Source organism: Saccostrea cucullata, unplaced genomic scaffold (assembly GCF_032062105.1).
Source record: "Saccostrea cucullata isolate Sc308-1 unplaced genomic scaffold, CSIRO_AGI_Scuc_v1 ctg726, whole genome shotgun sequence".
NCBI lineage: Eukaryota > Metazoa > Mollusca > Bivalvia > Ostreida > Ostreidae > Saccostrea > Saccostrea cuccullata.
Window position 1 is genome coordinate 10,507 of NW_026925651.1, and position 72,089 is coordinate 82,595.

General features: G+C 33.9%; 2 protein-coding genes across 3 annotated transcripts; one reads left to right on the top strand and one right to left on the bottom strand.

Annotated features, from left to right (window-relative positions):
• Positions 1 to 7,959: 7,959 nt before the first annotated feature.
• LOC134269507 (brevican core protein-like) lies at positions 7,960 to 14,115 on the top strand. Its single transcript, XM_062751713.1, has 3 exons — positions 7,960 to 7,977; positions 13,361 to 13,454; positions 13,630 to 14,115. Exons 1-3 carry the CDS (start codon positions 7,960 to 7,962, stop codon positions 13,851 to 13,853), a joined length of 336 nt encoding a protein of 111 aa, XP_062607697.1. The 3' UTR covers positions 13,854 to 14,115.
• An 11,952-nt stretch (positions 14,116 to 26,067) lies between these two features.
• Positions 26,068 to 54,530, bottom strand: LOC134269501 (mediator of RNA polymerase II transcription subunit 1-like). 2 transcript variants are annotated; one of them, XM_062751704.1, is made up of 17 exons: positions 54,254 to 54,530; positions 51,894 to 52,015; positions 50,358 to 50,436; positions 46,308 to 46,495; positions 45,267 to 45,295; positions 44,842 to 44,913; positions 44,245 to 44,319; positions 42,429 to 42,496; positions 40,611 to 40,697; positions 38,285 to 38,396; positions 37,902 to 38,026; positions 37,169 to 37,263; positions 36,612 to 36,804; positions 36,041 to 36,136; positions 35,670 to 35,772; positions 31,990 to 32,983; positions 26,068 to 31,112 (listed from the first exon to the last, which is right to left on the bottom strand). In XM_062751704.1, the coding sequence occupies exons 1-17, from the start codon at positions 54,309 to 54,311 to the stop codon at positions 27,786 to 27,788; spliced, it is 5,823 nt and encodes a 1,940-aa protein (XP_062607688.1). In that variant the 5' UTR covers positions 54,312 to 54,530; the 3' UTR covers positions 26,068 to 27,785. The 2 variants fall into 2 exon arrangements, with proteins under 2 accessions (XP_062607688.1, XP_062607689.1); XM_062751705.1 differs by having other exon boundaries at positions 26,069 to 31,112; positions 51,894 to 52,012.
• Between the last annotated feature and the right edge of the window lie 17,559 nt (positions 54,531 to 72,089).

Sequence of the window (72,089 nt, forward strand, 5' to 3'; positions counted from 1 at the left end):
GTATTCCTCTAGTTAATGTAAGTCATATTTTACTTTCCAATCTTAATTTTCATTTGATTGTACAATCGTAAGACCGATGGCTTGCAAAAATATCATTAACAATTATTAAATGAAATATGGAAGATTAATATATGTTTTAACATCAATTATTCATATCCTCAAACAGAACTAGTTAGAGCTCTACAATATTTTACATGGATATTTTTTTTTATCGCAATCAAAGCAATGAAATTACACAACCCATGTACGCAACTCTTCATCCTTAAAAAAATAAACACCGAGAAAACGTTATTTTCAATTCCATGTCTTTGGGAAGAAGTAATACAATATGCTTAAGTACGGTGTTTTCTATAGACGGGTGCTGCTGATGACATCTATAGAGAATTGATACGAGGAATTATATAGAAATATCAGAAGAAAGATGAAATTTAGCTCTTAACCAGCATGTCCCTATCCTCTCCCTTGTAATCTGCCATCTAGGAGGCATAAAGTGTATTACAAAATCATACAGTTTTAATGTTAAATATGCCGTAATCGAACGATTTATTAATCGGATACATTACATTTTCTCCATTGGCAGCGTTGGAGGAGGTTTTGGAGTTGCTTTTCTGTTTCGCCTGATCTGATTGGTTAATTGTAATACTGTTTAAATATCTAACCAATCAGATAAGGCGAAACAGAAAACGTCAAAACCTCCTCCAAAGCTGCCAATGGAGAAAATTTTATGTATCCGATTAATAAATCGTCCGATTACGGCATATCAAACGCTAATGGCGGGGTTTAGGTTGAATAGTTTAGTAGAAGAACATCTCCCTGACATAGTGCTTGCAAAAGTATAATAGGTAACACTGTTATTACCTTGAAAACCTGTATCGAAGCAGGAGTCCCCCCGTTTGTTTACAACTTTTGTTTCTTACCTTGTGTATTTTTATTATACCAAATAGGGTCATTCTTTAAACGTGAGAAAAAGTACAATCTGCTGGCATATAACGACATATAGATGTGTTTGACGGGGAAATTTTATATTTTTGAGTTATTTTACACTCTTACATTTTTTTCATTAAAAAAAAGGGGGGGGGTATTATCCAGACTTCAGGTGCGTGTGGTGTGACCAGCCGACAGAGGATTCTTGATCCTCTAAGGCACCTGACCCCATATCTGATGTTTCAGAGGTCTGCGTTTGCTTTGTTCCTGCTTTGTACTTTTTGTTGGACTTTAGAGCTTGTTCGTTATCTCCATATATTACATTGCTCCTGATATAATTTCATATTGCACTATCTGTGAGCTGTGTGATATCAATTAATTACCACAGTAGTGCGCTGATTAGAATACTTCTTTGTACTTTTTTGTAACAGTATGATGTTTGTTTGAAAAATATTATATTACATGCGTTTGTAATTAATTCAGTCTTATTTCATTATTCATGGGAATTTAAGAACGTGTAATCTGTATGTTAAAAGAATTCCCTAAGCCTAAAAAATTGCATAACCACACATCCTTAAATGATATAACATGTTCTTATGATTACAAATTACTGCATTGGAGTTTCAAAAATCGTGTTATAAAGAATAATGGTAAATATTTGTGCCGAACCAAAGCCAAAGAGCCAGATAACTTGTCAGACTTAAAAGAAATTAACACTCCGTGTTTTTACCATTTATTTCTTTCAAATTGAAGATCCTCCATGGCACCTGATCCCAAATCTGGTGTTTTGGAGGTCCGTGTTTACTCTGCTTCTATTTTGTATTGTTTAATGGACTTTTGATCTTGAATACAGTTCGTTATATCCATAATTTTTGTTTCATACAACAGATTGTGACTTAAAAATATATGTTTATCGTGTTGTGTAAGATCTTATCCTATTCACATTTATGTACATGTATGTATCAAACAAATTGTTATTATTGGATATGTTTTATCAGAAATTTAAGATTTACTCAAATATGAAAAAAAATAAAATAAAATAAACATGTTCTGAAGTTTCGGCTTACTTACGGCGAACATTATTTCATTTTTTTTTAAAAAAGTGTCCATTCTGACATACTTCTTGAAATTAAATACCTTGACACTTGATATTCAGTCTAAGGTGGGAAATAAATCTTCCGAAGGCGTGGCATATAATTCATTAAATATTAACCCATTGATACCCACAATCTGAACATACTTGCAGCTAGATCTCAGCATGGGAGGATCAAGCTTTGTCAGGGTTGTTAGTCTCCTCTGTCTTTTCATTGCCTTAGGTGAGTACAAAAAAATATTTTTTTCAATAATAAGGTGAGTACAAAATTTTTTTTCAATAATAAGGTGAGTACAAAAAAAAATTTTCAATAATAAGGCGAGTACAAAAAATATTTTTCAATAATAAGGTGAGTACAAATATTTTTCAATAATAAGGTGAGTACAAAAATATTTTTCGAGTAAAAATATTTTGTAATCACATGTATTGCAGTAAAAAAAACCACTCAGGATATTTTTTTCTAAAAGGTGTAAGAGTGGTATACTGTATTTTATAGTGCTTCATTTTTATTAAATTTTTTTTTCAAAGGGCCATCTTTTTAATAATATTGAATTGCCTTCTCCCGACTCAGGGTAAAATCATTGGGTCGGTAGGTAGGTGAAAAATTTTTCAGACAATTTCAACATATTTTTGACGGAATAAGAGGAATAGATAGAAAAAATATTGAATCTTTGAATGTAAAAAATGTTTTTGAGTCAGACAGTTTTAGTCAGTCGGTCAGGAGAGGGCAGTCTAACAATTTTTATTTGATGGCTTTAGTAACGGAACCATAGGACATGCTCTGATTTTGAAATTCAACAACGAAATCGGCTTGTTTTTGAGAACAAAGTAATTAAAACGACAATAGAATTTGCAAAATGTCGATCTTAAATAAGAAAGTAGAAAGCAATGTAATGAATTTGTCCATTAATCTACATTCAAAAAAACTAAAAGACTGATATAAAGTATATTTAAAGGTAATCAAAACAGGTTAGTGATGTAAAAGTTGTGAATTTCATACTTGTTTTCCTCCCTGGAAGTCGCCTGCATGGCGCAGTGGTTAGAGGTCTGCTCTAAGAGTCGCGAAGGAAGTAAGGAGTTGATCCTTACGTCGCAGGTTCGAATCCCGCTGTGGGACGTGGAGACCTGTCCTTCGGATGAGACAGTATAAACCGAGGTCCCGTGTCACACTATGTGCTGGCACGAAAAAGACACCTCCCTGCTCAATGGCCCTAAGTGCCGAGTAAAGGGCAGAATTTGCATCTCTCAACTGCAACCGGCAAGTGGTGGCATTTCCATATCAGTGAAAAATTTTTGAGAGGGACGTTAAACAATATACAATCAATCAATCCTCTCAGAAATCTGAAATGTAGGACAAGCATCCTCAAAATAAATGCAATTTACTAATTAATACACTTTATGGTATTTACTCACCTACTTATTCCGAGAGTTAGTCCGAAATGTCTTACGTTTTCCTGGCTTTTTTGTACGATTTTAATATTTTACGTGCCAGGAAAACGTCAGAACAGGTGCCATTGCGAAAGCGATATTCTCGGGTTGATTTTAGATACTTGTGAACCGAATTAAATGTCAAACTCATAAGTTATCAATTGTGTTAAACTTTTTGTACTTACCAGTATCGTTTTAATGGTTCATCTATAAAATAACAATCTTATGATAACATGTTATCTTACTGTTGCGATTTATTTATATTTCGTGCATTGTGAAATGTTGCAAATACTATATCAAGATGAGGAATGAGTATCTTTTTATCGATATTTGTGAGAACTATAAGCGTTAATTGTGCTATTGATTTGAATTGTAAGTTTGGCATTTTATTCGATTCACAATTGCGAGACGGCAATATTTTCAGTTTTCGTAATGGTGCCGGTTCTGACGTTTTCCTGGAACGTTAAATATCAAAATCGTGAAAAAAGCCTAGACGGTATTAGATATTCCGGAATATACATTTTTAATCTCTTTCAGGATCACTTGCAGGGGCATGTCGAAAACAAGAACGTTGTATAAGTAAATGTCGATCGGGATACGTCAAGGACGCAAATGGATGCAGAACATGTCAATGTAAGTAGCTGCAAGATAAATGAAAATACTCTTAGTTAAATTGATTGCAAGATTTAATTGGAAAATAGAAAACATTTCATTTTTGTCAAATCTTTTACTATGCTATATATAAAATGTTATACTCCTTAGATAAATTTTCTTATACAGCATCTATATTTAAATATACTATAAACCAATTTTTATTCGCGTGCGAAAAATATCCGCAAGTTACGCAACCTACTCTAACTGGCGATTATTAATCGTCGCGAACCCATGCATTCATTTTCATTCAGTATTTTTAGAAAGCGTTTCCTCAGTCGCGAAAATTAATCATTGCGGATTGATATCAAATTGACGAATCGCGAATAACAGTTGATTTACAGTACATGCAAATACCTTGAAATTCAAACCTACGTATTGAACTTAATGTTTATTTCCTATTGATCTCTTGTGATATATTATTTTGCGATCATGTTGGTGCTCATAATAATGCTTTCATTAATTTGTTTTATTTGTGTGCGAATGTATGTGAATGTATAAGAAAGTACTTTCTAATTTGGCTGGTTTTTTTTTCTTTCTTAATTTTAAAGGGTACCTGTAAAATGCAAAACGAAATAGAAATGAAACGAATCTACCGAAACGAAGGAAACCTTCCATGTTTCGTTTTTGTAGGTTTCCTTTCGTTTCGGTAGATTTTCTTTCGTTTCCTTTCGTTTTATTTCGTTCCTTTTCCACTCGGTTTCGCATTTTACAGGCACCCTTTTATCAAAAAGGAATAAAGTTTAATTACATTACGTTAGTACATATACAAAAATGTTTTCTATAGGCTGTCCAACTTTGCGATGTCCATTTTGCTGGCGAGGGTATATTTTAAGCAAGGAAGATAACCAATGCTGGACGTGTCATTGTAAATGGGGACTCTAAAGATCGCCCTGCAAGCTCAAGCACCGGATAATCAATGTCAATTTTCTTTTTTCATTGAAAAAATATTTTAATTAACTTTAAAAATCGTATTTTTCTTAAATAATATTGGAAATTAAAGTTTTTAACACCATTTGTGGGTTGTATTATGTTTGAATTTATTTTGAAACAACATTGGAAAAATAAATTTTAAGCATCTACAAAATTATTATTTTTTTTTACAAACTATATCAAGGATTAAAGATCAAATCGCTCAAATAAAATTTTAATATTCCTTCAAAGAAAAAGGAAAAATTATCAATATAAATATGAAATACATAGTTAAACTTGTCTAATCCAATACCATTTGATTTTAAAGAAAATGGTCGGATTATGCAACATTCCCCAAATAGACAATATTTAAATTAATGGAATTTATTGTAATGGGACTGAAAGTTTACATCGTATTAGACAAGAAAGAAAATAGATGGGAAAGAAGTCAAAGATCAAAGACGATGGAAATATAATTGTATTTAGTTTCCAAAGGAAATTACTAAATAATTGATTCAGGGATTGACGCGGTATTGTATAAGTAATATTCTTTATCACAAAAGGGTCCATTCTTACATTCTACCATATTTCAAATTAAAGACTACACTTTGTTTTCCCTACAAATAGACATCGAATATTTCACAATTGAAAGACGATAGCATTGTTTGATTAAAGTTTCAGTTAGAGAGAATTGATATGTTTGAATTTTCTAATTATCACAGATCTAACTGTGTCGGCAAAATTTTTACTGTGTCGCACGCATAAAATTTGAATCGTTACTGTGTCGGAGAAATTTTTACTGTGTTGGGAGCAACACAGTAAAACAGCTCATGGAGGTCCCTGTATAAGGAAACCCGATCCTTTAACTGTCGTCGTAAGTTCATAAATATTATTAATCTCTAACCTGTAGAATATTACGCTAGGCGATGGGCCAGACATGAAAAGGAAGACATTGATACTTTGTCAGAATGGATTATACAGCTGCATGCAACAGATGTATGTTAAAATCGCTTATGAAAGGATTGAGGAGAAAAATAAAAACCATCTATCCATCTGTATTCAAACTCCAGAAGTGAAAAAAATAATTAGATAGATGTTATGATCAGTACGTGCTGGTCCCTGTTGACAAAGCAAAAACAACATTTTCTTTATTTGTAAGGCTCATTATTTTAAATGTTTATATGTTTAAAAATTCTGATTGTAAACACAAGTGTCCTGAAGTTGACATTAAAAAAGATGTTTTATTTTCTGATTAACAATTCTTTGTGTTTTTGGAGATCAGGTCTTCCAACAATCTGTTGGTATTCCCATGAGTACCAATTGTCCCGTTATTAGCAGACCTGTTTTTGTATTCTTATGAAGCAGAATTTCTCTAAAATCTTAAACATGAAAAGAAGAAAACACTTGTTACGGCCTTCAACTAGACATTTAGATATACATGTATCTACGACGTATTGTCATTTAACAATGGTTATTTCCACTCTTATGTCGATACAATATCCCGGTTAGCTTGAGATAAAAGATACCATAGAGTCGGACACATCTATATCATACTTGGATATATTACTTGAAAAGACGTTAAACCAAGCTTTAAACGTGATAAACATGATGACTTTAACTTTTCAACTGTCATTTACCCTTACTTATGCAGCAATATACCTTCATCACCTGCATACAGGATTTATATCTCTCAATTGATTCGATAAGCAAGAGCATGCTCTACGTATGTTCAATTTCTTAAACGAGGAAAAGTTGTCAAACAAGTTTATGAAACAAGAATATCAGCAGTCTCGTTTAAAGTCATCATTTCGTAAGTTCTATGGTCGATACAATGTCCTTGTTAGCAAATATTATTTATCATTAAGTCAAATCCTGACTGACTTTTTTCATACTGATTGTTAGTCCATTATTTATACACTCAGTTGTCCACGGCACCTGATCCTACCTCTGATGTTTTGGAGGTCCGTGTTTGCTCTGTTCCTATTTTGTATTGTTTAGTGGACTTTTTAGCTCAAATAGTGTTGGTTATTCCCAAATATTTCGCAAGTTCTATTGTTGATACAATGACCTTGTCTGCGAGTACAATAAATCATTTATCACTGAGGCAAATGCTGACTGGCGAAAGCAAGTTTTTTGACTTGGCTAGATAGCCTGGCGGTCTAGCGCGCTGTTCCTGCACTGCTAGGAGACAGATTCCGAAGGTCGATCAGCAACCCCGGGTCTCGGAAGTGGGTATCCATGTAAAAGTGAATTTCTTTGTGCTTTCTATATATATATATATATATATATATATATATAAGGAAAATGTTGTAGAAGTCCATGGTATAGGTTAAGTTATAAAAAAAATACCTGATTATCATTGTTACACTCTGAAGAGTCGAAAGCGCTTAGTGTAAAAAATTAAACGTAAACTTGTTTGTTTATCTTGGATTTAATTTATATATATATATATATATATATATATATATATATATATATATATATATATATATATATATATATATATATATATATAAACTCTGCGGTATATTTTATTCCGATCTCACTGGGATTAACCAAGTTCACACTTTACTTTTCCTACAAATATATACCAACTATTGCTTCGTATTTTTTTAATAACAAAAGACCTCTACAGGGATTAGATCTATATCAAACATCTAAAACGGAATCCTCCCTAAAACTATAGGCCTGCTGCACATGTCATAACTGGTGAATTTTACCATTACAAAATAGTGTTGTGAGTCCAATCTTTATAACACCATTTACAGTTGCTATCTCAATGAAAATGTCATTTAACTGGCAAATTTGCTTTCCTTTAGCTTGTCATTGGTCATTTACCAAATTATTTTGTTTCAAAATACTTTGTTTGTGCTACTGAAGTTGATATTTTCAACAAAAAAAATACCTGAGTTTCAGATTGGCAATATATTTAGGTCAGATCTTAGAACAATATGTCGGAATTCCCATGGGTAAAAAATACGCCCTGACATAAGATTTATTGATCGATCGATTGATTGTTGTTGTTGTACGTCCTGTTCGAGAATTTTTCACTCAATTAGAGACGTTAATTACCAATGCTGACGAAGGGCTTCAAATTTAGACCTTAACTCGACACTAAAGACCATTGATCATTGTGCCACGCCTGATACGTGACCTCGGTTTTTACGGCCTCATCTGACAACTCTCACCGAGCGCTTGGCAAAGAAACAGTTGGTACCTTTTTTATCGACTTATGTCAGTTGCGGCCATGATTCGAACACATGACCTCCGAACACTTCAGCGAACGTTCTACCGACAGAGCTACCTGTGACGGTTTTGCTTGCAGGAAAACATGACGTCATGCACGGTAAAACTAGTGTAACTTTAACTGAACAACAAAATAAGAAAAAGTACAACAATCAAATAATCTTCCCCTGCAAACAGTATATAGAAACGGAAGGCATTTATTGATAAATTAAAAAAAATATCATTTGTAGGTAGACTGGAAACAATAAAAGTGTATTACCAACACATGGAAAGTACGAATTTATTGTTTTTCTGCACTTTTGACTGCATTCAAAATCAAATGCCTGCTGAGAGCTATTTACACTAGGTACAATATCTGGTACGGAAATATGGGCAATCTATACGTGTTGTATAACAACAGACTCTGTTTTGTAAGTGAGCCATTCAGTTTTTAATAGTATAAAATAATATTTACAAGTGATTTGTTTTCAAAAATACATAGGAATAAAAGACACCATATTATCAGGGTCTCCAGTGGTATATTTATTTCGACAAAGTCTTCTTATACTAAAACATACTACCATCACATGTTTATTTTCCCATTTCAATGTCAGTACCTACAGTAAGTTTTTTCATGGCTTTTTGGACAACCCAAAAATTGAAACCAATTAATAATTAATTTTTTTTCATTATGTAAATCATGTAAAACGACAAGTACATGAAATAGCCACACAATATTGTTGCTTCTTTAACGTATTTTTCATATTGATAAATATTTACATTATAATCGGAGTCTGTTTAGATAACTATTAAACTATTAAACTATTAAATATTCCCGAAGCAATGCAAAAATAATGTTGATTTTGGTTAATTTTATCAACTATTTTCATAGCATTTAAACCCATAAGAATCATTATTGAGTATCGTGCAAACCAAATAAGTTTCGACAAAAACTATCAGATGAAAATGAAATCTAGGTTGTTCCTTTTTGTAATAGTAAATCTTTTTATGGAAGTTGTGCTCGGTTTTAACCAATTTGCTGGTTTTGTTCGAGTGTCTCAAAATGAAAACATGTGTCCTGAGGCTTCGGATATCTTGAAAGTGGTAGACGGAAGTCTAAGTTTATTGTCTTGTTGCTCCCTTTGTCTGAGTATGCCAATCTGCTCTGAAGTCTTTTTTGATGACAGGAAGAAGAAATGTGTCCTGACCACAGTTTTGGCTCTTAATAATTTGATACAGTCTTTGGGATTTATACATCTTTCCACAACATTTTCAAGTATGTAAACTGTCTTAATCTTAAAATATTTTTTTGATTTCTTTTACTGTTATACACTTATTGCGTACATGTTTCTGGGATTCCATTCCTTCGTCTGGATGATTCCAGTTTCATAACTTGTCTGATGAAATCGGATACGTATATGTGTGTTATTAAATTAAACATTCCTGCAAATTATTTCACTAGTTCAAAGTGTCAAAGATGCATGTACGATGAATTGAAATAAAAGTTCAAATTTGTTTTCTGGAACATCAACAGGTTAAAGTAAATAATTTTCGATTAAGAGAAGTTACTAATTTCTTTTAACATGACGTTAAAATCTGTAACGCCATGATGACGTTTTCATTTCAAAAGTTTCAATTTTCAAGGAAAACGCACAATTTTTCGACACCTCTGACGAAAAAACTCTTCGACATAATTTAAAAAAATAAAATGATTTAGAAAGGACACATCGTAGGCATGTTTAAAAAAAAAAACTTGAATCAAATTTAGAGCTAGGCCCGCCTTGTTAAAGATAAGTACCCACTTCTGACACGTTCTGATTGATAGAAGATTTTTGGATGAAAAGAATCAATTATGCTTTTTAAAACACCACTCGAATATGTTCTTTCATACTTTTGCTGAAGTTTTGTTAATGTTTTCTCAAATTTTCTGTATAATATCACGACTTATATATTGCAATAACATTTTACAAAGTGAAAGTGCAAGGATGTGTCAATCAAAACTGTCCAAAAATTTGAAGTTTCAATAAATTTAAGATGAAAAAAAAAGATTTTTTAATGTATTTTCATATGAAATCCTATTACAATATACATGTATAAGTCGTCATATTTATATATAGAAAATATTGACTTCAAATCTGTATCTATGCACCTTTAAAGCATTTTACTGTATTGTTTACTATACCGATAATACAGAAAGTTTTCTTTTTTAGGAAAAATTAGCACACTCGTGTATACATGAAATAAATAAATTCGTTATCAATAAATATACTAGTAGTGAAATAAATGTTAATTTAAGAAAAAAAAATATAACGGTATTTTATTTTTCATTTTAAGGTGAAGATGATTGGATTGGATATGAAAATTCTTACTACCTTTCCGAATTCACGGACAAAACATGGATCGAAGCACAGGTAATACGTACATAGGTCACGTGACTTTATTTCATTTAGCTGAGATTAAAAAATGCAAAGATAATTATCTGTGATCAATCTAAATACAATCCACAATAAAAGTACTAAATTGTAAAGAGGGCAAAAACACGTTTACTTGGGAATTCCAGAGGTGGGATCAGGTGCATATGAGTAGTAAGCATCCCCATTTTACAACGAACATCCGCCGTTAGTCCTATGTAATCTATAATCGTGATTTGAACGGTCTGCTATATATTAAAAACACATACAGCTCAACGCACTTTTTAAGCTCACATGGTTTTTCGCACAAATTAAGGTCACATTTTATGATGTAATATTGTGTAATACATTTTAAAAGTATTTGTTTATATTATTTGAGTTTTACCAGGGTTATTTCATTTACTAAAACATAATTCACACATATCAATTGGTACAGAACTTGTACATGTATTTTCATTGCTGAAAAATAACAGCTATTCTCATTTGAATTAATTCTTGTGGTTTATCCGTTCTTTTGAAAGCAATAGCTCTTTGCAGAAATGTAGACATGGGCACAGTTTAGCTACTGCAACTTGTATTATCTGTACACTTTGACTCTTTAGCTCGGGATGATAATAGTATTTTTTATCTCTTTGACTGCTTTATATGTTAATAAGGTTGGATTTTTCAGAGTCAACTTCTAAAATCTGGACTCATGAGAGATTCATCCCACTGCAAAATTCTAACCTTTCAAACCGTAAATGCAGAGGAATTTTTCTTTTCATAGAAGGAATTTATTATTAAAAAAAAAAACAATACTGATCATTATCCTTCCCTTGAGTGTGGTTTCCTTTTGCAATGTTATCCCTTTTCAGCGCTACATTTCGACAAAACCAAGAGGAGTATGGTAAATGAACAAAAAAAAATTTTAAACTACTCACCTTTAAGAAGAAAATTTAAAATGTTCAACTACTTGGTATCAAGGAAAGCTCGTTTTATACATTTGTTAAAAACCTATGGTGGAATCGTGTAGTCGAAACATCGTACCAATTACATATAAATTCCCCTTAAAAACATCCACTTTGGAAACTAAGATAATGATTTTAAAAGACATCTATGCTTAAACATTACATATGCAATAGGGTTATATTATTGTACTGCAGTTCGAAAATGCTAATTTTTATTACAACAATGTGACCTTAATTTGTGCGAAAAACCATGTCAGCTTAAAAAGTGCGTTGAGTTGTACGAGGGTTGTCCCGTAAAATCGTGGACAAAGCGTTTTTCTCGAAATGTAATGGGCGCACTAAGCTGAAATTTTCAGTAAATGTTTATTCATCATATTTAAGTACATCATTATGTTTTTGATAATAAACAGGCAAAAATAAAGATTCTATTACGCTTGAATGTGCACAAGGTACGGTCCTACGGCGCACGGTAAAAATAACAAGGTTATATTAGAGAATACACAAGAATTAATTCGTAATAAAAGTTTTCAATACATAAGATTGTGATAAAAATTATCATAATTCGATTCCTTAATCAATTTTGTCGTATTTACAAAAATTTCAAGGCATTTGATTAATTTTTGACAGATTCCCGAGCATTCGCAGTGTGAAAGTGGTAAACACAATGCACGAAAAATGGTGGTTATTGATGACGTTACGGCGCACCGGAGAGCAGTTCAGTTAGATTAGGATGTTGTAATAACACCTTAAGAGACTTTAAATGAATACAGAAGAAAATATGACAAAAATCATCAGATCTTTAGTATATAAATGAAATTGAAGATTTCTTAGCGAAGTCTTTTTGATTGAGTCCCTAGGTAGTACAAAATATACGGATATAACTGCTATTGTAATAGCAAAAGACGTTGTCACTGTCGACCGTTGATATGAGATTGTCTGTTAACTTAGTTCACTAATGGTGAGAATACTGTCCGTAACTTCATAATAAATCTTTATAAGATCGCATGTATGTGCTAGATTGGTACCTTAACTGGTTATATACACTCACATATGTGAATCAATGGAATTTCTTAATATAAGTGGGATTTATCCAACTTTATTAACAAAGATATATATGACACTTCAAATGATATCACGTGGCCGTTATATTAACATAAAATCTAATAATTTGTTTATTTATGCATATATCTATTTGAAAATTGCGCTGTATATTTATAATATATGTACTAAATAGTAGAGAAAATTTCAGAACGCAGTGATGATTATTTTTCAAACTAGACAACTTGTCCACGATTTTACGGGACAACCCTCGTATACTTCCTGTCAACTTTATAAATCTTACAAACAATATTTGGAAAGTAGATTTTCTAATATATGTTTTTTTATAATTCTGAACACAGTAATTTTAAGGGGGAATGTACATAGTTTCCATTGAATGTAATTAGAGAGTTGGGGTGATTAGTTAAGGAAAATTGGAAGGGCGAAAATAAAGAAGGCAAAAATGTCTGAATGGATAATAGGGGAAAAATTAAGATAAAAAGGGGGAATCACAAAGGGGAAAATGATATAAGAAGGGGGGAAGTACTCAACAAGACAAGGATGGGTGACGTGGGGGTGTAAGATGATGGGAAAAAATAACAAAAACACACACCCTATATTTAGTTGTATTGCAACTTAATACACTGTACAACAAAACAAATGTATTTCAAAGATCAAGTATTCCTTGATATGTCTTTTCAGAACCACATGATATTTTTTTCTATTTATAGATTGCCTGCAGGGGAAATGGTTCGAAACTTGTAGAGATTGAAACAACCGACGAATATGATTTTGTTAAAGAACTGGCACAGGATATGAATACGAGTAAGTTGTTAAAATGTACATGATGTTTAATATTAACAATCTTTACACAGAAATCAAATTTATAATGTTAAGAATTCAAGATATGAATTGTAGATATATAGAGTTTCCAGGGATTACACAGATAAATAAAGATCAGTAATTTTTGGCTTTGTTTTTTTTTTCTTCAAATTTTTAGCTGCTGTTCACATCGGTGGCACAGATGCCCTTAGTGATGGAACCATGATCTGGTGGTCAAGCCTTCAGCCGGTCAATCTGACAGCGTGGGCGCCCGGCTTCTCCAACAACTTTTACACCACCGGAGATGACTGTCTACTTCTAGAACAGTTTAACGATTACAAAGTCAACACGGGCGACTGTAATTCAAGGCTTAGTTATATCCGTGAAAGGGACCTTAATTAGTTGAGGCACCCTTGAGTAAAAATAAAGAGCAGTTAATTCTAAGTATGTTAACGACGTTCGATCCTGATATTTAAAGTCTTAAACTTTTTTTGCCAAGTATATTTTTAGTTTCTACATACATAGCTTAATTAAAATTCAAATCAAAAAATGGGGGTCAATATGCTTCTTTTGGCGCTACAGTACATTAAATGTGACCTTTTTGCACTGAAATTTGTGTATTAATCAAAAATTACATCTTCGCCGTTTTCCCTCCAATATTTTTATCCAATTAAAGGATGAAACAAATTGAACTCTAAGTCTATTTGAAAAAAGACACTTTAAAATTGTGACTAATAAAAAGTTTCAAATTGCGTCGCAGATTCAATTATTTGACCTTTCTGCACTAATAAAATGTGATTTTTCTGGCAATGAAAATTTAATAAGCCAGAAAATTATTTTAAAGTCTTAAACTTTTTCTGAATTTAAGCAAATAGGTCAAAGATATCTTAAATATTTAGAAAAGAATATCAAAAGTGGGGGTATATGATGTAAATTTTCAGATATTACTAAAAAAGTGTCAATTTTACGTTAAAATTGGCCCAATTTTTTCCTAGATTTTCAGAATATATTTACTATATTTGTCACACTTCGTGGAAAGAATTCATAAGAAATAATTTAATAGATATTTCAGAACCAGCATAACACGTTTTACGGCAAAAAAAAACAGCTTTGTGTGCAACCAGCATGGAAAAATAGGAATCTAAAATTAACAATACTGTTATAGTTCAAAAGGGAAAAAACTGATCATTTTCTTCTAAAAACCCTTCCGCCACAAAATATAGTTCCTAGCTTAATTCTACTTGAATGAAATTTTATCGCGGTTTTTTCATTGAATATAGTTCAATTTGCATCATAGAATTCAGATGTAATGTTAGAACCTAAAAATGATGCAGAATTTTATAAATAAAGAATAGGACCAAAATCCGCTCAAAAGCTCAGGATCGAACGTCCTTAAGCAGGGCTATAATAGAAGAAAATAGAAGAGATATTTTGATTTGGAAATCATTGTATCATTATTGATTTATACCTTTTTTTGTCAGAATTGTTATACTATAAAAAATAAGCATGTGATTAATCATAATTAGTTAATGTCTTTTTAGATCAAAAGTACATTTTCTGAGTAGGATAATGATTAACTCCTAGGATCTCATCCTAGGACGTAACTCAAATGTTCATCAAACACTAGGATTTCATCCAACCAGGACTTTTATCATCATTAACTAGGATTTTATTCAAAAGTTCATCACAAGCTAGGAATTCCATTATATGATCATAACATACATAGGCTTTCATCAAATATTTATCACACACTAGGGCTTAATTCATAATATCATCACACTTTATGGGACTAAAATCAAATGATCGCCACAGACTAGGACTTAAACCATACGATCATCACACACTAGGATATCAATCATAAGATCATCACACACTAGGGATTCAATCATATAATCATCACGCAGTACGACGTTAATCATTATGATCATCACGCACCAGGGATTCAGTCATATAATCATCACACAATAGGACTTAAACCATACGATCATCACGCACTAGGGATTCAATAATTTAATCATCACGCAGTAGGACAGTAATCATAGGATCATCACGCACTAGAGAATCAATCATATGATCATCGCACACTAGAGATTCAGTCATATAATCATCACGCAGTAGGACATCAATCATACGATCATCACACACTAGGGATTCAATCACATAATCTTCACGCAGTAAGACATTAATCATAGGATCATCACGCACTAGGATATCAATCATATGATCATCACACACTAGGGATTCAATCATATCATCATCACGCAGTAGGACATTAATCATAGGATCATTGCACACTAGGGATTCAATAATTTAATCATGACGCAGTGAGACTTCAATCATATGATCATCACACACTAGGGCTTCAATAATATACATATACATTAATGATATGATCATCACACATTAAGGCTTAATTATGTAATAGACATTCATTTTTATCAGAGCAAACACAGACTTCTAAAGCATCAGAGGTGGGATCAGGTGCTATGGATGAGTGAGCATCCCTGCCGACCGGTCACACTAGCCGCGTGTGCTCCTTGTTATGATCGGAAAATTGGTACTGTAAACTAACTATTATTCGCGTCATCTTTTATTCGCGATTTGTCAGTTTGAAATCAATCAAGGAAACGTTTTCTAGAAAATAAAGCAAAATAAATGGTTCTCAGTGATTAATATTTGCGACTCAGAATAGGTTGCGAAACTAGCATATATTTCTCGCAAGCGAATTAAAGTTGGTTTACAGTATTTATTTCGAATGACGGGGAAAAACCGTCGACAAATCTGTGTGTAAATAATGGCTTAAAAATTATTACGAAAAAACGTCAATTAGCAGTTGACTTAATGATAAATTGCATCCTCTTACAGTCATTGTATCGACCATGGAACTTACGAAATGATGACTTTAAACGAGACTGCAGATATTCTCGTTTCATCAACTAGAATCAACTGAAAGATATAAATTACGAATTCAGGTGATATTGTTGCATACCACAGGCAGGTGAGACTGAAAAGTGAAAGTCGTCACATTAATATCATAAAACTTTGTTGTTACGTAACCATTAATGTCTTTTTTCTCGTATAAAATCTAATTATGAAACAAATGTGTCAGACTCTGACTTGCATCTTTTATTCCAAGATCACTGGATATATCGTATGAACATATGAACGGAAATATTATTAGACAATACGTCGTCGCTATATCTAAATGTCGAGTTGAAGGCCACAGCAAGTGTTTTCTTCTTCTAATGTTTAAGATTATGCATAAATTCTGTTTCATATGAATACCAGAATAGGTCCCCATTGGAATTCCAACAGATATTTTGGAAGACTTGGTCTCCCAAAACCACATAGATCAATCTGAAACTCATGTATCTTTCTTAATATTTTAGCTGCAGAGTACTTGTGTGTATAATCAGAACGTTTTTAGCAAAATAAATAAATCTAATTAAGAGTTCCATTTTTATTTTTATTTTTTAACTTGTCATTGATGTCAAAAACTTTAGAATTGAATTCTTTATAGGGAATGGTCGTGTATAGAGCTGAAAAGTCGAAAGTTTTTTATATGTGTGTTATTGATTTAGGTATAATTCTCAGTTATGATTTCAATTTTTAAAAATTTTCATTGGAATTTTTAAGTATCCACAATTTGATTTACAACACTCCTCGAGTGAATTGTTTCATAGTATTCTTGAAGCTTCTCATTCGCCGCTGCTAATAATTTAGTGAGTAGTGAATAAAGAGGTTTTATAAAACATTTCTGGAACCTGCTACGTATCTTTGATTGTTAGGTTTTGTATCTCTATATGACTTCTTTAACATATGTGAAAATAAGAAAAAATTAAATATAGGGCGCATATAAAGATAGCTTAAATATCCTAGGATTTTTTTTTAAAAAAACAGAGAAAATTCGGATTAACCAAAATCCATTTTTATTAAACTATTTGTGTTAATTTGGTATTATCATCTTATAAACCCTATGTGGTAATATCTTTCTATGCAAAAAAGAAAAATATTTAGTCTTTTGAATTAGAAGATCCTATCACACGATTGGATGCAGTTTTTATTATTCTTAATGTCCAGGGAAAACGTATAATGACCTTGACCTGACCTTTACTCTAATCTGAAACGGTCAAAACTAATCTTACTGATACCATCACTTAGTAATATTGTCTTCTTGATTCTGTGAAAATTTCATTAATTTTTGTTTGAGAAGAATCCTACCTTAAGCAAATAATGATAAAACAGTAACAGGAAAGAAATCCAATACAATTTCTAAACAATCCAAATATAAAAGATGAATATATTAATAGAATCTAACCAATAATACACAGCAAGTATCAAATATTAGGGGGGGGGGACTTTTATCTGCCAAAGGAAAACATTTTTTTTTCTTTTCAGACAAAAGTTCAACTGATATCCACACAATATTCAATATTTGCTTATGAGTATTATTGTGCCCATAACTTCTAAACTCGAATCCCGTAATTTTGAAGCAGCCTTGAAATGAGCTCACCCATTTTTCTTATTTTACTTTTTATTCAAACACTTATCATTTAATTTTTTAAGCTGTGAAATTTTATCACTCTTGAAGAAAATTTTGGACTCTAACAGTGCTGGTCCAAAAAGTGTAAATTAACAATCTCCTGCAGTCCTCTTGTTGTTAGTCAATTTTCAGTTTATAAGATCTGTAATTTTATCAACAATAACCAATAATTTTCCCACATTTTCTCTATTTTCCAAATCAGTTATTAAAATAAAACAATAAACAAAAATTCTAAAAGAATCTTGTTCACATCAGCAAATAATTTAAGTCTAAGTATTTTTTGAGGAAATGGCAATTAAACACTTCTCTCTGTAGAAGAGTTCGAGAAAATTTTATTTCTGTGCCATGAGATTTACCTTTAGTTCATGATGAGGTTGAAATGCTAATTTGCTTAACAAGCTGTATTTCAAAGTAATTAAATTCTTTCACGTTTTGGTACTCTACAGAAATATGAATGTCATTGTGTCATCATATGATCATCACTCATTAGGGCATTAATCATATGATCATCACTCATTAGGACATTAATCATATGGTCATCACACACTAGGACATTAATCATATAATCATCAGACAATAGGACATTAATCATATGGTCATCACACACTAGGACATTAATCATATGATCATCACACACTTGGGCATTAATCATAGGATCATCACACATTAGGGCATTAATCGTATGATCATCACACAATTAATAGGACATTAATCATATGGTCATCACTCAATAGGACATTAATCGTGTGATCATCAATCATTAGGAAATTAATCATATAATCATTACACATTAAGTCATTAATCATATGATCATCACCCAATATGGCATTAATCGTGTGATCATCAATTATTAGGAAATTAATCATATGATCGTCACACATTACGACATTAATCATATGATTATCACTCATTAGGACATAAATCATATGATCATCACACACTAGAACATTAATCATATGATCAGCACACACAAGGACATAAATCATATGATTATCACACACAAGGACATAAATCATATGATCATCACACACTAGAACATTAATCATATGATCAGCACACACAAGGACATTAATCATATGATAATCACACACAAGGACATTAATCATATAATCATCATTCAATAGGGCATTAATCATATGATCATCACACACTAGGACATTAATCATATGATCATCACGCAGTAGGACATTAATCATATGATCATCACACACTAGAACATTAATCATATGATCATCACGCACTAAGACATTAATCATTTGGTCATCACACACTAGGACATTAATCATATGATCATCACGCACTAAGACATTAATCATATGATCATCACGCACTAAGACATTAATCATTTGGTCATCACACACTAGGACATTAATCATATGATCATCACGCACTTGGACATTAATCATATGATCATCACGCACTAAGACATTAATCATATGATCATCACTTATTAGGACATTAATCATATGGTCATCACACACTAGGACATTAATCATATGATCATCAAACACTTGGACATTAATCATAGGATCATCACACATTAGGACATTAATCATATGATCATCACACAATCAATAGGACATTAATCATATGGTCATCACTCAATAGGACATTAATCGTGTGATCATCAATCATTAGGAAATTAATCATATAATCATTACACATTAAGTCATTAATCATATGATCATCACCCAATATGGCATTAATCGTGTGATCATCAATTATTAGGAAATTAATCATATGATCGTCACACATTAGGACATTAATCATATGATCATCACACACTAGAACATTAATCATATGATCAGCACACACAAGGACATTAATCATATGATCATCACACACAAGGACGTTAATCATCTGATCATCACGCACTAGAGATTCAGTCATATAATCATCACACAATAGGGCATTAATCATATGATCATCACACACTAGAGATTTAATCATATAATCATCACTCATTAGGACATTAATCATATGATCATCACACACTTGGACATTAATCATATGATCATCACACACTTGGACATTAATCATATGATCATCACACACTTGGACATTAATCATATGATCATCACACACTTGGACATTAATCATATGATCATCACACACAAGGGCATTAATCATATGATAATCACACACAAAGGCTTTAATCATGTAATTAACACTCATTTTTAATCATGAAATATAATAGAGCAAACATAGACTTCTATAGCATCAGAGGTGGGATCGGGTCCTATATAAATAAAGTGGACATCCACTACCAACCGAGCGCACGGTTTGCTATGATCGGGAAATTAGTATATTCATTTCAAATGACGGAAAACATCCGTGGACTTAATGATAAATTGTGTCGGCTTACAGTCAATGTATTGACCATAGATTTTAAGAAATGATGACTTTAAGCGAGACTGCTGATATTCTTGTTTCATCAACTCGAATCAACTGAGAGATATAAATTACGGTTTTGCGGGTGATATTGTTGCATAAAAAAGGGCAGGTGACGACTGAAAATTTAAGTCATCACATTTATCATAAAGTTTTGTTGTTAAGTAACAAATAGTTTTTTTTTTTAAATATTATTATGAAACAGATGCGTCAAGCACTGACTTGGATCTTTTATTTCAAGCTCACTGGATACCCCGGTATATCGTGTGGAAACATGAATGGAAAATAACCAATGTTATTAGATACGAGGGACGTTCAATAAATAATGTCATTAGCTCGATGAAATATATTATAGAAGTCATTTGACATTAAGCTTGATTTTCTCTCATCATTGAATCTTTAATGATTTGATAACAGTTTATGTGACCACTTTTCATCGCATTATTTCATTGTGGGAAGCTGGAAAACAAGGGCTATTCGAGACACTGCATTAAAAATGAATGGTCAAGAATCAGTAAACTAGAGTAAAATTAAACGTTTCATTAAAGCAGCTGTAAAACTTGCTAATAACCCAAAAATATATTAACTGAAATATGAATTTACAGCAACCAATGTCTGTTTAATATACACGTGAAAAAGTAGATTTCAATAAACAAAAATTATATAATGGGCATCAAAAATGGGTACCGTCCTTGGCAACAATGACTTTTAACAACCAATGTATATTTGCGAAAATTCAACAAATTATCACTGATTATGTTTTATTGACTTTAACACACATAGTAAAATTGATAAAAAATCATTTTGGGGGTAGTTCACACTGTTTTAAAGAAACATTTGATAGTAAAAAAGTTTTATACTCAAAGGTCCCCCTATATTTTGAAAAATGAGTGAAAACGACAACGTGTAGGAACATCTAAACAATTATTTTTAAAAATCAAAAATTGTACTTATCCACGTTTGTCTGAAGTTCAAACAGATAATGAAACTTGAATCCATTTAGCTTTAAACCCTCAAAACAAATTTGCAATAAGACGCATCTGACAAAACTGCAAAGGCCTAAGAAGAGAAAAGAATTGTAAGAACACAAAAACAGTTTTATATGCTATTTTCTTAAATATTAGCGGCGTTGTTGTTCAAATTCATATTGGGGGAGGAAGTTCAATTTCTGGAGGAGTCTAGAAAACAATTTTTTGCAAAAAAATTGAAAGGTTTTTGAGAGGAAGGAAACAGAATGAGGAATTCACTTTGAATTAAATTTCTTCATGACAGCGTCCAAACCCACAGGCCATGAAGAGTCAGGGAGTTTTGGGGATAAACAGAAAGTTAATTTTTTGTCACACCAACAAAATTTGCTAGATCTTTCAACCTTTGACTTGTTTCATTTCCAAAACTTAGAAAAACATCTATCAGAAAGAAAAAACAAGTACAGCAAATCATAGGATCTGCCATATTCCAATATACGAAGGGTTATACTCAAAAACGTGTTCTAAAAACAATTAGAAATTGAATGAAAGTGTTACGGATATGTGTTTTAATTAAAAGAGAATGTTTTAGTAAAATCATTAAGACTAAATCGTAGAAAAGCGTTGTTTTGTTTCTTTCCGATAAGAGTGCCATTCAAAACGTTTCACCCGTTCAAAGGACAAATAAAATGCTGACGACTTTGTTGCACAATGACATGCTGGTGAGATAATTATGAGCCCCAATGACATTATTTATTGAACGCCCATCGTAATACGTCGTCGCTATATCTAAAAGTCGAGTTGAAGGCCACATCAAGTGTTTTCTTCTTCTAATGTATAAGATTATGAATAAATTACGATTATGTGAATACCAAAATAGGTCTCCTTTCGAATTCAAACAGATTTTTGGAAGACCTGGTCTTCTACAACCACATACAGATATTGCATCTTTTTAATATCAACTTGAGCTGCAGAGTACTTCACGTGTGTTCAATCAGAATGTTTTAGCAAAATAATTTTGCAAACACCAGTTAATGAAAATGTGGATATAGTTTACGACTTTTTATTTTCATTTTTAAGTTGTCATGGATGTCAAAGACCCTGGAATTGAATTTCTTGTAGGGAATGCATGGTTGTATATAGAGTTTAAAAGTCGAAAGATTTTTATGTTATTGATTTTGGTAAAATTCTTGTTTTCAAATTTTCGAAATATTCATTGGAATTATCCACATTTGATTTACAACACTTTTCAGAGAAATTTGTTGCATGGTACTCCTGAAGTTTCTCTTTCGCCGCTGCTATTATATAGTGATGGTGAAGAAAGAGGTTCGTGGAACATATTCTGAAATCTGCTACGTATCTCTGTTAGGTTTTTAAGAAATTACGGAATCCAATACAGATATGGATTTCATATTCATTTTGTTTGTTAGGAATATATATGAAAAAAATATATTCAAAACTGATATCCGACTTTGAAGAATTTCTTCCTTAGAAAGAGAGCTATGGGCACTGAATGTCGTTGTTCTTGTAGAATTAATCCCAGTTCCACTAAAAATACCATTCAAATAACGAGCCTTACAAACGAAGAGACAATGTTGTTATCTGTCAGTTGGAACCAGTACATACTGATCATGTACTTTATCCATTTTTTCACCTCTTATTTTTTATTTAACACAGAAGGATTGCCTCTCAATCGCTTTACGCGAGATTTCAACATACAAAATACACCTAATATATCTCATCCATTCCGACAGTGTCGAATTTTTGTCTTCTTTTCATGCCTGGTCTATTGCTTGGCGTAATCTTACACAGAATTCTAGTATTCGTAATATATTACAATTATGACGCCAGCTGAACGACCGTGTCTCCCTAAATTTTGACTCTTTTAAATAAGTGATTTAGTCCCCCCCCCCCTATTAACTTTAATTTATTTCAGGTCATCATTAATAACGTGTCCAGAAGGCCTTCAGTTGATGGGCATCTAAGTTAGAATTTTTTTTCTATAGAAGTAAAAGTTCTTTGTTTTTGAAAATCCACATTTCATATAAATTACTTATATAATATGTTGCAAAAGATTACGTCTGAAGTTTCTCCATAACAGCAGTTAAAAGTTTTACGAGAAGTAAAGAAAAAGGTTTAGTACAGCGTAGTTTAGATTAAAAAAAAATTCTAAACATGTTTTATTATACTATAGCGAAAAATTCTCTAGCAACTATTGTCATGATATACTATTTTTTTTTATTATTATTTTTTTTTTTTTAGAAAACATCAAATTCAAATGTGTCCATGCCCCTTGAAGTTTTTTTTTATCCAAAGAAGATTTTTACCCTAAAATATGTGATAAAGGACAAGATAGGGCAAGACCAGTATTTGGCCCCCGATTTTGGGTGTCTTTCAGAATGATCCAAAAGTTTATCCATAAAACCCTGTTGTCACCCCTACCACAAAATGAGTATCGGAAAACATAGAGCATACGCTTGCCTATCTACCAAATTTATATATTTTACACACTAAGATCAGATGCAGTTTATGTGTAAAAATCTCAAATAGGCAAGCTTGTGCTCTATGTTTTCTGAAGAGAAAAGTGTCTCAAATATGATGAAATTCTACCAGAATCGAGGAAATTCTAGAAAATGTCCTACTTCTGCACCCTCTAGTGGCTTCTTTGTAAGCTTTGAATCTAAATTAGTCCTTGTTTTAAAGTAAGCATCATTTTACCTTCTTAACTACAAACTATCACAATTTTACCATTATTCCGACTTTTACATCAAATAAGGGGTCAAATTCGAATGTTACCCTATCTTGTCCTTTACAAATAGAAAAATAAATATATACAAATCAGGTTCTTTTACTCTGTTTCCTAAATTTGACAATTTTCCTTATTCCTTAAAATGTGATCAGACTTTATTGAAAAATATGTTTCTACTGGGCCATTACCTCTATCAAGCCTTGGAAAAGATTTTGATGAAAAAGGACACCCAAAAGCAAATAATTTTTTAACATTTTAATTTGACATTATAATGACTGTATTTGATAAACATCTATGATGTCAAATAAAAAGAATCAGAAACACGTAAAAACATGACATCAGATAAAACTGTTGCTTTATATAATATATATAGAATTCTAAAATGTACAAAGTACAGCATTGCGAAAAAAAAAGACAGCATTTAAATTTATAGATCAGCCATATATACACTCCATTCGTATTTACAAATAACAGAACATTATAAAATCCTTCCCATACGGAAGAAATATAGATATATATGTATATATATGTGTGTGTTGTGTACAGATATTAAATCAAATAAATATGTTTCTCACAATTGCTGATTTTATTTCATAGTCATACATATAAAATGTCAACAGATTTTTTTTCTTTTATCTACAAATATATACAAAAAGGGGACATAATACATGAAAACATGTATGTATACAATTTTTTACTCAACGTGATGTTTCGATACAAATTCCTTTATGTTAAGCAAATAATGACAATACAGTAACAGAAAAGTAAAATAATACAATTCATAAACAATCCAAATACAAAAGAAAAATATATTAATAGAATCTAACCAATAAATACACAGCAAATATTAAGGGGAGGAGGGACTTTTATCTGCCCAATGAAAACATTTTTTTTTACTTTTCAGACAAAAGTTCAACCCATATACACACAATATTCAATATTTGCTTATGAGTATTATTGTGCCTATAACTACATCCAACTCCCGTAATTTTGAAGCAACCTTGAAATTGAGCTCACCCCATTTTCCTAATTTCAATTTTTATTCAAATACTGATCATTTTGTGTTTTAAGTTGTGAACTTTTATCACTCTTAAAGAAAATTTTGGGAACACCAGTTCTGGTCCCCAAAGATGTAAATTAATCACCTACTGCAGTCCTTTTTGTTGTCAGTAAATTTTCAGTTTAGAAGATTTGGATTTGTAATATTATCATCAACTTATAATTATACCAAGATCTCTAATGTCACACATTTTTCAAATCTCAAAAAAAAAATAAAAATAAAAATACCCCCCCCCCCCCCTTAAGAAAAAGAAAATTGACCATTTATATACTTTTCTAAAATTTCCAAAACAATCATAATTATCGAGAAACAAAAATTCAAAAGATCCCTCATCAAATCAGAAAATACTTCTATAAATAAAAGTCCCAAGTATTTTTGAGGAAATGACAATTAAACTCTGCTCTCTGTAGAAAACTTAATGAAAATTTTATTTTTATCATGTTCTATGGCATGGAATTTATCACAAGTTCATGATGAGGCTGAAATTGCTTCACACGCTGTAATTAAATTCTTTCAAATTTTCTTGCTCTAGATATATGAAATGTTATTGTGTCATAATTAACCCACACGGTAGAACCTCCATGATCCATGAACACCTGAGAAAAAGACTAGATTGCCATTTATTTTAAGTCTCAAAGCCAAGTACAAAACCATGCTAACTGGGACTAAAAAAATCAATTACAAATTTTATTTTTCTTAAGGACAGATGATACAAACAATTTTTTTGTTTGAAAAAGATTACATATCCTGTCACAAGTTTAGAAAAGTGGATGGTTCTTAAAATTTTTTTCTCCGAAGAACTGGAAAATGAAATAGATTTGGAAAATATTAGTAATATTTCAATGAAAAAACGAATATAGACAAATCACATTCAGTAAAGGTTTACAGGTGAAAATAAATTTCAGAATATGTTATCCTGGTGCTAAAAGTGTAATATAAACTTAAGAAAAATATACCAAGCCAGGTGAATTTTAAGAGGAAGATCGAAATGACAAAAAATTGGCAATATCACAAAGGCTGATTTATACCATTTAGCTTTTCCTAATAAAAATCACCTGGCTCGGCATATTTTTCTTAAGTTTATAATACACTTTTAGCGCCAAGATAACATATTCTGAAATTTATTTTCACCTGTAAACCTTTATTGAATGTTATTTGTCTATATTTGTTTTTTCATTGAAATATTACTAATATTTACGGAGTCTTTTTCATATTCCAGTTCTTCGGAGAAAAAATTCTATGAACCATCCACTTTTCTAAACTTGTGACATGATGTTTAATCTTTTTCAAAGAAAAAATTTGTTTGTATCATCTGTCCTTAATAATGAACTGCTTATAATAAACACAGAAGAAAAGGCGAGTAAAATTTATCAGTTTTTTCTTAGAAAATTTGTTTTTAATCTTTATCTTTGGTAGAATTAGGATTATAGAAAGCTAATGTGCATTTTACGAGTTTTGAAAGAAAAAAAAACTCTAAAAATGATATGCACTAAATAGATATCCCTGCCCAGTTCCTATTGTTTTACCCATAACTAAGGATTGATGATAATATCATGTGAAAAAGTCACATAAAACAGAGGAAAATGCATGAATATCAATTACCAAAAAAAAAAAAAATTGTTGATTGCCTTAGACGGAGAATCGACCCCCCAAAAATCATCAATTTACAATCCAGCTAAAATCAAAGTTTTTCATTGGTGGCATGAGAAAATTCTTTTTCATTTATCCTTGAAAGAAAAATTTTCTAAACTTTTTCATTTTAATCAAACCATTTCCTCATCATGCTTATCACATAATTTACTCAATTTCATTTAAAATTATTCAGGGAACTTTTTTATGTTAAATAGATAAAGTTAGCACCATTTACAGACTTCTCTGGATTTTTTTTTCTTTTTGCTTGATAAAAGAGTATCTTCTGGGATAACCAGTACAATACTGTGCACAGGGAAATTTTAACCCCTGTTTTATTTTCACCCATTTCCCCCTAACCTTGTATGAGCGAATTTAAAAAGGGGAAATTCAAAGTACACAGTATAACTTCTTACAGAAAACTGTGACTGGGCGAATTTAAAACGGAGCAAACACGTTTTTAAGTGTGAAAGGGCGAAAATAAAGCGGGGCGAAAATAACCCTGTATAGTATTCAAACTATTTTCATATACACTGTTTGCAATATTTGACAATAGCTGAAGCAAGTAAAATTTTGATATGAACCCTGCATACACATTAATCATCACCTTAATCATTTTAAAACAGAGATCTCTTATTAAATTCAGAAAAGCTTGCAAAGATTTTAAAAAATTTTGTCCAAAAAATTTCAGAAATTTTATAATGGGAAGAAAAGAACCTTTATAGTACTGTGGATCTTGAGTTGCACGATTGGCCCTATCAACAGAGATTCAGCTAAGTAACTTACACATTTCTAAAAGTGCGTAAAGAAAAGTAAATAAATAACAAATAAATTCATCTAAAACAAAGCAAGCAGGACTCTGTAGAGTAAACATAATGCAGGATGCTTAACAGAAAAAAAAAATCTTAAAACATTCAACGTTGCCATGAGTATGTCATTTGAGCAACACCCTACATTGAATCGTTAACACAAAAATACACGTCATAACAGTATTATATCAGCTCGTAAAACCCATAAGGGCCTCATTCATCAAATCGTCGTCTAAATCTATGGAACCAGCAGGGGAGCTGTGTTGTATAGACTTGGGTGAGGGGTTTGGGGAGGGTTTTGGTTTGGGAGAAGGTGTGTGAGTTTTCTGACGGAAATTAACCACCGTCACTGGCGATAATTTCTTGTTTTCCTCATTAAGGTCCACCACACATTTGGGCGAGCTGTTCTTGCTGATATTTTGACGGGGAGATTGACAATCGATGATCAAGTTTTCCGGACTTCCTCCCGAGCTAGCAGGGCTTAAAACAGGCTTGGTGGTGCTTATCCTCGCTTTTCGTCGGACAGACATGTTCTCAATATCCTCGCAATTAATTTCGTCGATGGACACAACGCTTTTGGGTGTCGGCACTTTGAACACATCACCATCCCCCTTACGGACACTCTCCACAGTGGTCGTTTCACCATTCACTTTTGGACTTGCTTTGGGGGATTTTTTACTGTTTGTCTGCATAGATAAATCTTTAATTTTGGATTCTTTCTCTTCACTCACATCCACACTCTTGCTGACTTCATTCTTTGCCACATTTTCCTTGTCGTCCTTATCATGTCTGGAAGAAAAATTTTCTGAAGCACTTTTTAGAAGCGATGCGAATAAATTCCGTGAATTATCCACAATTTTGTAATCCTTGTTTTTATCGATTCCACTTGACACATCCTTGGCAGAAACAGAAACATTTTTATCACTGGAATCAGCTTTCGGGTCGGACCCATTTTTATCTGAACTACCATTAGCTCTGTCCACACTTTCCAATGCACTCTCTGTTTTCTGTTTGGTTTGTTCTGGTTCATCCACAGAGTTCTGCCTGCTTGTCTCTCCTCCTAATCCATGAGGCACTTTGGCATTCGTCAGTTTATCTATCACTGCTGAGAGGGAGCTTTTTCGGGGGCGGATCTTGGAATTGGTACACGGTATAGTGGGGGACACCAGAGAACCAGCGGTTGTCTTTGGTGGTGTTTCCAAGCTCACAGTTATAGGACTCGTGACTTTGCTAGCCGTCACTACAGACTTGGGTGATTCCGAAGCTTTGGTCGAACTGTTCGTTGTCTTACTTGTTAAAGACTGACTCACAGCTGGACTACTACTACTTTTGGAAGAAGCCATAGCACTCGACCCTTGTCCTGTAGAAGGTTTGGTGGGGTAGTTAGATGGACTACTCTGTGGGATGGCCTTACTCGTACTGTTACTAACACTGTTGGAATTGAGCTTGTTGATATTTGGACTACCGCTAGCACTGGGAGGCGTCTTTAATGGATGTGAGGTATTACCTCCAACTGGTGTTCTAGGAGGATTGGAATTCGAATTCTGCCGGCTCACACTTCCAGGCTTGCTTGTTTGACTTAATGGAGACTTGCCGGAACTGCTGGGGGATTTATTATTGGAAGAATTACTGACATTTGGAGATCTGTTTCCTAGTTGATTACCTCTTACAGTGGGTGAATTTCCACCAGAAATACCTCCCCTAGGGCCCGAAGTCAAATTCACATTACTTTTGGTATTAGCTAAAAAGTTCCCACCTGTTGGAGTCTTTGGCGTTCCAAGTGAATTGGGCGAGTTTTTAAGTCCTCCTTGGAACTGGTTAGAGACACTGACTTTCGTCCCAGTGTGTGAGTTCACGGTTGTTATTTTTGGAGATCCAGCAACACTTGTTGCCACTGTGGTTGTCATGGTGACAGCAGTGGTGGTCATAGAAACGGATGTTTTGGTACTGTTCAAATTGGATGAAGATGCAGAACTGATCTTGGGAATGCGTGGAAGGCTGGACAGCCCTTTGTCTTTGGGATTCAAGAATGACAAAACAGAGTTAAGTGGATTAGTGGAATTCTTACCAAAGGAAGAGGATGACTGTCCCTTGCTAGATGAGTTCAATGACTTAGAAGAGTTCAAACTGCTCTTACTCCCTGACAATGAGGGAGATCCATTTTTCCGTTCGCTGGAGTATTTCCCGTTTGAGCTTTTGGAAATTCCAGAAGACAATCGACCACTTTGGGAGAGCTTTCTTTCCACTGTAGCAGCCTTTTGTGAGGTAGATGAAGAGGAGGCAACATTTTTATTGCTTGGAAATGTTTTAGAGGAACCCCCCAAGGGGAGTGGAGTTTTTGAAGAAGTTGGGGTGGTCACTTTCCCAGGAGGGGGCGTAATCGTTCCCGTTTTAGAATTTCCCGAGGTTAGAATGGACACGGCCCCGATCCTTCCGATAGTTGTGGAAGTAGGAGTGGAGGATCCAGACTTGCACTGCGTGGGTGAGGAAGTTGGGGTGGGGGTTTTAGCACTGGTAACAGCAGAAGTAGAGGGTATTGCAATAGGTTTTAGCTTGATTTTGGGGGTTTTTGTCATTAATTTGGAGTCTTCCTTACTGACACTAACACTTGACATGGACAAAGACTTGTGGGAATTTTTCACTGATTTTTGACTATTTACGTTTGATTTACTTTCGTACTTTTTCCCTCCGTCGCCCTTGTCTCGGCTTGAGGGGGAAGATCGGGGGCTATTTTCCATAGAAAGTCCTACAGATTTAATGATCTTGAGTTTTGTTGATGTCTTGTCTTCACTCTCTACAGGTGTAGCACTATACATTTCACACGACGTGGACCTACTATTATTTTCTAACCGTTTTCTTTTCTTATGCTCCTTTTCTTTCTTGTCTCGCTTCCTCTTTCCGGGTTCCGTGTTTTTTGCTTCTTTCTTTTTCAATTTGTCACTTTTTCCATACTTATTCAAGAAGTGTTTGGCGTTTTTTGATTTGTTAAACAAATGTAATCCAGCAGGAGAGGCTGACATCATTCTCAAGTCATTGCAGTCTTCTTCATCACTGTTGAAGTCGTAAGCCTCAGCACTAGATTTCTTGTTGTTAATTCCCAACAAATCGGAATTCTTAATTCCCGAAAGCTTCATTCTCATTTTCCCTTTGGCGTTTTTAATTTTCGGCTCCTTACTGGGTAGAACACTGTTCTCGTTGGGGGAACCAAGCAAGAGAGAGCGCAGATCTTTGTGTACCACCTTGTTCTCCAAAGACTCCCCGACGTCCATGCGCGACACGGAAGAGTTACTCACGGGACTGAAATTAAACGAATCCGACACGTCAAAGGACTTGCTGGAATACAGAGACGTCTGGTCAGTGTCACTGTCACTTATGTTTCCTTGCGTGAAACTGGTTGAACGAGAGAAAGATAAATTGCTGCCTAGTTTGAAACTGTCGTTCGAGTCTACCGACATCTGCTGCTGGTACGGAGTTCCCCTCCCCACTGAATTCTGGCGCGTCAAAGTCTTCTGTGTCTGAAAGAGAAATATATAAATTAAAATAATAAACTGTTGAGATCCATTATATAATATTTATACATTAACAAAGCATAATGTCAAGGAACTTTTTAATGTGCAAGAAAAGTAGCGTCATGTTTCTGCGTACTACGTCATCAGTTTCAGAGAGTAGTGATTTGGATTCAGAAAACCACAGTGTGGTGATCCTGAAAGTCAGATCTTGATGTCATGTGATTGCATTAAATCTACAGTAAAATTGAGTGATACACAGTTAGGTATAAGTGTAAGAAATCAAGATATAACACCTGTTTTGTGCTACCGAATAATGGGCAGATCTGCATTTCCAAATTTTCAACAATAAAAATGCTGAATAGATTTCTTCATTAAAACAAAAGCAAGTATATTTAAGAAAATTGATTCACTAAGCAAAAAAGAGTTCTGCATACACATTCAACTTTTTTTTCTAACTTTAAAGAAATACAAACACAAGTTAGTAGCTGAGGAGGAGCTGTGTAAGGTACAGTGAATCAGGGTCTGTTCTGGGATAGCAGAGAAGGTTTAAGTAGATTTGTAAGATGTTTACCTGGTGATGTGGGGTCTGTTCTGAAGGGGGAAGGGTGATTCTGAGGTTTAAATAGATTTGTTAGACACTTACCTGGTGATCTGGGGTCTGCTCTGGGAGACGATGTTAAATGTGGGGGGGGGGGGGGGAAAAATGAGTTTAAGTAAATTTGTCAAATGCAAAGGGGGGGGGGAAGATGAGAGATTATGAGGTTTCAGTAGATCTGCTTCACACTTACTTGATGATTTGGGGTCTGTTCTGTAAGGGGGAAAGGGGAAGGGGGGGGGGGGAGGTGGGGCGATTCTGAGGTAAGTAGATCTGTTACACACTAACCTGGTGATTTGGGGTCTCGGTGCTGTTCTGAAGGTGAAGATGAGGTTTAAGTAGGTCATTTGTCCTGGACGCCTCTCCCGACCTGTTGAGGATGCCCTCAAGAGAGGTAGACCTTGCCATGTTTTTTGGCACAGAATTCGTTTGATTAAAAATATTGACATCCTGCATAGGATCAAGCTCACTCGATAGATCCGACAACGGATCACTGGGGTGATGGGACGTCTTCGACTGAATACTGTCTAACGTATTCTCCAATCTTCGTAAAGGATTCACAGAATCTTCGGTTAGATCAATGGGTGACGACAGTGAAAAATGATGGGAACGTGAAGGATCCATCCCCATGCTTTGAAAATCCGAATCAAACGAGCTTATCGACTCGAAAGATTGACTCTGAAAATCACTGTCTGTTAACCTGTGCTTGGGACTTTTCCCTCGAGGGGATTCCGCCAACTTTCTCTTTGACGGTCGTCCTCGCCCACTTTTAAGTGGCACGGGCACACTGCTGGCCAGGTTTGCCACATTGTTATTGTTATTATTCACAGAGGCCTGGTTATGCAGAGGCGCATCCTCCAACAGTTTAGACAACATGGGGCTCTCGTTGACTGGGGGCGGGTCGGGATCAGGAGAATCCTGATCCAATAAAGTCACTAATAGCGGATTACTACCCGGCACATCCGCATCCACTTTCTTAGAATCTTCCCCAACAGGGGGCGGGGGTAACATTGTCCCCACAGCAGCACTATTAGGGACCGGAAATCCCCCAAACCCTGGGGGAATCTTGGCATTGGGAATTCCCATGTTTGCGGGACTGGACAGAGTCTTGTTGTCCAGTGATGGCAGGAAAGGTGTGGCAAAGTTGACTTCTGCTGGCATCACAAACGGGGAATGTTCCGTCTCCATGGAAACTGGGGAAGGCTCGGGTGAAGGTTCTTTGCGTAGTTGTTCCGAAACTTTGTGAATAACCGACCTCAAAGTCACGGGGATAGACAAGCACCTGGAATGAACATCAGATTCTAGTTTAGTTTAAGAAGTACAGTGTATTTCATTCATAATATACAAAAAAAAAAATACAATGAATATGGATCGAACAGCAGGTAAAAGTGGCCTATATTTAGTTCTCTCCATTTGAGATCAAGACTTCAAACTCAGAAATATTCCTAAATTTAAATTCTAATGCAATTGTTTTGTAAAATTCGTTTTGATTGGCTAATGCACTGATGTTTGAAGCAGTAAAACGAGCGTTAACGAGGCAGAAAGCTTTTCAGTGTGAAGTCATAATACAGCAACGCTAAAACACAATGCCCCATGACGTAATCCATGTAACAAAACTCAAAAAAATAAGATGTAAACAACAAACAAAATGCATGGATTGCATTAGAATGGGAATAACTATCTTCTAATTTGGTATTTGCGACCTTTAATGCTGATTTAACAGTCGCAAACACCCGCTTACACATCGCCAGTAAAACTCAGTTTGCGACCGTTAAATCAGCATTAACCATGTTAACGGTCGCAAATACCAAATTAGAAGATATTTATTCCCTAATTATGTTCCCCAAACAAAGTTTGGGAACATATTGTTTTAACTTTCTTCTGATTTTTCTTCTTCCTGGGTACTTTTTTGTCCATGAGTGTTCTCGTAAACTACTCATCCAATCTAGGTGAAACCTTTTTAGGGTCACTAGGCATGTTATGTATATTGTGGAACGAAGGTCATTGTGCGCACACATGTGTGCTTGTGCGCTCATGTGTAACACGTGAAGTGACCAATATGATTGATATAGCCGTAACTCTTTTAATTTTTGTTGAAATGCTTTGAAAGTTATAATATAAGGATATATAAGTAGTATAGACAAGATGACATGATCAAAATAGCAAGATCTCATGGGCATGCATGTGTACTTTGCTCTTATTGGCTGAAACTAAAGTCTAAACACCTTTCTTGTTTTTTTGACAAAATCCTATGAAATTTTGAAAATAGTCACACATCATGAAGATCTACAGCAGGATATATAAGAATAATCATGAACGCACAAGCATGCATGTGTGCTGCAATCTGACTAGCTAAAACTTTAAATGATTAAAACTTTCTTGGTTCTCAATAAAACAGGATGACATTTGGAATATGAATAGGTATAATGAATTCCTACATTATGCTACTATCAAAATTGAATGCAAGGACGTGCATGCACATGCGCTCATGTAACATACTGCAGTAGATATTTTGACCCTTGACCTTGAAACTTAGACAAGGCCAAATGTCAAGGTCATTGGTAACCTGAATGAAATGTTGATATTAGCTATTTTCCCAAATGACCTTGACCTTTGAACTGGAAATTGGACCTTAACCTTTGACCTTGACCCAAGGTAAAAAGAAACATGAAGTATACTGTACATGTATCTAGAAACACCTTTCAGTGTTTATTTCGGTTGGCAGAATAGAAGGTAAAGATGTGGTGGTTTTCTAATGACTTGACCTTTGATCTAAAGGTCACAATCAATCTTAGGTGCTTGGACTAAGATACAAGATTCAACTCCCATGTTAAATAGGTGAAAAGTGAAATACCACCCCCCCAACCCCCCCAAAAAAATTAAAATAATAGCAACATAGAGAATCTCAGTGAAACTCAAACAACACATCGGATCGACATAAAATATCATGGGAATTGCAGAAAAGAGCTTAAAGAAAGTGTCCTGAAATTTTTACAGTGAGTTTACAAAGTATATAGAAATGATTAATTTATACGAAAAAAATTACAAATTCTGTCGTGTTTGAAATTACAGTGCAGATGAACAAAGATGTGATATAAACCTTTTATAGCCTATTTCTTCAGATGTCGTTAATAGCATTCAATTCAACTGATTTGAAATAATATTTTAATACCAAGCATTCTTCTGTTATTTTACCTTTGAAATTTATTTGAATTTTTTTTTTTGAATTACGCAATCGGGTGAAACAGATAAGAAAGTGATAATTTAATGAAGAAAAACTTTAATAAAATGAAATTTTAAAAAATATGATGAGTGTTAAACAACAGCTACAGCAATTATGAAATTAAGGATACTTTAAAATAATATTTTTATGCCAATGCTTGTAATAAATTAACAATATCCTTGAATTGTATTCACAAACAACAGTAAAAAAAACATATTTAACTTGAGCAATATAAATACACATTTTGAATTTCTCAGAAATATCACCTGTAAAAATTTAGTTGAACCAGATTGAAGTGTGTGTAAAATAAAATTTCAGCCTTTCAGAATACAAACATCACCCAGGCCTATCCCTATTTTCACAAACTGAAAATCACCCTCAGAGAATAATATTAACTAAACTAAATGTGACAGGAAATGTGTAGGAGAAATTTCTGTGAACCAATCCAATCTTACATAATGACATTTTACCCCTCAACCCCAGCTTCAAAGCAGACAGATGACACATAAATCAAACTTAGAAATAAAATAGATCTTAATGCCCATAGAGAACAACATAACAAGTTTGTATTTATTAGGTATCAGAAGAGTTGTGGGTGGAAAAAAGTAAAATTTATAAGGATAGACAGTGATTACTATTGGGCACTTGCAAGTTCCTGGGGGGCATAATTAAATACTTTATCATATGAATGAGTTTTCAAAATCTCTGTTTTTTCTTCTTTACAAGATTTCAATTTGTTTCGTACCTTTGGAAAATTTTGGAAGCAGCGTCATCTGATAGCAACTCTTCTCCTTCAGCAACACTGACCTTGAACTTTACCCCTGTGATGTCACTAAGGTCAATCTCAGCTGGGAAAAAATTAATAAATTTAATACTGAATTACTTAATACTGAAATGACTTAATCATATTTATCAGCTTATTAAATAAGGCTTCATTAAAATTTCTTGAATAGTTTCTTTGAAACTGAGCTGGATAGTCAATAGTGGAAAATGTCAAAGTATAAACAGAAACATTATTAACGACTGCATTAACCCTTTTCTACTAGTTTTACACTTTCATGTGATTATGTAAATTACAAGGTCAAAGGGAAGTAACTCAAGTTGATATTGTCTTACCGGTCACCATAGTGTCTTGAAGAGGGTGTTCAAACATGACACTGAAATTCTGTAAGGAGGTGCAGACTAGCTGAAACACTACCGAGGACAGCAAATCTACAAATATAACAAATTCTGCCATGATTACTAAGTCTAGAGTCAGGAAGGGTACTTATAGTCACAAGACAATTATAATCCTTCACATTCCAATTTCTAAGGCCATTACCTTTGAAATCCTACCATGAAACTGGAACTTAGTTGCCTTACAACATGATATCAAAATTTCGATAAAGAATTCTACTCCATATTCATTAACTTTTTTTCTCCTATATGCTCAGGAGTAAAAAGTTTCTTAAAACATATAGCATTTCAATTACAATGAACTTAGTCCAAATCTTGATCTTGGAAACAAGAAAGCAATATAATAATAACTCAGGGAGTTGGCCTCCTAAATGTCAAGGTGTAAAAAATCTCAAAAAGTAAACATGCATTCTGACTTTTTCAAATATGTCCATCTTAGCCCTATTTTCATGTATGGTCGCAGGGAATGAGAATTATACTATGTCCGATGATTCCCCCTTCAGTAACCTACCTTGTTTTGCGTAAGGTCGTATACAACTGCTGATCACTGTGTTGAACAGTAACTGTTGGCGTAGCTGGTTCAGGATGTTGGCCACGTTTGTGGGGTGCGTAAAGGGTATCCTGCTGACCATTCTAGCAGTCTGGTCCAGAGAACTCTCTCCAATGTCCATCAGATAGTACGCATGCTGTTGGTCTGGCAGAGTCTGAAAAAGACAGTGAACGATTCTCAGCTATAAAACATCTCAATTCTGAATGCTTCTATATAAAACATGTCAATTCTGAATACACAGATATGAAGCATACGTCAATTCTGAATGCTTCTATTAGAAACACATCAATTCTGAATGCTTCTGTTTGAAATACATCAATTCTGAATGCTTCTATTTGAGACACATTAATTCTGAATGCAGAGATATTTAACACATGTCAATTCTGGATGCTGAGAAATAAAATACATATCAACTCTAAATTCTGAGATATAAAACACACCTCAACTCCAAATAAATTGAGATATGAAACACATCTCAATCCTGAGACATAAAGTCAGCTGAGTCGAGTGATACTCACCACAAAGAACTCAGAGCCTGGTTTGGATCTGGCAGACTGAGGGAGCAGCAGCTGCAGGAGGGAGTCGGGTCCTCCTTCTGTTATCACGTCAATATCTACAAACCAAGAAACACAACCTATAGCACACATCACAGACAAACCCAGTGTTTTCCCTTTATTTCAAAGTAAAGGGTTAGAGATCAGTTGTAACTAGCAAGGGGCTGAGGTTTATGAACAAAATCTTTGTGGATCTAACAACAAATTGTTATTTCAAAGCGGCATTTTTGTCAATTGAAGCAGTCAATTTGGCCGGTAGCCGGTTCTTAGGGAAAACACTGCAAACTATACAAAAAATTGTGACTATCATGTTCTTTCTTGTGAGAAAATAAACAAAGTATCTTTGTTTTGTAACAGAATTAATTGTATTTACTCTTGATGCAATTTTTATTTCAAGATTTCATTCATTGTGAACATTTTCAAAGAAACTGATGTATTGCTATTGTTATTTTCTTTTGCGGATGTATAAAATGACACATTCTGTTGCTTAGATTTGGTCTAGATTTCAATCGGACGCCAGCTAGATGAATTTGAGCTCTAGAGCTTGATGCCATAAAAATGAAACTGATAAAATTATCCCCCAGCCATGTAATTTCTTCTGAGAGAAAATGTTAATTTAATTTTTATATTGACTTGTGATGTTGACTGGTAATATTGACTCCTGATATTGACTTGTGATAAGCTGTAGATTTCTGACCTGTGACCTCCTGAATGGCCTGGATTATGGACACGGCAACAGGGATCGGTTTGGCTAACACCAGAGTAAAACACGCCGGCAGAGATGTACTGTTGACCTGTGATAAGGCTTGGAAAGATGGCAAGCTGTAGAAAAAATGACATCAATCAATTGTTGTGCTTCTATAGATGAAGTTCAGATTTATTATTCCACAATGGAAGATACAATAGCAAGAATGTTTTATGTACATAACGAGGCAAACAACTTTAAACTCTTTGGACAAAATTTCAATTAATCAAAGAAATTTTGTAAACAGTTTGACAGAAAATATTTCTGTGAAGCTTGAACCAAAGACTTTATTTTGCCCCTATCACAATATTAAGTAATTTTGTGAGAGCCTGTACCTTTTGCCGTCTTGTTGTATGACAGACATTAACGGTATTGTCTGAAGTCGTCGGTGAGGATGCTGCTCCATACACACTGTAACACTCTGTCCTAAACCATTCTCTGTTATGGCTGAAATCAAGACGTACAGCTTTATAATACAACACAGAATACAAACATTTCAAATACTCTTCAAGTACCTGTATTTTTTCCCTCCAAGATCCCCATCGGAATCCTGGAATTTTTTTTTTTTTGGAAAATTATTAGGAAGTCTGATTTAAAGAATTTATGGAAACAAGTGACTCTCATATCTTGAAGTCTGCGGACCACTGAAAAATTTTTATTTCAAGAGTTCCATGTTCCAAGATCAAGAGTTCGAGTTTTCAAAGAGTCCGGAATTTTCTTGGTTTGTTAACAGGTTTGAAAATTAGTCTACTCTTACCGGATGCAATGACTTTCATGCCGTACGAACCTTTTTCACATGGTTTTTATAAATTTGACACTAACTCGAAATAAAAATCAAATTTATTTAGTGTTTCATCTTGTAATCAATTACTATTTTTCAGTGACACTGCGTCTCGAAATTATCGTGAGACAGTCGATGATAATTATTTTAATAGCATATAAGCAACACGTGAATAATTATAAATTAATTATCACCTTGCAGTATGAGTGTCACCTGAATAAACATTTTATTTTTTTTTTTATTTATTTATTATTTTTATGTTATTGAACATCATTAAATACAAATTAATGTCAACAGACACTGTATTAAATATTTACATTGAAGAAGTCATTGTAATTTTTGTTTATTCAAAGACTGTAATTAAACATAAGTGATAATAAATCTGGCATTTACACCATACAAAGAAATTAGCACCTGGCCCAAGATCATGAAACATCTCAAAATATTTATGTTGTACTAGAATTTTGATAAGGTCAAGTAGACAAAAACTAAAATATTTTTTATCATTATATGATTGAATAATTTCTCTCTCTCTCTCACTGACTGGCTGAGATCCAACAATGTTAGAAAAATACATGTACTATGTTATATTGACCTGCATGTGACTTCAAGTCAATATAAGGAATTATTGCAGGTCAATAAGGTAAAACTCGTTTAGTACAAACACGGATATAGCGAATTCATGGATATAGCGAAGTTTTTCTAGGTCCCTGGCAAAATTCTTAACAAATCTTTGTAAAATTTTACGGTTATAACGAACTCTGATATAACGAATTTACGGATATAGCGAACTGATTTTGAGTCCCGTTGAGGTTAACTATAATGAAATTTACATCTTTTATAACGAATTTTCAAAGATCTCAAAATTTGATAAATGAAACTGACTTTATTTTCTTATAGCATTTGTATATAAAATTCAAATCATAATACAACCTTAGTTATCGAAGGCATGTTTTGTAATATTTGCTTCCCTAACATATTTGGTAGTAAAACTTGAAGGAAAACATGCATACTGCGAATTTGCTATATATGGTTATACGAATTTGTTATACGGATATAGCGAATAACATTCACAGGTCCCCAGGACTTCGCTTTAACCGAGTTTTACTGTATAAGGAATCATGTTACCTTCCAGGACAATATTTTACAATTATTGACTGTTGATGAGGTCTACTCGTGACTATACAGACCTGGTCAGGTACTGGTTGACCGACGCCGAAGACCAAGGTTAACCAATACACTGATTATGTAGTTGAGTCACAAGTTGACCGAATTCAAAAGTCAATAACCGAATCAGAAATCATGAAAATTCCTGATTATTTACCGGTAATATTTAAAAAGGAATTATTGCAGGTCAATTTAAGGAATTATTCCTGTTCCATTTTTCTGTTACTATGTGTTTTTGTTGAAATTTCTGGTAAAACTTTCAATTAAAGAAAAAGAGTCTGGTAGGGGTTAGCAATCATTTAATCATGTAATAAAAACAGTTATTGCTGTTTATTGTGGTCAATACAACGATTTAGCCACCTTCAAAGTGCATTATTCACTGAGCCGGAACCGTTCAGTGAATATTGTACTCCTCAGGTGTTTAAATCATCATATTGACCTAAAAAAAACCCAGCTACAATTGTATAATATTGCTTTACAAAAGTGCTGTTATCTGCAAAATTAGAGATTCGTTCAATATTAAAAAACATTTACAGGCGATTAAAAATTTGACTGGGACCTGGACTTTTCATATTCATTTCTATCCATCATTGCTTTTCTAGTTTAAATTACATTGATTCTTCTGATATTTAGAATATCTTATGTACAGACCAATCCACAATTTACATTAAACTTGACATCATGGACACTTAATTAGCATTTAATTTACAAACCTTCCACAGTCATTGGATATGGTGATCTTGACTTCTTGTTCAACAAATCATAAGGGGATACGTAGTATACAAGCTTCATTGGGCAACCTGAAAGACCAGGAAATCATTTTTTTTAAAATATCATATACGTTATTTCTGGAAGCAAATTATCTTCCCAAGCGAAACATCACATGGTAATGTCGAGACAAAAAATATCTTCATAGAGTAATATTTCATACAAGTAATCTAAGGAATGTTTCCCCATGTAATATATATACATATCAAGTATTTTCCAACTGCTACGTGTAAATCATTCATCCATAATGCCATACATGCAGTTATCTGAGGTAGGGCTGTATCAATATATCGATATATCGATACGTATCAATATTCAAGAAACATATCGTATCGCAAAACAACTTCCAATACGTATCGGACAGACATTTTTTCTTCTAATTCTGTTAAAAAGATGGGAATCTCAATCACCAAAGATCATATGTCACTTCTTTGAATTAAAACTGTTCAATAATCATATAGTTAGTTAGGAAATAATACAGTTTTTAGAATTATTACAAAAACAAAGACAAATTTATTTTAGAATTTTGATTTAACAGTCATTACAAGTTTCAATTTGAAATGTTAGTTGTAAAGACAACAAGACGAGAGCCTTGAAATGGATAATAAAACACTTTAATTTTTATGAAAAACATGCATTAAATGATTTATAAGTCTTTTTTCATGGACTTTTTACAGAATCCAATATATTGCATATCGCTATAAAAAATATTGTATCGTATCGTATCGAAATTTTTTGCTCAATACACAGCCCTAATCTGAGGACACAAAACATTACTATCTTTTATACGCGTTTTTTTTAATTGACACAGAACTAACACACTATCCCCTAATTTCCTCACTACGACACAGTTTACTGTGGAATCACAAATTTTCGTGGGGGGTTTAATTTTCGCTGTTTGCAAGGTATAGAGACCCACAAATTCATATCCACCACGAAAATGTAAAATATTACATACATAACTACTCAACAATTCTACATCCACGAAATCAAATCCCCACGAACCCAATACTTTTTCCTCAAACCACGAAAATTTGACCACATGAAAATATGTGATTTTTACAGTAGTTGTCACTTTTGAATTATTTATAATGAACAAATGAAATCTATTTGAAGAGGATCTAGTGAAAAAAAAATGGAATAATATCAATACTGAAAAGCTATGCCCAAGAGGTAAGATTAATTTACCTCAATTTCTAAGCAGAAGGATTTTTTTTACTCCTTTCTTATGCAATATGATTAATTAAACTCATTTACCAGGCAGTTGAACTTTCTTTTAATCTTAGTACAATTAACTTAGTTCCTTTCCTAAGCAGTCAAATTAATCTAACCCCCATCATAGGCAATAGAATTAACATAATCCCTTTTCTAAGCGGTAGGATTGACTTACTTCCTTTTCTAGGCAGTAGGATTCCTGTCAACTAACTTTTATTTGTGATGACTTTATTTCACGATTTACCAGGGATAAACTAGTTCATGACGATTAATTTTTGCAATCTAGCCTTTCTGGATCTGTTGTTAATAGACACATACACTTTAAGGACCAGTTCGTGGCAAAAAATATTCGCGAAGACCAGGCTCTCACGAACTTCGCAAAAATTTCTCACACGCAAATAAAAGTTGGTTAACAGTAACTTACCCCCTTTCTTTGGCTGTAGGATTAACTTAATCTCTTTCCTAAGTACTTAATTGACTTAATTACTATCCTATGCAGTAGGATTGACTTCCTTACTATCACAGGCAGTAGGATAGGATTAACTTACCTCCTTTCCTCGGCAGTAGGATTCCTAGAGGAGATTTGTGAATGCAGTTTGATACACCTTTGATGGAACTGAAACATCAGAAGTCAATTTATATTAAATACTTCAAGATCATTCAGAAGGACTCTTCTCTGAACGATTCTTATTCAATAACATTTAAAACAATAACACTGATTGACAGAATTTAAAGAAACTTATTATTAATAACAAGATGACGACATAAACAAGTATATGAGGTCTATTTCTAGATTGACATTTTCATATGTTTTTAGGGCACATTTCTCTGATTTCTAAATCTTTCTTCAATATAAATTTCTAAAAAGTTAGACATTTTGCATCAAAAATTGTCTAAGGGTCAGCCAGGTCAACATTCAAACAATATGGTCACTGGGTCAAATCATGGCATGAAAAGTAATGGTACAGAGTAAACTAAGCTAATTCAGAATTGGATGAATGCCTGCCCTACTGCTTAGCTACAGTGTTTCTATTAGGGGTGGGACGATATACCGATACACCGATACATACTGATATTTTCCTCTAAGATATGGTTTACGATACAAGCATTTAAATATCGGTATGATACGATACACGAACGACCTATCCAAAAAATTGAAAATGAAAGTACCTCTCCTTGGAAAATGGCGGCTTGTATGAAGCAAAAAGATGGTGTTGATATTGAAAACACACTTTAAAACTAATAAGTCAGTGATTAAGGGTAAAATGCTTTCAATTTTAAGCAGCCTCGGAAGATTGGACAAGAAAAGTTCAGTGTGTAAGGTGTGCTTTTACTGCTTTACACAGAAAATATCATTTCCAGAACATTTGATATATTAAATTAATTGTTAGTCCATTTGATACTAACAGCTCATAACAAAGTATAGATTCTAATTTCAAGAATTGGAAATTTTGAAACAAACTTTGGATTTTTTTTGCAATCTCAAATTGGCTACAGACTGTCAGCAATTAATAATAATGTACGTGATGTTTTTAAAATTCATTCTTAGTCAGTGTTCTTTGACGAACTACACAATTATTTGTAAACAACTTGTTAATAGAATTAATTTGGTAATATGAGTACATGTATTATTGTTTTTGTCAACTGTTCGTCCATGAAATTGATGAACTTCAAGTATTAATTTCAAAGCACACATGATTTGATAAAGAATAATTTGCTGATTTAATCAAGACAAAAAATGAAATAAAATACTAATTTTTAAAATAGTTTTATAATTTGTCATAATAATCGAGATATGTATTGTATCGAACTAATGTATCGAGATACATATCGTATCGCAAGATCTGTGTATCGTCCCACCCCTAGTTTCTATATATGTACGATAATAGCCAGCACAGCGAGCTCAATAGACTAACAAGAAAGAACAAAGGAAATTCATAATGAAATCTGTACCTACATCAAGCAAATTTTTTGTATGAAACCTTCCCAGAGTTCCTTTGCTACCAGGATTACATGCGATAATGGCAAATAAATAAATAACATAAAATAGACTTTCAGTTTGTAGAAAGCTGTAAAGAAATTAAAAAAAAAAATTCTACAACGTCTGTCTTTAAAAATTGCACTAGAAAGCCTATAGTTTCAACCAAATGCTCGGCTGTCTCCATAAACTCTGTGTGCTCTGACCAGATCCATTACGTCGTGTGACATCACAGTCTAGATGTCTTGTGCAACTTGACATTCTAAGTGGGGGATCAACATTACAAGTGAATTTTTGATGACACAACTGCACTTGCCCCAATGGTCACACCGTAAAACATATTAAATATTTAAGACTCGGACAAAGTCCGTTTTTGGTCCTCTTACCTCTGTAACTGGGCTAAACCATTCAGGTCCGTCTCCAAGGCTTGGAGAGCTAGAAACAATTTGGATTTCTGTTTCCTACAAATAAAACAAGCTTGAATAAATTCCGTTCAATACAATCAATTTTGGAGCTACCTATTCTGTAAAGAAAACATTTATGGCAAAAAATTATCAACATACAGTACTTTTATGGGGTTGTTCCCATCTCGCCTTAACTGCAAAATTTAGCATTCCCATTTCGCCTTAGTAAGCTCTCGGGTGAATTAAGGTGATGAAGATTTACTATATTTACCATAAAGTATTTTAAAAAAATACTTGGTATAACATGTATTATTTCATTCACTGTATTCATAAATTCCCGTTAACTGTTTAATTCAATCTAAAAATTTTATCATTTAATTTTTTATATCAACCCAGTGATAATGTTTACAATTACTAAAATTCCCATTTCGCCTTAGTACTTTTTAACCTTTTCTTAACTGAATTTCACAGCTAAGGCGAAATGGAAACACACCCTTTTATGTAAATAACTTGAACACAGTTTCATTCTTTTGTTGTTGTTTTATGTTTCGTTATTTGCTTTTTGTTTTTGTTGTTTACCTATCTCCCGGTACATTATAAATATTCTGTAATCCTTTCAGGTGAACGATAAATTCCTCAAAGTTTCCTTGCCTGAAAAGAAAGAAGACTTTCTAAGGATGGGCTGGACTAATTTTATTTAACAATCTCAGAAAGAAAATATGTCCATTAAAACAGCCTTGACCATAACCTTCTAAAACCTACAGATTTTATTGCGAAAGCGATCTCCTTTAATGTATATTATATAATTTTATGAAGTCTTTAGGTTACAGATTTTTCAAGTTATAACATCACAATGTACAATAATCTTCAACTTTCACCTTGGCTAACTGATTAGATATTTATTTTCCTTAATCATTTTGTTTCTTACTAAAAGCTACATCTAAATCGAAAGACCATTCTCATAGTACGTTATGATGCAAAGAATTAAAATATTAAAAACTTACCTCAAAACTTCTAATATTTCATCACAGCTCTGGAAAATAAGATGCACTCAAATTATTTTTATATCAAATAAGTAATATCAATTTCAAGGAAGCATTTCATGTACAACCTGTCTTAAAATAGAACTAAATAATTTGAAATATATAATAACTACATATGATCTACGGTAACCATGATTGTGACATCTAAGCAATTACAAATTCCAATAATTATTTTTACTTTGCAATTTTCATGACATCATTAAAACTCAATCTAATTTAATTTTTCTCACAACTTACAGGTCAACCAATGTAGAATTTACCAAAATATCTGTCAAGTTTTTTTTTCAGACCTATGGTAGAGTGATTTTTCAACTAAACCTAATACCAATGAAAAACTTTGAAAATGAGGAAATTCTCAAAAATGCAAAATAAAGTGAAAACATCTAATCCAGCATCTGTGTAACTGTAAACCAGGTGTGATGAATATCCATGAATTTGGCTCGTGAATTTTAACGTTGCGAATCATTAATCTTGCTGTATCATTTTACAGAATATTATTAATTTTGCCGTATAATTTTACAGAATTTTCCTTAAGTTGCCAAAATTATTTGTCTCCGATTGATTTTAAAACTGCCAAATTGCAAAAAAAAAAAAAGATGATACAAATAATAATTGGTTTATAGTATCAGATTCCCTGTAAATTTTGATCGTTATTTTCATTCCCATTATACTACACTCCATGCTTTTCAAACTGCCTAATCCAACCCCCCTGTCTACACCTAACTTAAGATACCATATAAGTGGAAATTTTAGCGAGACGCGATTTGTCCATAAAAATTGGTATTTCATTTTTAGCGAGATGTAATTTTAGCGATTTTAAAAAGCTGACTTAAAAAGCTATTACAAATAAAGCTCAATAAATTTTTAGGGATTTAGCGATCTTGGCACCCTCGCTAATAAATGCCAAAATTAAATCCTCACTAAAAATTCTGCTTATACAGTATGTCTCCCAGTGCACGTTGGGATTAGACAGGTTTCACTGTAACGAAATAAAATACGTACTGCTGGCTCCCCCTGGTGACTGACACGAACGTCCTTAACGAGGCCTCCGGGATCAAAAATGATTTCAATTCGGAACATTTCGTTGCTGATGATGGCACTCTTTTCTGAGGCCCCAGGCAGGGTGAACAACAGGCCCACTTGTCTGGAGGAAGCCTCTAGTCGCTCTAGCAGAGTCTGCTGACTGACCACTGAAATAAATTAACGTGCAAATCATAAAATTAAAAAAATAAACAATGCGCAAATTGTTACATTCCAAAAAATAAATAATGCTCAAATGGTAACATTCAAAAAAAATAAATAATGCTCAAATCGTAAAATTTCAAATATATGTATGGAAGCTTCCAAGAGTAAACTTTCTTCATTTATTCTAATGACTTGTTTTCTTCATACACAGTTTATGGGTAAATACATGGCTCTAATAGACTATATAAATCTGCATAACATTAATAGCTTCCATAAATTTGGAAAGAGGGGGGGGGGTCAAAACTTCTCTGAGCAAATGTACAATAACCAGTACTTGCTATAATTTACAGAGTCAGTGAATAATGTCCCTTGCTATTACCTAACATTTTTATCTCATTAGAATTACCTATACAAAGCCTATCAGATGTGAGAAGTTTTAAGCCTGATTAATTAGCATGTCTGATCTTCAAGCTCCTTTTAATTAAATCTCTCTCTCTCTCTGTAGATGACCCAGTTCTTAACAGTTGAGAGACGGAGATTCCACATTTATAGATCCCTAATTCATCAAAAATTAAACCCAAAACAAAATAAAATTATAGTTTGTTATAAAAAAGCCTCCCGCCTCATTGAACCAGATTATACTCTGAAAAAATTTTATGGCCAAAAGTAGGAGGATTTTTTTTAATTTAATTTTAAAACATTTTTTGCAAGAGTTTGTGATACGCACCTACAAAACACTGAAATATTGGCATACGGTGAATCAAAAAATTGTTTACATTTTTTTGGTTGATGGTATGCACGGATTGTGTTTAAAAGTAAATATGTGTGTTTAAAAAAATTAAATCAAAGTTTTTTTTCAAGAATAATTAAGAAGCAATAATTTAGTTATGGTTATTTATTATTTACAGTACAAATCTGAACTTCAATATAAATTCTTAATCACATATTTAGAAGATATTGGATGACACCATAGCTATTCATAGAACTGCATGTTATCTTACGGATCATTGTTTACTTGTGTTTTTCATTCCCGAGATTAAACAGGCTAGACTTCACATTTGAAATATGAGCATCATTTACAAATAAAGTGCCACGCCACAGCATGATACGCCCGTCAAAAAATTAAAATTAACTTAAATGGTTTAGTAAAGAAAATCATGTCAACCTTGATTCTAAAATTTCCATAATTTTTTCTATTCCTTAAAATATTTGTTTATCCATCCCCTGTGGTGTAGGCATTAATCATAGCACATTGATAGATTTCTAACACCTTGTCAAATGCCCATCATATTAAACAATATCAAATTACCGGAGTCTTAACAACTTAATCTATACTAAATTAATTTTGAAAATAAAAGGCTGGCCATCAAATGACATATGCTATTTCAATGACCAGCAGTTTGTTGGCTAATTCCCAAAGAGACAGAAATGAAATTTTATAAATTGAACTCATTAATTAATCTTTGACATGTCTTTTTGTTCATTACTATAGATGAATGGATCTGAACTATCTACCATAAAATATTTTTAAAAATATATAAAATACTCAATGATTTTTTTTTTTACATTTAATGTCAGAAAGATTTTAATATGCGATTTCTATGGAAAATGGACATGCTGACTCCAATGTATGAAATTAGTTCTTTAAATTAATAATATTATATATCATATCAGTTTATTATGCAAAATCAAATTAGTGTAAATTACTTTTCATCAAATTCATTTTAAAACTTTGGCTAGCCAAAAAATTTTATAATGAACTTAATCTGCCTTAATTCCCAAAACATATATATAACACCGATGCTCTATTATTTCCTCACACTAAACTAATTAATTTCTCTTAAATTTGACATGCAACTTTCTGTTATTTCAAAACTTTGACCAGTGCTTGATAATTACACTCATGGGAGACATGGGATTTCTCTAACATACATTAATATATTTGTTATAGATTGCTGTCAAGTATATGCTGAAAAAAATAAGTATTTTCTTGATTTAACACTTTTTTAATAAGGATACAACTATATCTTTACATTTTTTAGGATTATGAAATTCAAAATTTAAAAAACTTAGTTTTTTAAAAAAATTAACTTAAATTAAAGGTCACAGTGACCTTGAAATAGGTGTACACACCTTCTACCCAAGATGTATACATTTCCCAAGTTTGATAGTTCTAGGTCTAATGTTTACTAGTTATGACCTCGATGAACTGTTTAATATTTGGCCATAGCATCATCAATTAAAGGTCATAGCGACCTACTTTTTGCGCGAAACACATGTCTTAGGAAGTATCAGTTGACAAAGTTTGATAATCCTATCAAATATCATTGAAGTTATGTGTCCGGACACAAACCAGTGAAACGGACATGAATTAACATAATACATCCCGTGATTAAGACGGGCGTATAAAACATTTGCTTATTGGTTGAAGGAGAGAGAGAAGAACTCAAGAAAAAAAAACAACTTCTATCAACACCGTATGCCAAGGGATTATGAGGAGAGTAGCGTATCAGAAACCCTTGGCTACGGCTAGCGAAGATGTTTTAAAACAATTAAACAACTTTGGATGTAAAATTGTGTTGCTTTTTATGAGTTCAAATTTACCGCGCAATAATAGTTTAATACAACCGTAGTAACGGAAGTGATTTGAAACGAGGGGAGGTAATAACTAGTGTTGTACCGATAATAGGAAAACATCAATTCTCAACGAGAAATGCTACCGATTCTGATGATCGATTAAAATTTTTCATAATCGATCATCGGAAACATAAATATCTAATAAAGTACATTCCAGAATTATCTATTTCTAGTTTAAAATTTATTTATTCTTAATGAAAGAAAATTGACATGTGCTTCTGATACTTGCCAACTAGCACGAAGCAAAGGTGCTTAGGAACTACGAGTAAACTTCGGTGTAGGCTCATAAAATTTATAACTTGTTCGCCCACGTGGCGAATTAAAAATCTGCAGGACCATTCCAGTCCCCTAACTGAAAACAGACGCTTTCCCCATGTTTTTTTGCTTTAAAACTTCCAATCACTTAAATAAATAAAAGTAGCATGGTCCTATTGTTCATAAATACCCTTCATCTAATCCATTTACCAGTACTACATGATTTGTGAAATCTTTAAAATGATCGTCTTTTTTTACTAATCCGAATTTCCTCCATTCCTCTGTGTTGTATCGGTTATACGTGGTAGATATCCAATTAAATTATTTCCAATTACTCAGTCTTATGAAATGGAAGTGTTATTAGGCTTCTACTTATTCCAGATAAGTTTCAAAAAAATTTAAACTAAAAAAAAAAAATCTGCTTTTTATATACCCAACTATGACAACCGATTATAATTGGTAAAATCGCATCGGAAGCAGTAACCGATTCCAATCGATGATTGAATGTGAAAATTAACCGATGTCCCATCACTAGTAATAACTGATACATAGATCTAGCAGCCATGATGTTTGATAACATGAGGTAAGAACGAGTAACTGTTTGAAGTCAAAGGTACATTTATTAAATCTGGAATTTTCCATGGATTCCGAGGACTGGAAATGAGGGGATTGCATGGATAAGATGATTAAGCTGGTCGTCAAGGGGGTGTGTTGTGTCCCCATCCCAAACCAGATTATACAAAATAATTTGCATTCCTTTTTTGGAAATCAACCAATGACAGGCGAGAATACAAACAAAATTAAATTATTGCCAAAAGACTAACTACTGATCATTTTTTTCCATACATTATGACAGGGCTAGACTTAATAAGCAATCACGCTTGAAACTGAGCATTTTATGAAAGACACAAATTTGTGGGTCTCCTCAGGAACACAATGAAAACTGTCCTTTGATGAATATTATAAATGACAAACCTTTGATACAACTTTGAAGTCTGTCTAAACATGAACGTATTGTAGTGGCATCTTTTTCTTCAACCATCATTTTCTTATCCTGAAAAAGAAAGTTGTCTTATTCATCAATTACTTCTTAGAACTTAACTACAATAGTGAACTTAAACTGAACGATAGAGAATCAGCAACCCTTTGTAAGATCATAGACAAAAGTTGAGGGGGGGGGGGGAATCTGACTAACCTACTTTTCTGAATGACCTACTTGTTGGCTTGTTGGAGAGAAAAAATGCAAATTTTACAAACAGCATTGTTCAGTGACATGTCTTTTTGTTTTACTAAATAGAGTTTACCCAGGTGTTAGCTTGTCGTTCATAATACATCACCGAGACCTTTCTATTTGTAAATCCCGCTGTAATATTGCCGACTTGACATTAAAAAATATACAATCAATCTATATAACTGTAAATCTGGATAGCTGCATGTTTTGAAACCCAATAATCAGATAAAAGATAAAAAATGAAACAATTTTACAAAATATGATCGCAAAAGAATAACATTTTTCTTGGTGAAAATGGTTAATTGCTGCAGATGAAAAACATTTGCGATGGCATGATAGTAATATTATTTGCCTAGATCTCGAAAATAATATCAAAATTACAATTTAAATTCTGTAAATGTTTGCTTTATTTTAATAGCTTTCAAAATGAATTTAGAACACTCTTTTTGAGGAAAAAAAAAAAAAAAACATCGAAGGCATGGGACCCGAAGATTTCTTCAATATCAAAAGAAAATGAGTCACACTTTTTTCACTGACTGAATACATTGTCAGCACATTTTTGTCGACTGTTCTTCAAAAACTGTACATGTATATTGAACAAAAATAATCTCATATCAACAGGAGATGAGCTGACAAACGTGTACTAATTAAACAAAAAAACATGTTCAAAGTAAAATTCTTGCTTCCATTGTTATAACCTTGATTCGACTTTGATTGAACTGTTTAATATTACAATTCATCACATGATGTTCAGGTGTGAGTATACTTGTGGACACTTCATGTCTTAGAGAGTGTTTGGATAGTCTGTCATTTTCAGAATTTAGCAAATTTATTATATTTTTGTGTGTCCTCACAATATCTACCAGTGAAATCTTTTAATTTCATTTTGACATCACTGTGATATACCATAATCATATTTGAATTTCTAGAGAAAGAGAGAGAGAGAGAAGAAAGAGATGTCGACTCTGATGCTGATGGATAGCCCCACCTCCAATTAAATATTGATTATGTGACGTAAAAAGTAAAAAAATAATCCGGATTTATGTCAACTTCTGTGACATCTGGGGAATTCTACAGTTTTCTATTTCTTTGAATTGTACAGTTTATTAAATCTGTCAAATTCTGCAGTTTATAATATTTGTGGAATTCAATTCTACAGTTTCTAATATCTGTGCAATTCTACAGTTTATTATATCCATGGAATTATCCCACCCTTTACAGGTACCCTTGTACCTATATGACATCCTAACCCTTGTCGTACCTACAGAAACGTCACTTACCCTTGACAGATTCTGCTGAACAACTCTCATACTCTCTTTCCATTCTTTTCCTCTGACATAGCTTCGATGCAATTTTTCCATCTTCTTCTTTAGTTCATTATGTTTGGAATTGGAGACACCTGCTAACAGATTCCCATATCAATATTCATATTGTTAGGTATTTTCCATGACACAGTGTATAAATTTAATATATAGATTTGGAAAGAAGTCTCTGACGGGATCGTAGAACTATTGGTTTTTACTTAATTAACAAAGATAAAAATAGCACTTAAGACTTGAGACTTGGTCAAAAGCAATAAAGAAAATAATGATCCATGGTTAACAGTGATTGGGAAGGCCAAAATGGTCAATGAGACTATGGCGCAACTGTCAACATTTTTGATGGGCCATTTCGAAAATGAATGGGCCATCAATATAATCTGAAGGGCCATTTTAAGAAATAACAAAGTGACAAACAAATATGAAATACGAGAGAAAACACGTTTTTAATTAACCGAATCCGATTTTTAACGCATGAAATAAAGTAAATTTAAAGGAACTTTCTTAGAATATAACTGACTTGTATTTTGTGTTAAAATTATGACAGTTTTGGAAAGGGAACAGCCCTACCATACAAATGAATGAAGTATTGTACTCATGTAAGTGCTTCATTTAACCGGAAGTACTTTTTGACGGGGTTCAACCAATGAGATTTGTTGTTTTAAATTGTCTGCATTTAAAACGAAAGTAAAACAAGAAAGAAAGTCGTACACCAAAAAATTCCAAATAACATAGCTAAAAATTGAACGCGCACCTTGGCGCCATGATTGTTTGATTTAATGCGCCATTTTTCACTTCAATGCGACTATGGCGTGTGGCGCAAGCCCTTCCCAATCACTGGGTTAAGTCTGTTTCGGACTCAAACTGTGTATACAATTTCTTGAAATCGTTAAATATAAAGTATGTATATGTAAACCTGTATATCACTTAAACTATGAAAACTGAACTGTATAGAAGTGTAGCATTGACTTCAATAACTTTTTTTGATTCATGAAGAAATGAATCTCGTAGACATATTGTCTCACCTTTTAAAGAAAATTTATAACATTCATAAAGCATGTGATCCTTTATTTTTTGGGGGTATTTTCTGATGAATAAATTAAATAGTCATTTCATTATTAAAAAATTACTGTAAGATTAAAAATTTTGCTGGGATTAAATTTCAATACTTTCATTGTTAATAGTGTTTTCCCTATGATGTGACTGTCCAAATTGACCGCATCAATTAATAAAATGCATGCAGTTTGGAAATTTAAAAAAATAACAGTTATAGTTGTAAGGTCCAAATACATTTTTTCATAAACCTCAACCCCTAGCCTGTTACAAATAAAGGGAAAACATTGTATAAATTATAAACATAATTAAATCCCAAACAATTTTTTCATATTGCTATATTTTGAATTGGGTGACTATCAATATATTAATGATAAAATTTAATGCCCGAGTAACCATTTCACGTTTTAGGTAACTAATCAACAAAATTTGATCCCCACGAAAATTGTGCTTCTACAGTGTACAGTAAAACAAAATTTTCTTCTTTTCCTTCTAAAACCGTATGCATAAAATATTGTTATTATTATTCAGAGTCCCATTAGTTTGACAGAAATTAAGAGCTTTCTTGCAATGTCAAGGACTGAAAGAATATTAAGAAATAGCACTGCTATTCCATCTATAGATCATGATAGATTATATCATCAAAATATATTCTTATCATTCAGTTGTTGAAATTTTTTAAAATAATTTAAATAAGGGTATTATGTCGCAGTACATTTAAGAAAACAATGGGTAATCTAAATTACAATATTTACATCCTCTTTTGTTTACTCACGAGTTTATGTATAAATATATCATATGTCAGATATTATAAATCAAAATTACATTTATCGCTGTCATTAACAGATCAAAAATATTCTTGAAGTATATTTCAAACTCTACGACTGTTGTTGTGATATAATTACCACACTGAATGTACATGTCATCAGCATAAAATCAAGTCAAGGTTCTAAAAGATCAATACTGGTTAGTTTCCAAACAGGAAGACTGCATGGTTAATACTTCCAGGATTTGTTTCTATTCTATTTTGTAGACATGAATATTCTATATAGTAATATTTAATTAAGTTCAATAGACAAAAATGAAACAGCACACGGATACAGATGCTGTTGAAACAATTTTAGGGCATATATTAAGACGTAAACAAACATCTTTTACCCCTACCTCGCCCCAACGCATAAATTTGCAACATAAACCCAAAGGCACTTCATAAGAAAAGGATTCCTTACTTGACTAAATTGTAACCAATCCTTGTTTCTTTTTCCTACCTGAAGAAATATCTCCATTTTCCATGTAATTTAGGGATATTCCTGATTTGGCTGCCATCTTTAATTTTTCAAGCCTCGATTAGGCGGCCTTTAGATGCTAAAAATGCATTTAAAATTGCAGCTACATTTCAGATTTTCAATTAAATAGGAAAATATCTATCCATTGCTTGTACTTAACGTAAAAAATGCACCCTGTCGCTTCATGGAAATACAGTATCCATGGCTCGATTTGGTGCAATACATTCACTTCGTAGAAAATTATTTAGGTCTTTTCGGGGTCAATCAAACGCTTGTGGGTTGGCTGAAAATTTTCGTGACGTCATATCTGATATTTAAGAATGTGAACTTTACCCGACGAAACGAAGATTCATGATATTTTAGCAGACACGATTTTGAAAGTATTTTGTAATATATTTTGAAGTACTGTTTTCATATTGTTAATGTTACTTCTTTTTAAGTTCAGGGAGGTTAGCTGGGATTAATGTGAAATTAATAATCGTCTAGAAAGGCAGTCATTAAACATGTGTTAAAAGTTCCTTCAGACGCTGTTATCAAGCAATTCGATCAGTCCATGCAGATGTTCCACATTTGATTCCAAATACTAGTAATTTTAAAAAATTCTTTTACTGTAACATAAAATGTGTCTTATGCCACAGAGATAGTATGCAGTTTATCCTATGTGTACATATACATGTATGTGATGATCAAAATCAAAGTACTAGTACCTGCAACATCACTTTATTTGTCAGTAGCCTGCATGGGTTAAAAAATAATGTGCTCACAAAATATGCTCTTGAGACAGAGTATCAATACATTTCAGGTGATAATACAATTATTACAAAGACTAAAAAAAGTGACGATGGAAATTCTGAACTCGGCTTGTTTGTCTCACAGTTTAGTTGTTAGTTGGCCATTTCTAATTTTGTGTACAAGGGTACACCATCTTTTTCCCTTGTTGTAATTCATTCACCCAAGGAATTATTTTTTTCTGGGGTTCACCGTGGTTCTTGAAGTCTACAGTACCCTTGCAGTGTGAAGAAAAACATTGTTTCAGAAAGAACAACTTAAAGTTAACAACACCCATTTTAAAGTGAAATATCAACAACTATCGTCAACACCAACATCACACTCCTCCTTCCCATGAACGGTCTATTCAGTACCATATATTGACAGACATAATATGGTCTGGACCATGGTACTTATCCTTCTCTCTTTCTTTTCTTTTCTTTCTCTTTCTTTTTCTTTCTTTCTTTCGTTCTTTCTTTCTTCAAGTCTTCTTTCTTTTGGTTGTTGATTTGGGTTTTTTGTTTTTCTTTTGTTGGTGTTGTTGTTGTTGTTTAACGTCCCTATCAAGATTTATTTACTCCTTTGGAGACGCTATACCACTTCACAACGAAGGCCTGCAAATTTATAGCTATACTCGGCACTCAGGGCCATGTATCAGTCAGGGATCTTTTTCGTGCCAACATCAACTGCGTGGACCTCGGTTTATACGGCTAATCGAAGAATCGGTCTCCACGTCCCGCAGTGGATTCGAACCCGCGACGTAAGGATCAACTCCTACCTCCTCGACTCTAGCTCGAGCAGACCCTCTAACCACTGCGCCAAGCGGACGACTCTTGATTCATTGTAACAACTGTAGCATCTTCTAGTATACTATATGTCTCACTGAGATACAAGGATAATGGTAACCCTAATTTCTACTAGAAATCTGGCCTCATGGACTTGGACGCTTGTAAAATATTAAAAGATATACCACAAGTTTCAAATTAAGGCATATTGCCACTAGAGTTCATCATAATTTTGTAAGGGTATATATCTTGGAGTTTGCCCGTTGTCATGCTTTCTGCTTACCGTAAAAATTCTACTCCCAAGACACATTTGTATCCTTTCTAGAAATTTAAGCTATGTCATAAAAAAATAACTATTTACCTTTCCCTTTACGAGTTGTACGGTCTAGTGGTGAACGTGTTTGTCTCGAAGAAGACAAAATCCGGGGGGGGGGGGGGGGGTTATCGCTTTGGTTCAAAACGCAAGGAAATCGCTTTAAAAAAAGACGTATCTACAATACATGTATCTGCAGCGATTTTCCGCAGAAAAAATTATCATTTCATGTTTTTTTATAATAATGAATAATTTACTCTTTATAAACTTAGTCATGATTTACATTAGTTCGAGTTCTATAAACAAACTATTATATAAAAATATTTCCAGCGCCTTGTTTGTACGTGTTTTTTTAAAAGGACAATATACTTCATAATCTAATAAATATTATATTAATTTACCTGACTTCAAATAAATATTATCTTATTTATGCAGCATGTGAGACCTACCCAGTAAACTAAGGGGGTGAATGACACGTACTGTAACGTACCCGCCCAATTCTAAAATTCTTGCTTCCTTAAATTACGTATTAAACATCATTAATTAGGGAATACCAGGGAATTTCTTTCACCGTTTGAGGTCGATTACCTATAGCTAATAATATTTATTGTTTATGACCGTTAACTTACACATACATGTAACTTGATCACATTTTTGTAATCTTAAACTTGTTATTGCATCTTACAAGTTGTTCAGTGATATTTCCTAACTTGCTAGGATTATAATTTTACAATTTTTATAGGACTACAAGCACAGGATCATAAAACAAACAGACTTAATTAAGAAATATAAGTTCAATCGCCTGTAAAATGTTTATGGCAGGTAACAATGCGTCATTTTAGCAAAAATTTAATATTTTTATATTTCTTTGAGCTAAAATTACAATTAGTAAATATTTTGGTGTTCCAATGGGGACACTCGCACCTTTGCGTTCTAGCCTTTGGGGCGAAGATGCTAAAGTGCGAAGATGCAACGGCGAAGCGCGAACATGCAAAGCGAAAGTGATAAGGCGAAGAAGCAATACTACATGTAGTAACACTCTTTCGCCTTCGCAACTTCGCACTTTCGCCATCGTTTTTTTTTAATTGAGGATCGTTTGAAGATACAGGGTGTCCCATAATATATGAAACCATTTTGAATTATTGTCAGAAACGCATGTCTTGACCAATTTCTTTGAAATTTGTCTCATTAAATATTTGAGTAAATACAATTTTTAGCAACAAATAATTTCAGTTAAAAGTTTTCACATAGTTGGAGTAATGTAGCCAAATAATTACGTCAAAAAATGCTAAAAATTGGATTTACAGCAAAATTGATTGATCAAATAAGCAGGGTACCCTCATTCAAAACTGTAATTATCAAATTCAGTCTTAAAATGTTGTTACTATGTCTAAATCTAAATCTTTAATTCATCTTAAAATGTAAATATCCAATGAAAATCTAGATTTTAAATAATGAAAAACGCATTGTTAGCTTAAGTTATGGAATTTTGTGCAATGTCTAGACATGATCATTACCCAGACTGGACGTCATGTAGAGGACATTTGTTAAAAACAATAGCATTTTTTTCAAAGTGAAGTCATTTTGTCATGTTCCTTTTATTTTCCATTAAATTTTGTGAATAAAATTGGACAGTATATGCAATGTTTATAGTGCATCTGTTGTAATTCAATATTCATTACATTATATTTTATATATTCATGAAATGGTATCATATATTCTGGGACACCCTGTACTATTGCTTTCTATCCATTTTGTTACTGTAACTAATACCAGTACCATCAGAAAGGGGGAAAATACTGGCGCCAAAAACGCGAAGACAGAAGTGCGATGGTGGGAATACGGTAAATGAATGAACCTACAAACAACAACTCCTGTTAAAGTTTAGTCCACAAAAATAAATTCATAACGATCAATAGCTGCACAAAAGTAAAATGCGAAGGCAAAAGTGTGAAGTTGCAAAGGAAGGTGCGAAGTTTCGAAGGAGGACGTGCGATACTTGTATCACTTAAAACTTCACCTTCGTACCTTCGCACTCTCCGCATCTCTATTCGCAATTTTGCTCCTTCGCAACTTCGCACTTTCACCATCGCAAGATACCAATAAAATACTTGATTTCTATATAGCCGGGTATAAAGATATCGATAGGCGTGGTTTAAAAAATATCTCCGTGAGAGAAGGGAAACAAAGAGAGAACTGGACGAGAGAAGTGTGTTCGTCATAACTTACACCGTAAATTACTAGAGAAATTTGAGGTAGATCGCGGGTTTGCTTTTGTCATCAATTTTGGTACACAATTTTGACGATTCGAGCGGTTGTTTTGTGCACATTTGATTATGACGTAATGTAGTAAACAATCTTGGTATGCAAAACAAGAAAGATTTTGCAAAAACAAGAAGACAAACAGTAAATGATTTTGTTGTGGTTATGAAGGACACCTACGGAATGACCCTAAACTCTGCTAGGGGAAAGAAATGTCATAAGTTTAAGCAGATTGGACATTTTGAGAAAATGTGCAAAACAAAGACCGTGAAGCAAAGAGGAAACCAAGGAAAATTTGTCATATCACGGAGCAGTCAAGCCGGAGTGATGACTAAAGCCGGCCCCTACTATTTCACTTCGTTCCTACGAACGAAGTGAAATAGTAGGGGCTGGTTTCAGACTGGAGTGATGATGACAAAGTATATACGCATTTCGTGTCCACCAAAATTCTATATCTGCCAAATGATAGCCTTATGTCATGTTTATAGTATATATATATATATAGTTGATTAAACCTATATGTATTTTAACAATTAAGCTGGGGGGTGCTCATGATTGTGAATGTGGGGTGTTGACCTCAGCATGATAATTGACTAGGGAGCGAGCTCGAGTTTCAGCATAATGGGAATCCCACCATGGAACTATCTGAAGGAAAATCACATCTTCCAAAGTTGAAAAACGGCTATATGCCTATGAAAGTCAACAGCCTCTTAAAATGGCTGGAATATTCACAGCAAACGTAAAATACAACCAAACTTATTCCGGATGAGGAATTCGTGGGCATTGAAAGAAAAGGACCAGCCTTGCTTGGTCAAGATACCGCTCTGAAGAGATACTGACGCTGCCAATACGGACAACAGGACTGTCTACTCTTTGAGAAACACCCAAGTGTTTCAAAGGTGTAGGGAAACTGAAATCCTGTCAACTAGAAATACCAATCGACCCACATGTTGAGCCAGTAATGCAACCTATAAGATGTATACCAGAAGTCGGATGAACTGCTCGATTTGGACATCATTGAATAGGTTGAAGAGCCATGTTCGTGGGTGTCTCCAGTCGTTTGTGAATCCAAAAATTCAGGTGATAAAATCAGACTTTTTTTAACCCATAGGGTTTAGTTAGGAACAAAAGTCGTATGTTTGGCATTAGTTATATCAAAAGGTCATGCAATAAGTGTTGCAAGGGTTCGAGTGGTGCACAGTATTGGATAATATCAATATAAATGCAAATAGTCGAGCAAAAATGATAGATGTTTTGAAAATGTAGTTAAAGTGTTGTAAGAAAAGAAGGAATTTGCCCTTAACAGGGACAAATGTCAGTTGAACATGTTAGAAGTTGTATTAATGGGATAGGTATTGTCTGGTTGTGGATTAGAGCCGTCTGATGCCAAATTCAAACGCAGCTGTTGTCGAAGCACGCAAACCAAAAAATCTCTAATGAAGAGGCAGTGCACAGTTTTATAAGGCTTAGTGCTAGATTATCCCGGATCTATCAACTCTCTGCTCCGGAGTTGACATGCAAGAATTCAATTTTTTGGTTGGAAAAATCAGAACACGATTCTTTTGTAGAGTAAAGTGTACATGTGTTCTTGCAGACGCCAGAAATTACCGTTAAGTTAAAATGACAAAAGTCCAAGTAGGTGCTAGTCTTGTAGGACTCCCGATGGTGTTTGTGCAAGAGCAAAATGGGGAACATAGTGTTGAGTGATGCAAAACGTCGCTATTCGCAGACAAAGAGGCCCTAGCCTTAGTTTGGGCGTGTGAAAGGTTTCATGTTTATCTGTACGGTGCAGAGTTTGAGCTACTGATCACAAGCTGCTCGATTGACGAATGTATGTATTCTTCCAAGTAACAAGTCGAAAGTCTACGCTATAAAGAACGATGGGTTCAAAGTTCCTCGAATATCGCAGATACGCTTTTTCACCTTTTTGAGAATGACCCTCTCAAAAGTCACTATAGATTTGAAAGATGCTTACACGTATTGTAGCCGAAGAAGTACGTTATACCGCGATGGCGATTACAACGCGCGAGATCAATACAGTTTACCGGTATAATTGTTAGTTGTTCTTTTCTAATTTGTGCAAGGGCGTACCATCTTTTACTCTTGTTTGTCATTCATTCACCTAAATGAAACGTTTTTCTGGGGTTCACCATGGTTTTTGAGGTTAGTATGATTTGTCGATTGACGTTCCTATAAAGCGATTGTGCAGTACATTTGCAGTGTGGCAAACTTGAAGGAACAGATAATGTGTCTGGTAGAACAACCCAGGGTTCATAACAACCAATTTATAGTGATATATCAACTATCTATCGTCAACACCAACATCATTAAACTCTTCCTTCCCATCAACAGTCTATTCAGTACCATAATGGGCATTGACCGACATTATATCATCTTCCCAAGTCAAGAGTTTCTGATCCGCTCCGCTCCAGCGGAGCGGATCAGAAATTCTGGAAAGATGACATTACATGGTCTGCTCTAGTTAATGGTACCTATCCTTGTTTCATTGGTTTCTTTAGGTTGTTGTTTTATTTCGTTTGTTGTGTTTTTTTAAGATTGTTAATTGTTATTGCTGTTGTTTAGCGTTCCCCTTTCACTCATTTGGAGGGCTGCAAATTTTTACCTTTTTAGCAGTCAGGGGTCTTTTTCGGGCCAACATTAACTGCGTGGACCTTGGTGTATACGGCTAATCTTCACGTCCCGCAGTGGATTCGAACGTAAAGATCAGTTTCTCCCACCCTGACTCTAGAACAGAGGCTCTAACCACTGCGCCAAGCGGGCGACCTTTGTTTCATTGAAACCACCAGCATCTTAAAGTATACTATGTCTCAGGTACAAGGATAACGGTAATCTAAATTTCTACCAGTAATCTGGCCTCATGGACTTGAATGCTTGTAAACCATCATTAGACACTACAAGTTTCCGATTTAGAGAAGCCATATTGCCATTTGAGATCATAATAATTTTGCAAGGGTATATTCTCAGTATATTAAAGTCTACCCTTTGTCATGCTGTATGCTTACCATAAAAAATTCACTCTCCTGCATCACTCTCCTACATTTTTTATCGTTCCTAGAAACATTTGAAGTTTTATCATTACAAAAAAGAGAAGTACAGCTATATACCTTTCCTTTTGCTCGTATAAGTTGTATGGTCTAGTGTTGAACGTGTTAGTCTCAAAGAAGAAAAAGAGACTTCTTCAGGGTTTTTATCGCTACTGTTTCAAAACCCAAGAAAACGCATTTTTAACCGTATCTGCAATACATGTATCTGCAGCGATTTTCCGCGGGAAAAAATATCATTTCATATGATTTAATAATGAATAATTCACTCTTTATATACTTAGTCATGAGTTCCATGAGTTCGAGTTTTATACACAAGCAATTATATATATGTATACGCATTTCCCGCGCCTTGTTTGTGCGTGTTTTTAAGGACAGTATACTTCATAATCTAATAAATAAGATATTGATTTACCCGACTTGAAATAAATATTATCTTATTTATGCAGCATGTTAGTAAACCAAGGCGGTAAATGACCCGCCCAATTCTAAAATTCTTACCACCATTAATTCCTTCTTAAACATCATTGGACATTTTTAATTAATCACTTAATCAGTGACTAGACGTTCAAAGCTTCCAGGAAATTTCTTTCACTGTTTGAGGTCGATAACCTGATAATATTGACTGTTTATGACCGTTAACTTACAGATATATGTAATAAGCATCACAAGTTGCATGTGAATGGTATCTCTTTTCCTTCACGTGCATGTAAAGTTTCAAACTGACTATACAATTATGTAAAACTTGTTATTGCATCTTATGAGTTGTTCAGTGATATTTTCTAACTTGCTAGGATTATAATTTTACAATTTTTATAGGACTACAATTTAAGAGCAAATGTAAACCTATAGGGTTTGAAAACGAAGACAAGTTTTCGTCGTTGGCTTACACAAAGGATCATAAAACAAACAGACTTAATTAAGAAATATAAGTTTAATCGCCTGTAAAATGTTTATGGCAGGTAACAATGCGTCATTTTAGCAAAAACTTAATATTTTTAGATTTCTTTGAGCTAAAATTACAATTAGTAAATATTTTGGTGTTCCAATGGGGGCACTCGCATCTTTGCAATCTAGCCTTGGGGGCGAAGATGCTAGGTGCGAAGTTGCGAAGGCGAAAGTGCGAAGATGCAACGGCGAAGCGCGAACATGAAAAGCGAAAGTGATAAGGCGAAGAAGCGATACTAGTAACGCTCTTTCGCCTTCGCAACTTTCGCCTTCCGTTTTTAGCTCATCTGAGCCGAAGGCTCAAGTGAGCTTTTCTGATCACATTTTGTCCGTCGTCCGTCCGTCCGTCTGTCTGTCCGTCTGTAAACTTTTCACATTTTCGACCTCTTCTCAAGAATCACTGTGCCAATTTTAACCATACTTGGTACAAAGCATCCTTGGGTGAAGCACTCGGAGTTCTTCGGATGGCTCTTAATGGAGAGTAGCAGAGTCAACCGAGGATTGCCGATTGTGGGTGAAGGGAAATTTAAATTGTTTAAATGAAGGGCCAGGTCCTCTTACAGGGAGAGATAATCAAGAAAAGACAAAAATAGGATGGGGTCATTAAAAAATCTCCTCAAGAACACACATTTTTAAAAATCTTCTTCTCAAGAACCACTGGGCCAGGAAAGCTGAAACTTATGTGGAAGCATCCTGGGGTAGTGTAGATTGTAAATTGTTAAAATCGTGGCCTTCGGATGTTGGGCTGGTCCACAATAGGGAATCAAGTTTTACCTAGAAACATATAGGAAAAAATCTTTAAAAATCTTCTTCTCAAGAACCACTGGGCCAGAAAAGCTGAAACTGGTGTGGAAGCATCCTATGGTAGTGTAGATTGTAAATTGTTCAAATCATGACCCCTGGGGGTTAAGCGGGGCCACAATAGGGAGTCAAATTTTTACCAAGAAATATATAGGATTAATCTATAAAAATCTTCTTCTCAAGAACCACTGGGCCAGAAAAGCTGAAACTTATGTGGAAGCATCCTATTGTAGTGTAGATTGTAAATTGTTCAAATCATCACTCCCGGGCGTTAGGAGGGGCCACGATAGGGAATCAAAGTTTTACAAAGGAATATATAGGAACTCAAGTTTACTAGAAAAGGAAATATGTGGAAGCATCCTGGGAGTGCATGTTAGAAAAATGGGATAGGTATTGTCTGGTTGTGGATTACAGCCGTCTGATGCCAAATTCAAACGTATGTTGTGAAAGTGTATAAGGCTTAGTTCTAGAAAGTATTCCGGATCTAAGATGCAAAAATTCAATTTTAAGGTTGGGAAAATCCAAGATTCATCTGTAGAGTAAAGTGCACATATGATCTTGCAGACGCCATAGAATACGGACAACAGATTTTAATTTTAAAATGACCCATTCTTCACAATAGGTAACCACTGGATCCTAAGAAAACATGGTCAAAGCTTCTCAGGTGAGCGATGTGGCCCATGGGCCCTTGTTTGTTTTTTGTTTTTTTATTGAGGATCGTTTGAAGATACTATTGCTTTCTATCCATTTTGGTACTGTAACTAATTAATACCAGTACCATCAGAAAGGGGGAAATACTGGCGCCAAAAAGGCGAAGGCAGAGGTGCGAAGGTGGGAATATGGTAAATAAATGAACCTACAAACAGCAACTCCTGTTAAAGTTTAGTCCACCAAAATAAATTCATAACGATCAATAGCTGCACAAAAGTAAAGTGCAAAAGTGTGAAGTTGCGAAGGAGAACGTGCGATACTTGTATCTAAAACTTCACCTTCGTACCTTCGCACTCTTCGCGCTTTGCATCTCTCTTCGCACTTTTGCTCCTTCGCAACTTCGCGGCCTAATAAATAAGATATTGATTTGAAATAAATATTATCTTATTTAATAATTTAAATGCATTTTCACCATCGCAACTTCGTCATCTAGATTTTCGCTCTAAAGGCGAGAGGGCAAAGATACGAGTGGCCCCAACAAGATACCAATAAAATACTTGATTTCTATATACCCGGGTATAAAGATATCGATAGGCGTGGTTTAAAAAATATCTCCCTGAGAGAAGGGAAAGAAAGAGAGAACTGGACGAGAGAAGTGTGTTCATCATAACTTACACCGTAAATTACTAGAGAACGAGAAAGCACAAGCCATGTCATTTGAGGAATGCAAACAATGGACCTTAACTAATGTAGTAAACAATCTTGGTATGCAAAACAAGGAAGATTTTGCAAAAAAGAAGACTTAGTCACTAACAGTAAATACTTTTGGTTATGAAGGACACCTGCGGAATGACCCTAAACTCTGCTAGGGGAAAGAAATGTCAAGTTTAAGCAGACTGCATATTTTGAGAAAATATGCAAAAACAAAGACCGTGAAGCAAAGGGGAACCCAAGGAAAATTCTGAACTACTGGCCAGAAAAGCTGAAGCATCCTGGTAGTGTAGATTTTAAGCATGACCCATAGGGTACGATGGGGTCACAATAGGTATTACAAGGGGGAAATCTGGCTAAGAATAACATGGTCAAAGCTTCTCAGGTGAGCGATGTGGCCCATGGGCCCTTGTTTGTTTTTTGTTTTTTTATTGAGGATCGTCATATCACGGAGCAGTCATGCCAGAGTGATGTCAGTCTGACTTTTTAAAGCCAGCCCCTACTACTTCACTTCGTTCCTACGAACGAAGTGAAATAGTATAGGGGCTGGCTTCAGTTTTCATTTCGTTCCAAATGATATGAACGTATAACGAACACCCCCATTTCGAACGAAGTGAAATAGTATAGGGGCTGGCTTCAGTCAGACTGGAGTGATGATGACAAAGTATATACGCATTTCTTGTCCACCAAAATTCTATATATGCCAAATGATAGCCTTGTTGAGAAACATTGGTACTCCCTATAACTTAGTTATTAAAAATATAATTTACTATACTGTAAATATTATGTCATGTTTATAGTATATAGTTGAATATGCCTATATATTTTTTAACAATTAAGCTGGGGAGTGTTTATGATTGTGAATGTTGGGGTGTTGACCTCAGAATGATAATTGACCAGGGAGCGAGCTCGAGTTTCAATATACATGTAATGGGAATGTCATCATAAAAACTATCTGAAGGAAAATCACATCATTTATGTTAATTCTTCCGAAGTTGAAAAACGGTTTTATGCCTATGAAAGTCAACAGCCTCTAAAAATGGTTGGAATATTCACAGCAAACATGAAATACAACCAAACTTATTCCGGATGAGGAATTCGTGGTCATTGAAAGAAAAGGACAAGCCTTGCTTGGTCAAGATACCGCTCTGACAAGATACTGACGCTGCCAATACGGACAACAGGACTGTCTACTCTTTGAAAAACACCCAAGTGTTTCAAAGGTGTAGGGAAACTGAAATCCTGTTAACTAGAAATACCAATCGACCCACATGTTGAGCCAGTAATACAACCTATAAGATGTATACCAGAAGTCGGATGAACTGCTCGATTTGGACATCATTGAATGTGTTGAAGAGGCGTGTTCGTGGGTGTCTCCAGTCGTTTGTGAACCCAAACATTTAGGTGATAATATCAGACTCTTTTTAACAAACAGGGTTTAGTTAGGTACAAAAGTCTATGTTTGGCATTAGTTATATATCAAAAGGTCATGCAGTAAGTGTTGCAAGGGTTCGAGTGGTGCACAATATTGGATGATATCAATATAAATGCAAGTAGTCGAGCAAAAAATGATAGATGTTTTGAAAATGTTGTGAAAGTGTTGTAAGAAAAGACGGGATTTGCCCTTAACAGGGACAAATGTCAATTGAACATGTTAGAAGTTGTATTAATGGGATAGGTATTGTCTGGTCGTGGATAAGAGCCGTCTGATGCCAAATTCAAACGCAGCTGTTGTCGAAGCACGCAACCAAAAAAATCTCTAATGAAGTGCACAGTTTTATAAGGCTTAGTTCTAGATAATCCTGGATCTATCAACTCTCTGCTCCGCGGAGTTGACATGCAAGAATTCAATTTTTAGGTTGGGAAAATCAGAACAAGATTCATTTGTAGAGTAAAGTGCACATTCTGATCTTGCAGACGCCAGAAATTACCGTTAAGTTAAAATGACAAAAGTCCAAGTAGATGCTAGTCTTGTAGGACTCCCGATGGTGTTTGTGCAAGAGCTAAATGGGGTATATAGTGTTAAGTGATGCAAAACGTCGCTATTCGCAGACAAAGAGGCCCTAGCCTTAGTTTGGGCGTGTGAAAGGTTTCATGTTTATCTGTACAGTGCAGAGTTTAAGCTACTGATCACAAGTTGCTCGATTGACGAATGTATGTATTCTTCCAAGTAACAAGTCGAAAGTCTACGCTAGAAAGAACGATGGGTGTTCCTAGAATATCGCAGATACGCTTTTGCGCCTTTTATAGAATGACCTTCTCAAAAGTCACTAGGTCTATAGATTTGAAAGATGCTTACATGTATTTTAGACTTGTAGCCAAAGAAGTACGTTATACCGCGATGGTGATTACAATGCGCGAGATCGAGAGAGCATCAGAGAATGCTTCAGAACTGTGTTCTGTAAGGGAGTGTCTTGTTACTCAACAATGGCATCGTATGGAGTTAAGCAATACCAGTACATGCTGAATAAGTAATATCGCGAGTACCTCGCAGTTATCTAACTTACTACCGCTCTTTTGCGGGGGAGTCGAGAAAGCTCTAAATTTCGCAATATTTCTGGTGCACATGACAATGTTTACAGTAGTGGTAATCGAATTATTCGAACAGTTTCCATGCCGAAAGTATAATATATTGCAAACGAATGAACCCCAAATAGTAGATTGTCAAAAAAGGAAAGTTTAGAATATTTTTTCAGCTTTAAAATGTGACGATTTCTAACATAAAAAAAATAATAATGAGAAGAGTCCGCTTAGTTAGAAATATCGTTAAAAATGTAACATTGAGGCTTAGCTCCTCTCAAAATTTGATTAGGCTGGTTCAGCGATTGTTTAGCAGGGTATTCCACCAAGATGTTTACTTATCTGTCCTTATAAATTCTGCAATGATCGATCTTGTATTGTATTCAATAGCACATTTTGTCCCCATCCAACAAACGTTTCCTACCTCTATCACTAAAGAGTTCTGCTAAGTTAAGTAATCGTGATATCAAGTATTGTGTTCGATTGGAAAGTAAGTACACTGTATAGCGCGGTGCAATAATTGTTCGATCCTTATAGTTGCGTGTTCAGATTTTGAGCTATTAAATGAAGGCCATCGATCATTGCATTGTTCCTATGAAATCGCTGCTAAGAGGTAAAGTAAGATGACCAGGGTTGGATAATAGAGTGTTTGAAAAATATAGCAAAACTTGTTACGGCTATCAGTTTGTGGGCCAATCGAGTAAACCCAAACCGATGAATTGCACCGAATTGCCCTCTGCGCCATGGCAACATCTTGCCGCAAATCTTTTTGGTCCATTGCCATATAAAGTGTATATATTTGTGCTTGTGGACCAATTGTAGTATATGTTTTGAGGTCACGATAACAAAATATTTCGTCAGAAAAAATAACAGTTTGGTTTGCAATTTTCAATTCACACGGAAAATGGTCCTCAGTTCATTAGTGCACATTTTAAGAATACCATGTTAAACGATGGCATACATTTCATCACAGAATGATTCTTCTACGGCTGCAAGTAATGGGCGAGTAGTCAGTTACGAAACTTGTTCGAATTGCTTTTGCTGAAGGTCGAGATTAATTTGAAATCTGAACTTAAAATTTTTTTTCTGATATACTGAAATACACCACAAACTGGTGTTTATTCGTCTCAGTTACTTTTTGGTCGTAAACTTCGCACAATAAAGTCGCCTGAGCTTTCCGATTACTATATATAATATAATTTTAATGACGTACACTGAAAGAAATACCTAGTTAATTCAACTAGCGTGCCTAGTAATCATTCTGTTTACTGGCTTAGTGAGTAGTAGGTGTCACGTGATGCGGGGGTCGTATACATGAAGATACATACTAACCTAGTGAAAGTTACTTAATATAAACTCTAGATTTACTAATGTAAATCTACTCAATACCAACTAAAACTACTTTTAAGCTAGTGGTTGTATGGACAGTAAGTTTACTAGTCTTCTTAGTGATTTCACTAGTTATTTTTTCAATGTGACCTTGAAAGTACGCGACCGTAATGCGGAAAGAAAGGAAAAGCGTGAAATGTATTCATATAAATTTTGCAGGGCAGCCGAAAGCGATATTCTTGCAGGCGATCAAGATCTTGTTAATCAAGATCTTGAAAAATAAGCTGTCTACTCCGTTCAACAACAAATTTTTTAAATTGTTTGGGTGGATGGCGACAGTGCAATTGTTGATTTAGATCAGGGAGAGAACAGAGAAATTATACTCTGCTCATTAGTACAATTCTCAGTTAACCTTGGACTTTCAGTAAGGAGCTCGAGCGCCGAGAATGCCACGCCTGACTGAAAGTCCAAGGTAAACTGAGAATTGTACTAATTAAAGAAATTTAATGAGAATGGAAGTACTTGTAGATGAATCTCAATCTATTGTTGGTGATAAAGTTGTTGATGATATCTGTGAAATGACACCTGATACAAATACTGAATGACGACCAGAGAGTGATACTAGTTCTACACCTGTCTAAAGATGCAGGCATTGAAAATATTGATCTACATATAAATGTCAGTCACAGATCTGTTAGAAATAGGAAACTTCCATCAAGTTTGAAGGATTTTAGTCTGTTTTAGTCCTTTTCTCACACTTTTTACATGTGAACTGGATCATGTACTTGTGTATATCCTCTCTGATACTATTAACTTAGTTTGCATTGTATGTCCTATAAGTTCATGCCTCCACAACACAATACTTGTCATGTTTTGGTCTTTGATACAAAGTAATATGCCTTAAATGTGAAATCAAGACACTAGTTTTGAGATTTAAAATCGCTTTTGAGCAAAAACGGAAGGGATGCATTGTTTGTGCAATTGCTTAAATTTAATGTTAGAAAGATAAATCGCTCTGTGTCTAATTTTATGTCGAGTTATCACACTTGTTTCGTTTGAATAATTTCATTTGCATAGATATGTTTTTTAATGACGATCGACTGCACATTAACGTTGAATCTGATTAAATCTGTACATATGCTTCCGGTGTGAATGCCACATATTTAATTTGATTTGTGAGTAAATTTCTATAAATATTCTTGCTAAATAAGAGAGAGAGAGAGAGAAAGAGAGAGAGAGAGAAAGCATATACAAAAGAAGAGTTGCTTCGCCTAATACATTTCTACTGCTTTAATTAGTATAGAAAACGAATCATTTATTAGTTCATAGTTAAAATACAAGAATTATAGTATTTCAGTTGTATTTTTTTAGCATTAACTGTATATTCTACAATTTGTAACATAGTATATATTTTTAATTTACATGTTAATTTCATATTTATCGATTTGTATTGTATACACCAGGTATATTTTTAAGTTACTTCTATTCTATTTGTATTGCCAGTATTCATATTGCTTAAGAGACTCCGACCCTCAGCCAGGAAGGACAACTCTTTAATTTATCATTTAATTCAAAAAGTCTTTCAATGAAGCTTGAAAATTAAATATTTTCATGCAAGAATCTTCATTATTTGCCTCTCAATGTGCTTCAAGGTTCTTTGTAAAGCTCCATAAATTACTTCTAATTTCATATCATGTTAATAAACATTGGTATCTAAAAATGCTTTTTCGATGGATAAAAATTTACTACTTGTAATTAAAAAAGCTTTCTGAGAAGTTTAAAGAACCTTGAAGCACATTGAGAGGCATATAATGAAAAATTGTTGCATGAAAAGATTTAATTTTACACGGGGGTTAAAAAAAGATTCATTGAAAGACTTTTTGAATTAAATTATAAATTAAAATATTTTCTTTTAATCTCAACGGCTATTTTGTATTTTAGGCGATATGTCGTCCAAGATATCTGCTCTGTAAATTTATATTAAAATGGTATTTTCATATGGAATTGAAAAAAGGAAAAGATATGTGAGCCAATGCTCACTAGAAAAATTCCTATATCCGATGTTTTCTAAAGTGAATATACACTATCACGTTTATATACACAAGTTAAGTTACGGACAGACATACGGAGAACATCCGATTTGAACAAAAATTAATCCCATCATATGGCATGCCTCAGCAAACATTGTACTTAAATTTCAAGCATCTGTAATGAGTAGTTGCTGAGAAAACTGTGACGAAAATTTGTTACGTATGGTACGGACAGACATACGGATAAGAAGAAGTCAACACCCGATTTGTACGAAAATGAATACATGTACCAGCATATTAGTAAATATCTCAGTAAAGAATATGCTAAAATTTCAATCAACTGCTATGAGTAGTTGGTAAAAAAAATGACGATTTTTTTTATGTTTGGTACGGACAGACGCACGGATAAACAAGAGGTTGACATCGGATTTAAACAAAAATGAATCCCAACATATGGCACGCCTTAGCAAAGAATGTGCTAAAATTTCAAGCAACTGCGATGAGTAGTTAATTGCTGAGAAAACTGCGTCGAAAAATTTTTTACGGACAGACACATGGATGGACAGCTCGACAGAAGGGAAGACAGACACACAAGGGTAAAACAGTACACCCCCTCTTCTTCGGAGCGGGAGTATAACTTTCATTTTCATGAAGAATGTACACACATAACTAGCATAAATAACCAAAGGTAAATGTTTTTGTTGATTTAATAAGTTGGTTGTCGTCGTCGTTGATGTCGTCGTAAACATTTCACATTTTCATTTTCTTCTCAAAAACCACTTGGTGAAGAGAATTCAAGTTCAAATAAAGGGCCATGCCGTCTCCCAAGGGGAGATAATTATGAATTAGTAAATAATTAATGGCATCATTTAAAAATTCTTCTTCTCAAGAACTACTGGGCCAGGAAACTCATGTGGAAGCATCCTCAGGTAGTGTAGATTCAAGTTGTTCAAATCATGACCCCCGGGGGTAGGGTGTAAAACTTTTATCGCCCTTTGTGACTTCATCATAAACACAGGGGTCGTGATTTGAACAAAGAAGAAGGTACAGTTTCAATACAAATAAAGCCCTATTTTTCTAAAATATGAAAGTGATTTAAGAAATTAAAATTCATTCTTTCTGAATCATATGAATTCTTTGCAGTAAGAATACACAAATGATTTTTCTCATATGACCTCGTAAATGCTAACTGTGACGTCATTAACTTGTGCATTTTCCCGTATTTTCTTAAAAAGTTGCAGAAGACATCAATTTTCAGTGGAACTTTCTTTCAGAAAACATACTCTGCCACCGTCGCCCGGAAAGATTTTGAGATATATGATTTTTCATGGCTGTTTGCACAATATATCCAAAATTTAAAGCGGGTGACGGTGGCAGACGCTATTTTCTAAAGGACAATTAGCAGTAAACTGCTAATTGTGCCACACCCTACCCGTAGGACAATGATTTGGACAAAACTGATTCTACACTACCTGCAGAGAATGCTTTCGTATAAATATACCCAATCATGGCTTTGCGATTCTTCAGAATCAATATTTTAAAAGATTTTTCCTATGTATTCATACTTTTATACACTTTTTTTTTTTTTTTTTTTTACAATTTCATACTAAACGATGGGCCATAATATACACACTGAAT

Excerpts from the sequence above, each read along its gene's own strand:
- LOC134269507 (XM_062751713.1), top strand. Across the intron at positions 13,455-13,629 it reads GGCACAGGATATGAATACGA|CTGCTGTTCACATCGGTGGC; the intron begins GTAAGTTGTTAA and ends TCAAATTTTTAG.
- LOC134269501 (XM_062751704.1), bottom strand. The coding sequence starts at position 54,311 with ATGGCAGCCAAATCAGGAATATCCCTAAATTACATGGAAAATGGAGAT. Across the intron at positions 52,016-54,253 it reads AAATGGAGATATTTCTTCAG|CAGGTGTCTCCAATTCCAAA; the intron begins GTAGGAAAAAGA and ends GGAATCTGTTAG. Across the intron at positions 44,914-45,266 it reads GAAATATTAGAAGTTTTGAG|GCAAGGAAACTTTGAGGAAT; the intron begins GTAAGTTTTTAA and ends CTTTCTTTTCAG.